The following is a 70,628-nucleotide window of genomic DNA, read 5'->3' as shown; positions in this document are numbered from 1 at the left end:
TCCCCACCAGGAGGCCAGGTACGGGCTCCACCAGGGTGTGGGCCCCCAGGGAAAATGCGCCAGGTGCGTGGGATGCTTAATGGGGGACTTGCTGCGGGACTGAAAGACTGGCGGAGTGGGGGCTGCTGTTTCTCTGCAGCAGCACCTGCCCCCCACCCCCACCTCCCGCGTCAGGGGAGCTGTTGGCGCTTGCACCCGGCTTCCCAAGCGATGAGACATGGCTCCCAGTCAGCCACCCCAAGCCGCTGGCGGCTCACACCCTGTCATCTGGGGCAGCTCCGCAGAGTGCTCCCAGAGCCCCTCTCTGCAAATGGCCTGTGCCTGCCCCAATTTCCCTCTGCAAGAGGGAGGTCCATTGGTGGACTGGAGGGAAATGAAGCTGCAGGCTGACAGATCCTGCTCCTCCAAGTCAGGGGCGAATTCTCCCAGCCTCTTCGCCAAACCCTGAGGGTGTGGCTGAGGACGGGAAAGGGACCAAGAGCTAACTGGCCTGCGCCCAGCCTGGGGGCAGGTCTTGGTGTGTACTCCACACTGAAGAGAGGCCTGTGCGGAGGGAGGGTTCTGGTAAAAATGTGCACACGCAGATGGGCGCGTCTGACCTGGGCTTCCTGACACAGAACCCATCCGGGCACTCCAGGGGCCCCCTGCTGGGGCGGGCAGCCACACCCATCTCTGGGCGGTGTGGTGGAGTCCTTTCTTCTCTGGCTTTTGTGCAGGAGGCACATACCTACCTGGTGGCCCCACTCAAATTTTCCTCTTTCCTAGTGTCTCCCTCAGGTGATTTTTTAAGTCATTGACGTACATTTTACATACAATAAAATGCTCAGACTGTAAGTGTATGTCTTGATGAATTTTGATGAATGTATAAAAATCAAAATACAGCACACTCCCATACCCTGAAAGCCCTTCTCTGTAAATAGTGACTTGTGTTGTGATCACCTTTGCATCCCACCAGCACCTGGCACCGGGCACCAGTCTGTGCATGGAGACTCTTTTCTTGATTGGAGGCCAAGAGCCCAAAGAGCAGCTCACACTCTCTTCCTATTAGAGGGGATCTCTGGGTACCCAGGCTTGTGTCCAGAGACTTCCGTGAGCGTAGGACAACCCCACTGCACTTGGAGAGTCCAGGCTGAATCCACTCCCCGTGATCTTGGCGCTCCCTGCCTCTGAGCTCTATACGTACTCACCCTTGACTGAGATGCCTCCCTGTGCCCACAGAATCCGGGAAGGTAAGGAGCCGGGAGCTGAGTGCCCTGCCTGAGCCAGGGGTGTTGATAGCTGAGTCTGAACTCCGCCCAGGGAAGCTGTGGGGCAGTAGTTAGCAGCCCCCTTCCCCCAGCACTGGAGTGAATCCGCTCGTAGCCACAGAGCTCTGGCTCCATTGCTAGGCTCTGCACCTCCTTCTCTCCATGATCTTGGGCAAGGCTTCCATTTCCCCAATATATAAAATGATGAAGTTAGAAAGAAGTGACCTCAAACTCTCAAGGTGACAGAAATTTCAAACAACGCTATTTGGAACCTGAATACATAAAGCAGACAAAAGTGAAGCCACTCCGAATTAGGCAAGAAGGGTCCAGAACCCCACCCACCAGGAGCAACCTTCTCTCTCTTCCACCAGTAGCTCCAGTGAGATCCTTGGGTTCTACGATGCATACTCTGCAGTTCCTGGTCGTGGAGCCTTGGATGGATCCCAGGCTCTGCCAGGCACCCCAAAAGACCTGTCCCTGTGAGCAAGGGGGTGATGGCGGGTAGGCTCTCCCCCGCATGGAGCGTTCACCGTGTGCCATGAGTCTTTATGACCTAAGTTCATTCTCACAACCATCCCAAAAGCAGGGGTTACCACCCCATTTTACAGATGAGGATGTACACTGAGAGAGGAGAGAGGAACGCACCTGGGATTATGCAACTGGCTAGTAGCAGAAACCCCGCACCCTCTAAGAATATCAGGTTGCGGTGAGGAGACCAGGAGAGTGGGTGAATCCTGGTCTGGATGGGCGTCTGTGTTGAGTTGGGAGGTTTACATTACCCAACAGTCACTCAGCAAGCATGCCAGGCATGAGGTGAGGAGTCTGTGTCATGGCAGGAAGGGGTAGTCTTTGTCCAGCAGCTGTTGTCACCAGGAAGCCTGACTGTTGTGCTTTGCCACCCTCAGGACAGCAGGAGGGAGCTTATCTTCTTTCAGGAACTCTGTGACCAGGCAGGCCAGCTTTCCTGGTGGGGCCTGAGAGTGGCCGGGAGAGGGGATAGCGGAGGGGGAATGGGAATGATGGGATGTGGTGAAAATCAGGGCATCAGTGGACTGAGGACACCCGGAGTGGCAGGTGGGGAGCAGAGGACTGGGGCCTGAGCAGTTGAGAGCTGCTCTTTGGTCAAGGAGGAGCTCTCCAGGCCTCCCTGAAGATCTCCAGGTCTCAGGCTCTTTCTAGATGAGTGTGGCGCCTCATGAGCACCAAGGAAGCCTGCTCCACTTTGAAATGGAAGCTCTGTGAGGGCAGGGGCCCGCCTGGTCCACTTGCCACTCCTCCCAAGGCCTGTTGCTGGGCTGCCATCATAAACATGTGTTGAATGAAGTTGTGGGGAGACTTGAAGCTAGATCCCCTGTCCCCAAATCCCCCAGGGCCAAGGACCCAGAGGGACGTTTTCTATTCTATTCTCTGTCCCTCTTCCCTCCATTCCCCGCCCCTACCTTTCCCTTTCTTTTTTCCCAGGTAGGGAACCTGCTGAGAGCAGAGTTGGGAATGAAACCAAATTGGGTAGGGGAGTCACAGAGCAAGGAGGGCCTCCTGCAAAGCTTCCTTTGTCCACGCCATTCTCCTTGTCATCATACCCTTGGTTTCTGTCTTGAAAATCTTTGCTGTCTAGTATCACATGTGCCTGCAGAGCACAGGTTTCAAACACTTCATAGGAGAAGGATGCAAAGTAGCTAAATTTTTATATTAATTACATGTTGAAATGATAATATGTTGGGGTAAATAAAACATTAAAATTCACCACTTCTTTTTACTTTTTAAAATGCAGCTACTATAAAATTTTAAATTGCACAGGTGGCTCATGTCATGTTTCTGTTGGAGAGCTGTGGTTGACAGGTGTCTCTTTCCGTTCTCCTTCAGCCCTGGAATCTGAAGGCTCTGTCCAGCATGCAGCCCAGCCCTGCCCTCCTGACTGGCAGAAATCTGACCCAAGGCCAGGACCTATGAACAGGGCCAAGTGATCAGAGGCCAACTAGACCCACAGGCCAGCAGCTGGTGGAGAAACTGATCCCAGAGAGGAAGCCTGACTGTCCAAGTCCACCAGCCAGCACCCAGTTCTAACAGGCCAGGAGCCACCAACCGCACCCATCTCTAACAAAGTTCAGGAGCCACCAACCAGCACCCAGCTCTAACAGAGGTCAGGAGTGTGAAGGAAATCCACAACCATGATAGTAAGGAATGGGTTCAGCAGAAAGGAGTCGCCATCGTTGGACATCTCCCATTTCTCAGCCACCTTATCTGTGCCGTCCCATTTAAGCTCCATGACAGATAGATGGGGTAGATAATATCTCCATTTTATGTCTGAGGAAACTGGGGCCTGAGAGTTTAACAAATTCAGCCTGGGTCACACACCTAGCAAGTGGCAGAGCCATGATTCAAATAAAATTTATTGGACTTACGAGCTCATACTCTTTGCCTCTAGCTTGTCCCATGAGATGGTTTCAGTCTCGGGGGTGGGAGTGGGGCTTGGGAAAATTCCATCCATGGAGAGGGAAGGAATAAGCTTCAAAGGTCAAAGCAAGGATGGGGGCAGGACTGATGTTCTCTGAAAACATTCTGGGCCCTTCTATGCATCTGCATTAGAATCATTCCCTGCCATTTATGGTAGGAAGGGCTGAGGGGCTTTACTGAGGTTACCCATTGGGTAGGTCATGGGCGTGGACTTCAAGGCCAAGACTGCTGTACCATGACAGTTCTGCCATCCAGGCAATGACCAGTTTCAAGTGGAATATTGAAGCTCAGATACAGCAAGGCAGCTGGCTCAGAACAGAACCCTTGGGTCATGAGTCCCAAGGCTCTGAACTCTGGGGAAGATGAGGAAGACCAACACCATTTTATTGTCACTTGCTATATAATTAATGACTTAATGACCTTTTGGGAGGCAAAAGGAGCAGGAGAGTAATTTATGATCTCTGAGAGTGTGACCCCATTTGAGATCTGAGTCTCTGTGCCCTGCAGGTTCGGTTGGGTACAGTCACCACCATGACCTTTGCCTGCTGCTTCGGCTTCAGTCTTCCTCTACATCCCCTCTCTTGGGCATGGCATCCCCATGGAGGACCTGCAGCCTTAGCCAGTTGCTGCTCACCACTGCTGGGAGCTGGTCTCCAGTGCCCAGGATCTTGTCTGTTGTGGCATGGGGGATGGACACCCATCGCTGCTCCCTCCCCTGTCTGATCTCCTTGCCATCTAGTTCTGAAGACAAGCCCTATTGTTTTCAAACACACAGTTACAAAGTCCCACCTCAGAGTCTTTGTACGGAACCTCCCTCACTCAAACTGGTATATTCTCCTCCCCAAAGTTCTACTCAACTGCCCTGGGAGGCCAGGTCTGAGCCCTGCCAGTCAGAGTTCCCACTGCACTTTCAGTTCCCAGAAGTGCCTGTGCTTTGTGCTTCTGTCTAGCATGTTCTTCCTTACTGTCACTCTCTGGCCTCAGTTTCCTTATCCTTGAAATGGAGTACATACTTCCTACTCCACAGATCTAGGAAGATTAAGTAAGATAATTCACGAAATGCCTGGCAAAGCGGACGCTCTCCAGCACTCAGCTCCAACTCCATCTCCTCCAAGCAGCTGTCTTCTATATCTGGCCATCCCTGTTGGAGAGGGTCAAAAGTCTCACAGAGGGAGGCCAAAGCCTTCGCCACATACCAGCTGGTGGTGCCCAGCCCTTCTGCTCTAGAACTGATTTTGGACTACTTTCACTTTAACCTTTCCTTTAATGTTTCTAAGTAGAGATTTTGGTGATTTTTGTTAAGATGATACATACTTATAAAAATTCAAGCAGCACAAAAATTTGCAATCTCCCCAAATCCCACCACCCAGAAAAAAACAACATAAATATTTGCTAAATATCAGTCCTGACATATTTCAAAATATAAATACAGATACAATGGTCAGCAAATAAATGATAGACAAATCATTTTATAAGAATGGGGTCATGTGTTATGTTCTCTTATTTATTTTTTATAGAGACAAGAGTCTCACTCTGTCACCCAGGCTGGAGTGCAATGGTGCAATCATAGCTTATCGCAGACTCAACCTCCTGGGCTCAAGCGATCTTCCTGCCTCAGCCTCCTGAGTAGCTGGGACTAGAGGCGCATGCCACCACATACCACGCGTTTCTAAAATTTTTTGTAGAGATGCGTGTCTCGCTAGGTTGCCCAGGCTGATCTCGAACTCCTGGGCTCAAGTAATCTTCCCACCTTGGCCTCCTAAAATGTTGAAATCACAGGAGTAAGCCACCATGCCTGGACCGTACTTTTAAAATATGAAAACATTAAATGTATTTGTCCTTACATATAATAGAGAAAAATGGAAATTAAGCTGAAGGCATCATTCAATCTTGGATAAATGTTTCATAACTACATGAGACACTTGTACCTATCAGATCCCTCTATGGATAAGAAAAACCATTTTTCAAAATTGTTTTAAGAAACTTTAGTCATTGACTTTTAAAATTATGCTTTCATTTCAGTCTGGCTGACTCCCTGCTATGAAAGATGAAATGGCTAGCACTCTGTACTTCATCTCATCTCCCCTTCCCATCTCCCGATTTTTGTTGTTTACATAATTTTCATTTTGTTGGGAGTTTTACATGTTTTTATCCTGCTCTGCAACAATTCCATATTTAAATGAATAGAGTGCTTACCACCAGCCTTTTATTCTCTGGGTTCTCTATTCCCAAGTTGGTTAGCTCAAATAATTCACGGTTTTCTGGTTTGTGTGTCGGATTGCGTGTTCAAGACAGGCTTATCATGTCTGAGATGCCTCTACTGCCTTTAGACCTGATGCAACTTACCTGTTATAGCATTTGTGGGACATACTTTTTCCCACTCAGTATTTTGTGGACATTGCTTTATTTACTTCTGGCGTCCAATGTGATGTCTGAGTCGAACGTGAGTTTTCTCTTTTATGATGACTTTTTTTTTCTGCCTGCACTCCTGAAAAATTATTTATGCTTTTAAGTTCAATAACTTAAACAGGATATGTCGGTGTGGACCATTTTCTGCTTTTTTTCTGGTATGTCAGGTGCCTTTTTTTTTTTTTTTTTTTCAAATTCAGTCCCTTATTGAAGAAAATTTTTTTCTGTATTATATCCCTGAATATCTTTTCTGTTTCATTTATATGGTTTTCTACTTAGGGATATTAATTATTCTTATGTTGGCTAATCTTCCTTCCCTCCCTCCCTCCCTCCCTCCCTTCTTTCCTTCCTTCCCTCCTTTCTTTCTTCTTTCTTTCCTTCCTTCCTTGCTTCCTTTCCCCCTTCCTTTCTCTCTTCCTCCCTTCCTTTCTTTTATCCTCCTAACTTCCCATCTTCTAATTGCTTGAATCTCTGCCTCTTTTTTTCTCTGCATTGATTATGATGGTTTCAAACCTTTCCTTTAACCATTCTATTTTTGGACTTGTATGTTGTTGTTTCTAACTAGTTTATTAGCTATGTAATTGTATTTAGTTGCCAATTGTTTTCCTAACCCTGCAATCTCTTCATCTCATTCAGTTTTAGAATTATCTAGTCTTTGGATTTATGTTGTTTTATCATACTCTGAAACATGAAACACTGGTGAGGAACTTGTTTCTGTTTTCAGCTCGGGGTTTTCTTCCAGCCTGGACTCTTTCACCTGTTTTCAGGCTATATTCCTTCCTTCCTGTCCCCCTGCCTCCATAGTATATTTTCATAGTTGCTGTGCTATTTCTTTTCATAATGCGTATGCTAACATGAACAGCTCTGTCCACACCCTCTACTTGCTTTGATATAAAGTGGATGAGTCACAGGTGTCTCGTATTGTTCCCTGGATTGCCTCATGCATGTATGTCTTGCCTGAATGCCTGTGGCCTCCTCAGAAACAAGAAGCCTGCTTCATTCTCCTCTAGCCTCGGTGCTATTCCCTGGTACATGGCTGGCTACAGGCACACAGACTTGGGTGCCTGGGTTTTGACTCTAATTGTCAGAGATTGGGGATATATCAGGTTCTTAAATCCTAGAAGGCATTTAGAAAAATAATGTCAGGATTCTAAGCAGCAGTTCTGGGAGCTTACTGAGGATAAAACAAGATAAAATATATTTAAATTACTGCAAGAGAAATAGAAATTACTCAGAAAACATCACTTACTGAATTCCAAGAGTTTACCTGCTGCTAACTTATACTAATTTACAGTGGCAGAAACCTTAGGGTTATTTCCGTGAGGAGAGGGGATTTTATTTGTCTCATCTTCTGTGAGTGCGGAGTTTGCTTTGCAAAGTGCTACATCTCATATCTACCCTGTCAGGAAAAGCTTTCTGGAAAAATTCTAACAACCACCACCATTTATTAAATACCTGCTCTGTGCCAGAAGCTTTATACGGACCTTCCCACTGAATCCTCTCAAATGATCTTACAAGCGTGTTTTCATGTCTCCTTTTACAGATAGGAAAACTGAAGTTAGAGCAGTTAGGTATGTAGTCCGAGGACACAGACGGGTAAGTCTCTGAGACAGGTGCACAAACCCACCGGTCCAGCCCCAGAGCCTGTGTCCTTCCACTATGCTGCCTCCCAAGCTGACATTGAGGAGGTGAGATTTAGATAGGTTTCAACAAGGCAAGGGAAACGGAATGGGGCTTGAAAGATAGAAATCAAGAAGGCATTTTAGGTCACAGGAGTAAAAGGGGTAAAATGGCAGAGGGAGACATGAAAGAAGGGTCTGGGTATATGCCCCGAAAATTGAAAACAGGGACTTGAACAGAGATTTGTCCACCCATGTTCATCGTAGCATTACTCACCACAGCCAAAAGGTGGAAACCACCCACCGTCCATTGACAGGTGAATGGGTGAACAATATGTGGTCTATCCACACAGTAAAAAAGGAAGGAAACTCTGACACGTGCTACAATATGGATGAATCTTGATGGCATTACGCTAAGAGAAATATGCCAGTCACCAGAAGACAAACATTGTATGATTCCACTTATATGAGTTGCCTACAGTGGTCAAATTCATAGAGGATGATGTGTCAGGCGCTAGTGGGAGAAGGAAATGAGAGTTCTTTTTTAATGGCTGCAGAGTTTCAGTCTATGATGAGGAAACAATTCTGGAGAAGGATGACGGTGATGGCAACCCAACAACATGAATGTACTAATGCCATTCAATTGTGCACTTAAAAATAGTTAAAATGGTGAATTTCATGTTTTGCATATTTTACCACAATAAAAACATGTATAACTATTTAGCTCGACCTGAGTGGTCCTTAAAAGTTCGTATTCCTGTGCCCCAGCCTAGACCTGGGTGGCTTCCTGAAATGTCCCTTTTAAAAGAAGTACTGCCAGATGATTCTCATGCTCTGTAGTTTGAGAATCATTGACTGGAATGAAGAGGGCTGACTAGTGACAAGAAGCTGGTCTGGAGGAGTATGTAGACATGGCCAATCTTCTCACAGTAGGGGACTGTGTCCAGCAGGCTGCAGGGACCCTGCACCACTCCACTCTGTCTGCTGGCCTTGGACCCTTGACGTGGCAGCGTGCCCTGTCTGGGATAAGCTCGTCCTTGTCGCAGAATCCTGATCCAGCTGCCTCAGCAGCTGCTGCTGCGGGGAAGGAGGGTGGTGGAGAGCTAATCTCCTCTGCTTTGACCCAACACCGAGGCAGAGCCATCCCCCAGAACCAGATCCTACGATGGGAAGAGACTGACAGGCCATCTGGCTCTTCTTCCCATCACTGCCAGACTCCCTTGTACCATGGCACTCCCACATCTGGGTCCAGGATGAGTCATTATTCACAGAGGCTTTGTCCATAGGGAAGTGTCCACAGGCAGCATCTGGGAGACGGTGGACATTGGCTGGCAGCCAGGAGGCCATGTCTGATCTTGAGAGCCAGGCTGCGTGGAATTACCTGGTAAACGGGGTGCTGTCATTGTTTTTACTCCCCAGGGACTAGGCCCCTCCCTTGCTCAAAAAGTCTACTATTAGTTATTATGGGCCCAAACACCAGGATGCTGCAAGGCCACCCGAGTGAGAATCAGGAGCTGGACATCTGCCAAGACTCACTTGTCTCTTCCTTTCTCTCTGTGACTCTGCTTCATTCTCTCTTTCTGAAGCAGGGTTCCCTGTATGCCAGACGACATGGTAGACAAATAGGCTCCCCGCTACCCAGAGAGGCTCATTCCCACACAGTCCCGATTCCGTATTCAGGGTTACTGTTCGGAGCAGTTTAGGTGAGCTGGACCCCTAAAGGTCCATGTCACTGTCATGGCTCCTGAATACCAGGGTACACGCTTTCTGAAAAGGTGGAGCTAGGAAAGGAGCGGTGCTGGGAAATAAACCAGTCCTTCTGGCTCCAAGTCCCAGCTCGTTCCTCTACCCCAGGTTGCTGGGTTTTCTGTATAATGTAGTTGATGATTTTCAAATCTCTCCTGATGTAATCCAGATTTTTTTCTTCCTTTCCCTGAAGTTTTCTGTGATTAGGCTAAGCCAGGAGGCTTACTGTTAAGAAAGGATATAGAAGGGGGGAAAGAAGCTTCCACCCAGCAGGAAGAAGGAGAAAACCCTTTCGTAACCTGGGAGAGGGGACAGGAGAGGCTGTGGGGTGAGGATAAAGGGATCGGACATGAGTGTCTTGACCTCCTCCCCTACTACCAGGTTCACGGCAAGAGGAGGAAAGTATTGTTAGGGGTAGAAACACCAAAAGAGGTTTGGTGGGAGACTCAGGTGCAGGGACCTTGCTCCTAGGTTCTAAGGATATAGACCTAGAAAATTGCTAGGCTCTCAGAAAAGTCTAGTGGTCCCCATGAAGCCACTAGACTCCAAAAAGGGACAGGGCAACTGATTACAAATGACCAATGGAGGTGCCTAGGGAGATGGTCCTGAGCTCTTGTCCCCTGCTGCCTGTGGCCTTCAGGAGGCATGCAGGACATCTAGAAGGTCCAGCGTGCCCCTGAGGAAGCTGCACAAGAGACTAAAAGTGCTGACTGGCAGATTTTCCAGGGATTCAGTGATGGGGCAGGAAACAGCCAGGAGGCTGCAGGGTGGCACACCCAGGCCGGGATGGAGTTCTTGTCACAACAAGGACTCGGGGCATCTTCAGGACCAGCGAGCATGGAGATGGGGTGGGGTCTGGCCCAGACTTCAGACATAGCAGAAGGCTCTGAAAACGGAGGGCAGAGGGCAGTGGGCAGACCCCACTCTCCCAAAACTGTGAGTGTGCATTTGGGGCAGGAGGCATGGGGGTGGATGAGTGGAGAAGCCCCTTTAGATGGGCAAGGACAATCCTATAGGCAGTTCTGAATTGACTATATCCCCAAATCACTGTGAATGAATCCGAGAGATTCCTATAAATAATCCCAGTTTCCTACAGTGGGCAAGTTCGGTTTGCTTTCTACTATCGATTCACCACCATCATCAGAAAGGGGGCCTGTGAGTTCAGTAGAGTTGGGTATAGACAAGAAAGTAATTTCCTTTTTTTTTTAAATTTTTGCACACTTAAGTATATTATGTAAACTTTGTGCATCCATAAACCTATACCATACCTAGAAACTGAGAGATCTTCTAGTCATGGTCAGAGACCCTTAAAGGCCTGGAGTATGGTGCATGGTAGACTTAGGCTCAAACAGAACTTGGCTGGCATCCGAGGGCCATCTGAGCTGCATTCTGGGTCCTCCTTCTCCAGTGGCTTGGGATCTGGCCTGCAGCAGGCTGCTGTTCCTTGGCCAGGTGGGATGAGTAATGCCTATCCTATCCTCGGACCAATGATGACAGTATAATTAGCACAAACAGCAATTAGGGTAATTGCTCTGTTTAGACATAACCAGACTTCACTGCCACGGGTTGGGAGAGAGTCTACACTTGAAACCTTCTCCAGAAGGCTGCACACTGCTGCTTCTGGTGTCACAGTGTCCACCCTGCAAGTGGCTCATGCTAGGAGAAAGGGTGGGATGCTGAGACAGGGGTGGGAAAAGGAAAAGCCAGTGCTTGGAGGAGTCCCCATTGTTGCCAAGGCCTGGAATGGGGGTGGGAGGCTGCGCCCACAAGCTTACTTCATTGGAGACTGACTGCTCTGCCAAACCCCAAGCACATTCAAGTGGCAGGCAGTTTCCCAAGAAAAAGGAAATGCACATCGCCCCTGACAGGTAGCCTCCCTCCTCACCCAGTCAGGGCATCTTCAGGAGCAGTGAGGGTGGAGATGGGGTGGGAAGATGGCTATGCTCCCTTGGAGCTGTGTTCACAGATTCTGCAGCAGCTCCAAGTGGAGGACCCAGGAACAATCAGGGAACTTGGGCAGAACGAGCTGCTGGTCCAGCCTCTAGGACAGTAGGAAAGTGGAGGAGCTTGAGGGGGACCTTGAGGGATCTTGGAGACCAAGTGGCCATTATGTCACAACCCAGCAGGTGAACTCCAGTATGGGAGGGACAAAAGCAGGTAAGGGTAAAGGCATCCTCTTCCTGCTGATGGGTTCCCATCCTGCACGTGGGACCTTGGTTAAGAGGAAGAATGACCCCTGAGTGTCTTCGTGTATAAGATCTGCTGTTCCGTTATGGCTCTCAATGATCCTGCTTTATTTAGTCCTCATAACAAGCCCATGAGGTCGGTTTTATTACCCCCATGTCACAGGCTCACCAAGACCACGCTCTAGAACCAAGTCGTTTGCCACCAAATATCAGGTCTTAATCATATATTGGTGATCTTTTTAAAAAACATATTTGTAAGGACTTTATAGCTTATAAAGTGCTCTTACCCACATTAGCCCGTTTATTTTCCAAACAGCACCCCTGAGGAAGTGGAGATGATGAGACGATGGCATTTTACAGCTCATGGTCAAGTGACCTGTCCTGAGACTTGTTCTAAGTGTGGTCAGAGGACCTGCAGCATCAACAGCGCCTGGGAGCTTGCTGGAAATGCAGAGTCTTAGGCCCCACCCCAGACCTGCTGAATCAGAAGGTGCATTTTAACAAGATTCCTAGGTGATTCGATGAACATTCAGATTTGAGAAGTACTGACTTAGAGCGTCCAACTCCCTCATTTTACAAGCAAGGAAACTGAAACCAGAGAGGGCAAATTACTTGTCCAAAGCCAGACAGCAAGTTGGTAGCCAACTCAGGCCCATAACTCTGCTTGGTCCCAGCTAGAGTAAGGTACGAAGGACTCCTAGTGCAATGCTTTTTCTGCCTCAATACCCACCTTCTGCCCCATCAATCCTCCACCCCCATCAGGCTGGGCAGGCTCTCTGAGCCCCATTCTGACCATCTCTAAGAAGACACCACAAATATTGAGAACTTTCTGAAGGAAAAAAAAAAAGCTAAGCTTCCTGTTGAAGCCTAGTGGCCCTGACCATCAAGGGAGCTAGATGGACTCTCAGAATTAAGCTCTTGGTCAGTAGCACTGATTAATAACTTGAACAGAGCCCCGTTCTGGCACTCTTCCTGTGCAGTACCTCAGTTTACGCTTCTGTAAAGGGAGTAACAGGGGGCCTCCCAAGGCTCATAAAACTACCTGAGCTCTCAGAATGAAAGGCCCCATAGAAAGACAAAGTCCCATTATGTTTTCTTGTTATGTTTAATTGTGGCTGTGTTGCCTTTGACTACCTCAAGACATCCCATTAAGTGGGGAAGTATGAAGATGACAGCCGCCAGGGCTGAGAGTCTGGCAGTTGTTAGAGGCTGCCCCCCCCCCCCCAACTTCCTGGCAGAGGCGTAACTGGCTTCATAAATTCCTCCTGGAGGAACGGTGACGTCGTCCATGGCCGCTTCACTTTTCCCAGGGCCATTGGGGCATCATTCTTTTCTTGGTGTGGAGTGAAACTAGACGTAAAGATGGGTGCTGTAGGGAGCAGGGCAGAGGAGCAAGATATTGGCCATTCAGGCTGGGCAGGAGCCAGCTGGTCCTCACATGGACCATTGCTGAGGGACGATGTCACTCTGGTACTGCCCCCCAAGCCATTCACGAATCTCACACACCCACCAGGCCACATGCTGAGAGGGTTTGCTGAGAGACTGACAGCTCATGCCCCATGACTGGGAGAGTTTCAGGGTTACTGTCGCTATTAATTTCCTAGGACTGCTGCAGAAATTAGCACCAACTTGGTCTCTTAAAACAACAGAAATGTATTCGCTCGCAGTTCTGGAAGCCAGTAGTGCAAAATCAAGGTATCTGCCTGGTTAGTTTCTTCTGGAGGCTCTGGGCATTCCTTGGCTGTGGCAGCATAACTCCATAAGACTGCCTCTATCTTCACGTGCCCTTCTCCGTGTCTCCAGTCTCCTTCTACCTTTCTCTTGGAAGGACTCCTGCCATTGGATTGCGGGCCTGCCCTAAATCCAGGATAATCTCAACTCCAGATCCTTCCCTTAATGACATCTGCAAAGACCCTTTTCCCAGTACGGTCATGGTCACAGGTTTTAGGGGTTAGGACATGGACATATCTTTTTTGGTGAGCAGCATTCATAAGAATCAAGTGTCCCTGAAGACTGCATTTCACAGCAGCTGTCTCCAGCCCGGAAATGTTTTGTGGCACATACGGTGCCACATGGAGGAAAAGCAGTGGGTTCGGAGAATAGGAAGCAACTTTGAGGCCCAGTTTTGCCACTAAACAGCGGTGACTTTGGACAAGCCACACACCCTCTCTGAGCCCTCATCCTTACAATGGGAAGATAACAGAATGACCACAATTCTCAAGGAATAGATGGGCAGGTTCCAGGAGATAAAGGACCAGAAACCACTTGGTAGACTGTAAAGAACCAGATATATCTGAAGCATTATCAAGGTCCTTTGTCCAAAAAGTTGAAAGTAAAGGCAAAATCATCGAAACCAGCAAGGAACCCTCAAAGTCCTGACTGTTTTTGGGAGTCAGCATATGATTTTCCTTTGCAGCAGTAAAAACAGGACTATTTTCCATGGACTACAAACTCACCTTCCCAGTTTCAGTGGTCTCCAGTATTCAAAGCCTCCTAGAAGGCCCCCGAATTCTGTCTCAACTATCACATTGCCCACTCTTCCCAACCCCTGGCCCCTGATACTCCCAGCCTGAGTTCTGGAGCTGAAAGCGGTGAGGCAGGCATCTTTGGCCTAAGTTGGGGGTCAGATTCATCAGGAGAGCACTGAGCTGATGAGCTGACCTCTCTTATCAATCCAATCCCAGTGATCCCTGTTTGACTGATCAGCTTCTAAGACAGTAGAGTGGAGTGGGGTACAGAACAGCGCATGATAGAAGTCACCCTGGGTCTTTCTTGGACAAAAGGGACTCTCGGAGCAGGCCAGTCAAGGGCTAGGAATGGCCAACACAAAGCGTTATCACAAGGCCTCTTTGGAAAGCAGGAGAGGGGCTCTTCCCAGCTCTCCCAAGCTCTGCCCAGGCTGCTGTGCCCCCTACCCTGCTCCCTTGGCAGCTGCGGTGAACCGTGGAGTGCTGAGACTGGAGATGACTGGGAGGTCAGAGTGTCATGGAACCCCCCAATTCCTTGAGGGCTCTTCGTCAAAATGGGTCCAAGCCCAGCCCCAACCCTAGCAGGGCCTAAAGTCAAGGCCTGGGAGACAGCCTCCAGTAGGATGATACAGCCTGGAAAGAGTGAGGGGGGAGCGGGAAGAGAAACATGCCAAGAGAGGCATCTGGTCCCAGTCATGTTAGAATAGAATATGTAAGTGGAACGTGGATTGACTGCATAGACATTTGTTGAGCCATTCTGATATTCAGAGCACTGTGGCGGGTCTGCTGCTGAAGCCAAGAACCCACAGTGCACCTAATCACTTAGCATGATGCGTTAAGTGGCAAAGGAGGCACAGTTCCCTCTAAGAGCTCAAGGAAGGAGGGGCCACCCCCAGCTGGGGACTCCTGGGAGGGTTGTCGGGGAGATGAGAGCATTTGATTTGGGCTTCAAAGGGCAGAGCTGTGATGGGATTCAAAGGGGCAGCAATGAAGTCACAGCTGTGTCTGGCAGAGAGGGCTGCAAGTGACCCGTGGCTCCTGACTCAAGCCCGGTCAGAGGGAGACTCCAACCCTTTGGGAGCAGCCTGAAGCCCAGGGCCTTACTGAACACAGATGGGGCAGGTGCCAGGTCCGTTGCTTGTTATTGGCAATCCTAATAAGAAGGCACCTGGCAGAGGCTTTCCGCAGGAGGCCCTGGCCATAGCAATGGGGCAATGCAGACGGGAGGCTCTGCCACTCAGCAGGTTCCTGGCCTGGCCCGAGGCACTGGAGCATCTTGGCTCCCCATCAGTGGCCGTCCGTGGCCTGGCAGGCTGCCTGCCCAGCAGCTCACAGCAGAAACCCTGGCTAGGGTGCCAGCTGCCCTGGGTGTGGCTGCCCTGTCTGCAGGCAAGGGCGGGTGACTCATGAAATTATCATCGAAGCTGTACAGGGCTGGGGTTGGGGCTGGGCCCGTGACTGTGAGACCGAAGAAAGAGTGAGCACAGGGGCTGCTCAGTGCTCTGCCACACACCCCATGCTGATGCCAGCTCTGCGGCTCCCACGGCCTTTCCCTGTGCTGCTGCTCCACCTCCCAAATACCAGCGATGCCTCCAGCACAGGGCAGCGGGAGCAGCACTTACAAGAACCGCCTCTGGGATGCCTCTCTGGCCTTGACTTCCCTTTTAAGGCTCAAACTTGTCACCAAGCCCCCTCCCCCATCCACCTGCCAAGGAAGGAGGAGGCAACCCGGGTCCCCGTGTGGGGGAAGTAGGACCCAGACAACCAGGACTTCGCAAGACCACATCACCATGCCTCTCTGTACTCAGCTGCCTCTTCTGACAAATGCAGAGGCTCAAAGGGGTGGGCTCTGAGGCCCCTTCCACCTCTGCAGTTCTGAAGTCTCCAAGCGTACTAATGGCAGAGCCACAGTTGCAACTGGATGGGGAGAGAATGAGAGGCAGGGGCTGTAGGAGAGAGGCTGTGAGTGGAACCCGGAGAGGGGTATGGCCCCGCTCCCAGGGGAAGAAGGAATGCTTGAAGACCCTGAGACTAGGAAGGAAGGGCATGAGCTGGGAATTTGGCCCTGGAAAATATGTCAAAAGGGGAGAGTGTGGGAGAGAGGGCAGTTAGATAGGAGGCTAGGCAGTGCTGCCAGAGGAAGGAAGAAGTCCTGCATCTTTATTAGGCACCTACAGTATATCAAACACTGTGTTAGGCATTTTATGTATAATACCCATTTATGGTCATAAGGCTCCTGTGAGGTGGGTGTTACTAATCTAATGTTACAGTGGAGGAAACTGAGATACAGAGAGGCTAGAGCATTTCAGGTTACCCAGCTAGCAGTGGCAAAGCTGGGGTGCACGGCTTGGTCTATTGACCCCAAAGCTCCTGTTGTTTTTTGTTTTGTTTTGTTTTGAGACAGAGTCTTGCTCTGTCGCCAGGCTGGAGTGCAGTGGTGCGATCTTGGCTCACTGCAATGTCCGCCTCCCAGATTCAAGCCATTCTCCTGCCTTGGCCTCCCAAGTAGCTGGGATTACAGGCATGCGCCACCATGCCCAGCTAATTTTTGTACATTTTTTTAGTAGAGACAGGGTTTCACCATGTTGGCCAGGATGGTTTCGATCTTCTGACCTCGTGATCCACCTGCCTCAGCCTCCCAAAGTGCTGGGACTAGAGGCGTGAGCCACCAAACCCGGCCCAAAGTCTCTGTTCTTATTTTCCTAGTCTGTGCCATTGGACACACTTTGGAGTCTATGTGAAATGGCTTTTGGTCCCAGAGAGAACTGGGGACTGAGCAGGATCCTGAGGCTGTGGCCAAGGCCTGGGGCTCTCATCCTTTCAGGGGGCCACAAAACAGCATTGCTGGCCAAGGGGACAGGGTGGATAGAGAGGCAGGCCCCCAGCAAGCCAGTGTTGGGAGACAGAACTAGAATTTGGGTTGGCAGAGGGGTGGGACCCAGGGCAAATCTAGTGCTGACAGCAGCCAGTCAGCACGGGGCTGGGTCCTTGCTGTTATTCATCACCTCCACTCCACCCACCCCACCCAGAGAGACCAGAAGGGCAGCTCTGAGAGTGTTGTGGTGTGTGGAGGAGCCCTAGGTGCACACCCTGGCCTCGCCCCTTAGCTGGCCTAGCCCAGCACGCCTTAGACTCATCCAAACCCTCCTTCCCGGGCCTCTGTAACCAGCCTTTTTGCTGTCTCTCTCCTCCCACTGCCAGCACGTACCCCTCAGCTCCTTCCAGAGCAGAGCTGGGTTAGTGTGAACGGGCACAGGCCAGCCTTTTCGCCCCCGCCCTCATGGATAGGAGACTCATGGTCACATGCCCAGATCCTCTCACTGGGGTGCTTGCCAAAGGGCTGGGAGAGAGGCCTCTACTGTTCCCGCCCCTGCCCCAGTAGCCCCCATTTCCCTGTCCATGGCTGGAAGCCTCTCTGTGCACTTCCAAGCATAATGGCTTGCAGTCTGGTACCTGCAGTGGCATATATCACACCAGGAGTCAGGCAGGGAGTCTGGTCCATTCTTGCCCTGGTACTCTGAGGGCGGTGAGGGTCTGGGATTCCGGAAGGAGTCATCACAGGGATTCTATGAGGCATTGTTTGTCCAGATCCTTGTGAACATGATTTCCTGGATTGATTTTTTTCTGAGATGCCCAGGATAGGGCAGGGGGTTGAATAAATTCTTACATCCTGATGTAAATTTCCCTTGGGAAGTGAGAAGGTCAGGTTTTCTGTGCTCTCATGGAAGCCCAGTGGGATTGTTCCTGAAGGCATCCCTACTGGCAGGAGTTGAAGACAGCGGTCTTAATGGAAACTGGCCTTAAGAACAGCAAAAGCTTGGCCAGGGTGCCCTGAGCCCAGATCACTCCAGAGACCTGGGAAAGTTCTGCAACATGGGCTTGCTCCAGAGCAAGATGGTGGCTTTAGTTTAACAAAAACATTTATTGAGCACCTGATGTGTACCAGTGTGAACAGAGGAAACAGAAATGAAAAGCACACATCCCCTCCCTCAGCCTGCTCCGGGTCTTATGGACATGTGAGTGTGACAAAGTGGCCGAGGGCTATAACACAATTGGCACCAGGCACAACGGTCCCCAGGAGGGGGTTCTTGAATTTGGTTTGGAGATTCCTCCACATGGATAGGTAGGATTGACAAGTGGCAAGAAGGCAGGAGGTGGGAGGGGCTTGTCACCCCCTTGTTTAAGACTTATCAGTGGCCTGTCATTACTCTTAGAATAAAATTCAACCCCCAGACAGAAGTTTCCAAACTCCAGCATGATCCTGCACTGGCCAATATAGTGGCCACTAGCAACATGTAGCTATCAAGCCCTTAAAATGAGGATTGTATATTTAAGGAACTGAATGTTTCCTTTACACAATTTGAACTGATTTAAATAATGGGCACAGAGATGGAACATTTTCATAATTGAAGAAAGCTTTACAGGACAGCGCTGCCTGCCTGCCCATCTTGCGCCCACCTGCCCAGTCTCCCTGGTTTGTCTGCTTTGAAGACATGCCAGGTTCATGGATTGTACACTCACCATTCCCTCTGCTCAGAGCCCCTTCCCCCACTTCTGAGATGGGCAGCTACCTCTCATTCTTCAAGTCTCAGCCTGTCACACTCTGGCCACCGTGGCTAAAGCTGTCCCTCTCTGCAGTCTCTAAACCGCTCATTGTTTGTTTCATAGCATTTAATATAATTTGCAATCATTTACAAATCAACTCTTTGTCTACTTCTTTAGAACATACACCCCATGAGAGCAAGATCTGGTCTTTTTCATCATTGTATCCCCAGGGTTGACATGGTGTCTAGCCCCTTTCGGCACTCAATACATATTTAAGTGACTGACTGACAGTGCTCCACACAGAGGGAATAGCAAATATGCAAAGGTAAGGGGCAGGTGACTCCATGGGGTGAGTGCTAGGATGAAAACAAAATAATGCAGGAGAAAAGACAGAGGCGATTTAGAGACTAGGGAGGGGGGCAGTGTGAGTTCATCAGGGAATGTTATAAGATTCCTGAGTTGAGCAGCCATTGAGGAGTCTGCTAACTGGCCAAAGGATGTCATCCAGAAAAACTTTCACAACAGGGAGCTGGTCCCATGGCCGCTGTCCAGGAAGTCCAGTTGCAGAGGCACTGGGCTGAAGAAGATGGGTTCACCCGGCGAGCCCAGGGATCCAGGAAGAAAACCTACCTCTTCCACACCCCTGGGGTGTTTGCATCAGTGAGGGGCTCAGCTAGAGGTGGTCCCCTCACCTGGAGGGCTGGAAACTGAGGAGGGAGAAGATTCAGCCCAGACACTCTTAGAGGCCGCAGGAGCCCCAGAGACCTCCTCTCAGCCTTCCTTGGGCCAGCTCCCACCCACCCCTGGCCCAACCTTCTCCTTCTCTCCTGTAGAAAATAAGCTCTAGGCCTGGCACAGTGGCTCACGCCTGCAATTCCAGCACTCTGGGAGGCCGAGGTGGGTGGATCACCTGAGGTCAAGAGTTGGAGACCAACCTGATCAACACGGTGAAAGCCTGTCTCTACTAAAAATACAAAAATTAGCCTGGCATGGTGGTACACACCTGTAATCCCAGCTACTTGGGAGACTGAGGCAGGAGAATTGCTTGAACCAGGGAGGCGGAGGTTGCAGTGAGTCAAAATCGCACCACTGCACAGAGCGAGAGTGACAGAGTGAGCCTCTGTCTCAAAAAAAAGTAAGTTCTATAAGAGCAGGAACTTTGCCCTCCTCACCATTGTATCCTTGGTACCTGGGACAGGGTCTGCCACATAGCAGATACTTGTTGAATAAATGAACTCATATTTCACTTTTTAATGAACATAGAGATGACAGGATGTGAAGTCTGGGAGCCGGAATGTTGAAAGTGAAATCTGGGTCACACTTAATGCTCTAGGGCAGGCAGCAAAGAGAATTAGAAGCCCATTCATACTCACTCCTTTGAGGATAAAAATATACTCATCTTATTTCAGAATCAAGTCAAAATTAACTTCTTTCAGGAAGCTTCCCCCTGATCACCCCCAACACCTTCCAAGCCAAAATTAATCCATATCCATTAGAATTTTACCATCTAAATATATGTTCTGACAGTCAACTGAAAGCATGCCATTTCAGAGCTGGGATCGTGCGACTGTGCCTCCTTGCCATCTTTTCTTCACTTTTCACTTTAGGAGTGTTAGCGTCCTTGCTGGTTGATTTCTGAGACAGGCCCCACATAGGGTGGGGCTCAGGCAGGCAGAAGAGAGAGAGTGATGATGGAAATAGCGTTGGCCTGCTGACTCAAAACCATACACCCGAGCCCCAAACCAATCCTCCCAGCCTGAGTATGTCTCCCTCACCGTGGCCCAGAATGCGTAACCTGACTGCCCTTTCCTCTCCTCTTCTGTCCGAAGGGCCTGATTCAAGATGTCCTGCCCTACAAATTCCCACATTTGACATCAGAATTATAGAGTGTTAGGGCTAGAGTGGAGTTTAGGAGCCATTAAGTTTACCCCCTCTTTGCAGATTGGTGCGAGGGACAGAGGAAGGCACTTGTCTAACATGAAGCTAGTTAGTGACACAACTAGATTGGGAACCCAGTTGGCCTGACTTTCATGCCCTGTGATGGGAATAGATGCTGTTAAAAGACCCATCCAGAGAAGGATCTGCTTGTCACAGGGAAATCTCAAGAAGGCAGCCTGGCACTACCACTGAGTGTCCAGCTCTGGATTGCGGTTGCCTTGTCTCTGCCCATTACCAGCTGGGTGGCCTCATGGAGCCTCAGTTTCCTCATCTGAAAAAGAAGGGTGATGGTGCCCACCTCATAAGGTCATTGTAAGGATTCAAATGATGTGGTTCATGTACAGGGCTCAGAATCATGCCTGGTTGGTAGGCATGGTGTTTGGAGGAGCATAGTAAATGTTGGCTATTGCTATCAATATGTCAAAATAATGTCTATTAACATAGTAGAGAAGTAGCTAGAAAAACTGAACTTCATACCTGAAAATTATTTTAAAGATAATCAGTTCAGCTTCCACAGACTTGCCTTTTATAGGAAGATGAGCTACTCTAATCCCCTCCTTCAGGGCCCTTCTGTATCCTAGAATAGGAAAATTATCATTATTTAAAGATGTAATTAACATTTATTATGGCTAGCATATTAGGTTTTAGATAGGCCAAATGTGTGATACAATGGAATTGTATTTTTATATGCTGCCGTGTATACTTTATAGTACATTGGGGCCCTTATATAATCGGTGTGCACTGTACTTTAATGTCCATTTTATAGGACTTTTATAAGGGAAGCTGGATGATGTGGTGGAACGAACACTGTGCCAGGAGTCACAAGGCCTGGTTAGGATGCAGGCTTTGCCACAAATTAACTGGGGCATTGCAAGCAAACTGTCTCCTCTCCTCATCACTGAAATGCGGTGCTTGGCTGGATGAAGTCCAAGGCTCTATCCAGTCATGGTGGTCTATGGCTGGAAGCAGAATCTTACAATATGAAATGATAATAGAGGTCTACAGGTGTTTTGTACACATCTATGACATATTTTTGGTCACATCTCTGGTTTACTTGAGGATAAGTTCTTAGGAACAGAACCCTCAATAATAAAATTGTTTCTATTAGAAACTACGGTCTGTTTTACAACACTATGCTCTGGAAATTGCTACTAGGAATACCTTCCTTGGGAAAGTTGCTCCCAGCATGTAACACCCACATCTCAGGAAGTGCGTGAGTGACCTTCATGTGGTCCCTGAGACAGTCATTCAGTCTTCTTGATCCTTCCTCGACATAAAATTCCCAAAAAGAATAGATTTTTGATTGCCCTTTCCTCCGTAGATTAGAAGAGCAAACTAAAAGTAAAGCATGTGAGCTGTGAACGGCAACCTCAAATGACAGCAAGAGTGACGGCTGTGATAGTGTCACACAGCTGGTGGAGGCCCCAAAACTAAGAAGCTGACTGGACTGCACGACTATACAGTTCAGTAATGGATGTCCAGAATGTGAAACTCAGGGCATCAAGAAGTACAGCAAATATGTTCAGTGTTGTTTGCTTTAGGAGGCAAAGCAGAATGCGATACTTTTTAGAAAGATTTCCATCAAAGTAAATACTTAAAAAAAAAAAAAAGCACTCGGTTCCTGTTACACACCAGATTCACTGATGTGGGCTCCCTCCATGCCTGAGGAGGATGCTACATGAATGAAGCTTCACTGCACATGTGTCCCCAGGGGTGTGAGTGTGCATAGGGGAATGCACACAGTGGTCCCAAAATAGTAAGTCCAGAGTGGAGTTTCAGGATAAAGCAGCTTTTCGATTTTTCAGTGAGGATCTGGTTAGGATCCAAGTTAGATTTAATTTACCTTAAATTAACTAGCATTCATGTATTCACCTATTTAAAAATATCTTTTATTGAGTACCTAATATTACCTGTGCCAGGCATTGTTTCAGAGGCTATAGTGGAGTCTCAGAGAGGATCCGCTCTTCACGTGGTGTTTTACCGGGCTATGCTCATGAACAACAAATATCCACCAGTTTCACCAAGGCATACCCACTGTGTGGTCTGATATCTCAAGTCTGCTCCTTGATGTGGCCTTCCTGCCCCTACCCCACTTGCTTCAGAGGAAACTGCTTTGGAGTAGACTGGGTTGCCCCCATAAGATGGAGCACTCCTTTGGAGCAAGAGCTATGGTTCTGCCATCAGCCCGGGAGCCTCCACCGCCGGGGCTGGTCCCTGCTATGACCGCAGTACAGAGGGAGATGGACGCCTGGCTCTCCCGGGCAGCCTGGTCAAGAAAGACTCCTTTTTTCCTAGAGAGAGGTCTCCCTCGGTTCCTGAGCTGAACACATGCTTTCTCAGTGAGCCGGCAGAACAGGACAGAGGGGCGTCTCCCTGGGGCCTCAAGGCTTGCGACGTTTCTTGCTCATGGGGAGAGGAAAAGGAGAGAAAAAAAGAGCGAGCAGGAAGGCGCCCAGTGTCCCACACGGGGGACTCGTAGCCCTGCCCCCAAGAGCGCTGGCTCCGCAGCAGCAGTGCCCTGCAGCTCCGCGTCTGAGCGGCAGCAGCGCGCGGCCAGGTGGAGTGGGTGGTGCAGGGCAGGGGTGGTATATCCTGTCTGACGGAGGGCGGGCCTCGCCACTGCCAAAGAGGGACGAACCGGGGTGGAAGCGCCAGGAGCAGCTGCCGGGAGCCCTCACGCGGACCACGCACTCTATGGCCGTAGGGAGCTGCTGAGAGCGAGAAGAGCACGTTACCGCCCGCCCGCTGCACCGCACCTCGCCTCGCCTCTCTGCTCTCCCAGGCCCCGGCCGCGCGCCTCCCGCCTCCCGCGACCATGAACCACTCGCCGCTCAAGACCGCCTTGGCGTACGAATGCTTCCAGGACCAGGACAACTCCACTTTGGCTTTGCCGTCGGACCAAAAGATGAAAACAGGCACGTCTGGCAGACAGCGCGTGCAGGAGCAGGTGATGATGACCGTCAAGCGGCAGAAGTCCAAGTCTTCCCAGTCGTCCACCCTGAGCCACTCCAATCGAGGTAAAGGCTCGGTCCCCGCGTGGTCCGTGCGCCCCTTTTCAGAGCGCTCTGGCCCAGCGGCGGAGACCAAGGGACGCAAGCATCCCAGGGGGTGCGGGGAGGCGAGGGGCGGCTGGCCCCATGCAGGGTCTACGCGCCGAATGCGAGCAGCCGAGCTCCTAGCCGGTTCCGAGCAGATGGAACAGCCACCCGAGGCTGGCTCGACAGCTCCACGAGCTCGATGGCGCGCTAGTGGGCAAGGATGGGTGGTTCACCCGGACACAGCCGGCAGTATCTCCCAGCGTGCCAGGAGGCTGAGGATCCCCCGCGAGCGGTTCTCCTGTCCCTGAGCCCTGGGTCTGGACGGCTTTCTCTTTCGGGTGCTGCTCTAGGGATCAGCCCTGCATCATGTCTCACCCTGGCTGTCCTGGGGGCCATGGTCCCCGCGCTCGCAAACAGTTGTGGGCCACCCTTCAACCTTCCTGGGCTTGATCTCCTGGCCTTCAGCTGGCAGCCGATGCCCAGCGTTCAGGCCAAGGGGAACCCCAGTCCCTGTGTGCGTGTGTATCCGCGAGCGGCATGAGGGAGTCGCTGAGACAGGAGTGCAGCTCAGGAGAGTCGCTGCGGGACGGGGAAGTGGCACAGGGAGCAGGGAGGAGGCCCTGGAACTCCAGGGCACTTTATTGGGAGCCTCCTGAAAGAGGCTAGCCTAGTTGGAAGGCCGCCCCAGGGCCAGTGGGTCCCTTGACAACAGGGAAGGGGGTCAGGATGCCTTCTTTCCCGAATAGCCAATGCAGAACTCCTCTTTCCCACTGAATTCTTTCTACCCCACCCAGCTTAGATAGACAAGTGTCTCATGGGGAGAGTAAGGAATGAGCGTGGCAGGTTGGAAATCCCCCTAGGCCCCAGGGAGACCTCTAGCTGAGCCCTCACGGGAACTTTTCCAAGCTGGATCCCGGGCCTGGCACCCCCTCCTCCAGCTTCTGAGAGGCCAGATCCCATGACTGGGGAAGCCGGGGAGAAAGGGGCAGCACCCGCGAAACTCAAGGAGGAAGGGGCAGTACCTGACAGGGGAGAGCTTATAGACCAAACAGATGCTTTAATACAAAGGATACCTGGTAAGAATTACACACAAGTGAGCAAAGATTCCCCTTGTTTATTTATTTACTTATTTTATTTAGCTAAATTTAGTAAAATACTAATAAAGACTTTACCCACCACTAACCAGTACAGGTAAACCAAGACTTATTTATTAAGACAGGCCTTGGGGGGTGGGGGCGGTAATAAGGTGGAAGGAGACAAAAGAAACCAGCCTTGGCCATTCTCCCACCACACACACACACACACACACACACACACACACACACCCCTACCTCACACTTTCTACCTCTGACTTCTGTCCCCCCACCCACTCCCTAGCCCCCATTCCTGAGTGGCCACACGTAGAGCCGAAGGAAGGAAAATGGCGGGCAGATGACTTCCTGGGCCCCAGACCTAAAGGCCTTTGCTGCTCTGTGCTCTTTGCCTTTGTCTGAGCCCTGGGCTCCTCTCCTCACATTTCCACTCAAGGTCATGCCGCCTCCAGAGCACATGCCTCCTTCCCTTTTATTTGGTGCATTGGTAGGTGCCTCCTAGCCTCTTTAGAAGTAGGTTTGGAAGAACAAAGTGCCCCATTTCTGGCTATAGCCCAGGGCACTGCTCAACCTACTCTCCTCTCTGCCCAAGACTTGGCTGTCCCCTTCCCACTTCCACTCCATCCCAGCCTGAGCTCTTGGCTCACAACTCCAGAAAACTCAAATGGCCCTGGGTGCCCCAAGGACCCCTTCTTCCTCCCACCTATCAGGATATCGGCTGAGTGTCTGTCAGCCTGAAGTATACTTTCTGGGCTTGGTCTTTGTGGGGAACCTCTATCTGATAAGGTCTCCTTTGTTCCCTCTTTGTTTTTCCTCCCAAGGTCCTTCAGGGGGCTTCATTCAGGGGAGGGTTGATGCTGATGGCTACCTCTCCAGAAACTCCAAGGTCTGGCCCTGTGGGCGTGTCCCCTCTACCCTCAGACTCTGCGGAGGTTCCTAAAGGAGGCTGGTTTCCCCACAGGCATCCTTGCTGGAAGAGGCGGTTTGGTCACTTGGAGCTGGTGTTTCTGGTTTAGCTGGCTTAGTTTTCATCAGATTTCCTTGTCCTCTCCATCAGAAACGCCCAAGCGTCCCCTATTTGCTCTGCGGCCACCTCTACTCACTCTGCTCCCTCTTTCTCATGCTGGTTTACCTGTCAGGAGCCTGCCTTGGTTCCTGGAATGGAAAGAGCTAGTGGCTGTGGAAGGACCATGCCCAGACATTTTCCCTCGCCCCCTGGACAGATTCAAATTCTCTTTTAGTCTCTTCCAAGAGCAGAGTCAGTTCGCCTAGGGTCTTCTTGAGCCCCTTGAATCCCATCCAAAGTTCCCCGAGTTAAGAAGGGCCAGCCACACCCTACAGGTTGCCTGGAAGAGTAGCCACTGCTCCTTGTACCCCAGGAAGGACAGTCAGGACCAGCCATCCTTGGTCCTGTGATAGAAGTGGCTTCTCAGTTCCTTTCCACTAGGGCTCTTTTCTTTCTTGTCACTGAGGGAGTATTGAGCCACTGAGGGCTGGATGAAGGGCCCCTGGAGCCTGTCACCAAATGCCTGTCGCACTCGTGCCCTCCCTGAAGTGCTGCAGATTAGACAGTCACCTCGCCCTGGTCATGAAGGTCCCAGGCAGGAAGAAGGTGGCCTCTGTGGCCTGGAGACCTTGCAGAAGGAGATTGCCCTTAACCTGCCTACCCATCTTGAACTGCCCCTGAAGTATTGCTCCCCTGTGTTTTCAGGCTGTCCCTGTGTGCCTCAGGGTGTCTGGCATCCTTTTCTTCCCAGACTGTGTGGGAGGCAAGGGGAAACTGAGGGGGATGTCACCACCCAGCAAAAGATGTTTGCTAGGGAAACGACCTCCCTGAGGATGGGGAAGGAAACACTTACCCACCTTCCAGATCTTTATAACTTCACTTGGAATCTCTTCCTAGAGCTGAACCTGAATCTCATTTGCCCTAACCCAAGTGCTCCCCCACCACTGCGAACACAGATCATACCCAGTTCAGTGAAAGGAACTTCCTTTCACCTGTCATGTCTCCTTCCAGGGAAGTCCTAGCAATACCAGCACCATTGCCTGCTTTGTCTCACTGCCTGCTTAGCCATCCATGATTTTTTATTTCAGCCTTTGGCCTGAAATTCTCTTTCTCCCTTCTTCACGGAAGTACTGTTTCCCATCTAAAATTGCTAAGCCTCTATTTCTCTCTGATCAGAGATAGGGGCCGGAGGTGATGTTGGGCCAGGGGAGGTGTCTGCTCCCTTTCTATGGTTCCTGTGTCTATTCAGCCCTCGTCAGGGGAGAGGGGGGCACGCTTGCACCAACTCCGTAGCCTGCACAGTGAAGGAGCTTGCCTCAGGAGCCCCCACTTTGATGGCTTTTTGTATTTGTGTTTGACCGTGTCTCAGCATGAGCCTCTGCCTGAGTGAATGTTCTGCTCATTAGAGTCTCTTGAAAGTTTCTTTTCCTGACCATAGACATCACTTCTGGGGTTGTTTTCTTGGGACCGAAGCTGAGATTGCAGATGGTAATGGCTATGTGTGCTTTAGCTTGCTCCATTGGCGAAACATACTAATTAAACTTCAAATGAACCAATTCTTGTTTCTTTACAATGTACCTTGGCTTGAAGTTGGAGTTTTAGCCAGAATTTCCGTTGGCCTGTTACAACACATGCAAAAATGCTGGGTATTCTAGGGTGTTTCACAGCAAATGCTGTTTCTCTGGATCCAGCTCCTTGGCAGAGATTTTTTAAAAGTACAAATTCCTCCCCCCACCCCATATCATTGTAAGTATCAATGTGCCAATTGTTCTAGGTTTAGAAATCTGAGAATCGCTTCTGCGATCGGGTGTGACCCTTAGAAGATGTGTAATGTTTGAACAAAATAAAATGGAGGAATGTTAGATATCTTCATGTGAAGTCCCTTCTAGGCATACGCTGGACACGTGCACACACATGTGTACACACATACATCACACATGCATATACGCATGTATACACAATACACCCCACACATGAATCCACACACCCACACATGCACACACGTACTCGCACGTAACATGCACACACATACGTTACGTGTGTGTGTACACGTGTGTCCTTGCAGCTGTGCTGTGTCAGGAGCCCAGCCTGGCATCTACCACTGCCTGGTGTGCGATCTTGGACAAGTCGCTGCCTCTCTTTGGATCTCTGCAGCTGTCAGAGGTTGGATTAGATCATCTCCAAAGTGCTTTGCAATGGTAACAGTCTTTGGAAATAGATTTTATAACTCTCTAGCTCTGCAAACCATTTGCCCAGACCGCCAGCAGCTGTACTGCCAAAAAGCTCTTCCCCTCAAGGCATGCCACTCATCGTGTCTCTCTTGTAAACATCCTAACATATTAAAAAGTCTTCTCATCCACTCTTCTCAAACTTGGCTACATATTGGAATCACCTGGAAGTTTAAAACAACGCGAATGCCTGAGTCCCACCCCCAGAGATTCTGACTTAGTGAGTATGAAGATGACACAGGCATCAGGGCTTCAAAAACTCCCAGGTGATTCTGATGTGTAGCCAAGTTGGAGAACCACTGTTCCAGTCCCTGTCCTTCACTCACATAGATCCAGCATGGGCGATCACCCCTATACAGTGACATACACCCATGTCTGTCTCTCATACACGCACACACACACACACACACGCACGCACACCTAATGTAGTAGTTGCTGGCAAGAGCCTTTTACTCTGAACCCCATCTGAACCCATCGACCCTTGCCCACTCTAACTCACCACCCGGCCCCCTTGCACCCGTCCTGTCCCCACAGGATGTTCCCACGTTCTGCCCAGTCCTCAGGCTTGGTGGTGGCCATGAACAGATCTGCCGAAAGAGCAGCAGGATTGTGGCAGAGCCAGGTCTGAATGTGCCCCAGCAGAGCCTGAGGGAGTCACATGGGCTGCAGAGGGAGAAGAGAGAACACAGGCCACAGCAACCCAGTTTGTTTCAGCATTTCTGTTCAGTATGTACACCCAGGAAAAGGCCAAGAGCCACACAAAAGTGCCCGGTGAGGCTGTGCTGAACTCCTTGCCCTCCCCATCTCCTTCCTAGAAGCTGCCGAGTTGGGGGAGGCCTGGTCATGGTGCTCCCAGCAGCCCAGCAGAGAGGGCAGGAGGCTGGCTGGCCAGTCCTCCCTCCAGGAGCTAGAACCATCCTGCAGACACAGTCCACTCCTGCCCACTCCGAAACACCTCTGAGGATATTGTCTCAGCAGTAGCTTCCTGGCAGTTCTTGTTATCTCATCTAAATTCCTGCTGCTGTGGGCCTAGCTTTTCTGGGCACCACAGGTGAAAGAGCTTTCAGAGGGTGAAGTAAAGGCATTTTCAAGACTAAAAGAAAATGAGCTTCCTTTCTCAAGCTTTTCGTGCTGAAGGACAAGTGGGCTTTATTCACATGTAAAATATGCTAGAAGAAGCATCAGCCTTAAGGGAGACAGAGTCAGCAAGGATCTGTTCTGAGCAGCTTGCCCTGTGACAAAGAAGAAGGATTTGAGGAGAAAGAGAATGGAGAAAGTGGGTTTCCTGATGACCTCTGTTTGCAGGGCAGCCTCTTGGTCAGGAAGGCTGATGTTCTGGGATTAGGGGTGTGGAGTGTGGATCTACCAAAGGTGAAGATTCCTTGCTTCAGGGAGCTCCCAGCTTGGCTGGGGAGACCCAGGCCCTACCTTCTGGGAGGAGTGCGCGCACACACACACACACACACACAGTGTACAGAAGCTACACTCCAAGGAACCCACAAGCCAGTGCAGAGTCAGCCACTGGATTGAGCACTGACGTGGTTATCCTGGCAGGTTTGGAGTGCTCAGAGCTGGGTGGGGTCATCTTTAGGGGAAGGTGATTTTTGTGCAAGGTTTTGAATGCAGGGGGAGGGTTGGAGAAGAAGAGAAAGAATGTTTCAGGTGCAGTAAGTGTGACCTATTTGAAAGCTTGGAGGTGGAAGAGGATGAGTCATCCCTGCAAAGGCATGCCTGTCCCTACTGGAGAGAGATTTCCACTCATCCTAAAGAGCGAGCCGCCTCCATTTTCAAAGGTTTTGTAGGTGAGAGAGCTTGAGTTGCACCAATGACACATGAGAGAATCAGCCCGTCGTTGTCTAAGGCACCAAAGGGAAGCAGTGTGCCAGGACACTGGTGACCCGAGCGGTAGATTTTCTGAGATGGTTTTACACCCTAAAACAGGGACGTAAAATCAGACAAGCTACGTGGACAGAGCAGGTTGTGTTGCTTGTATACCTGAGAAAATGGTAGATGCTGAGGCACTTGCTCCTTGACCCTGGGGTTCTGTGGGTGGGCAGATGCTTCCTGAGGATGACACGCAGGTTGGGCACACTGTCAGTGTCACCGAGAAGCCACCACATCCCTGCTCATGGTGCGCCCATCTGGGGAGAAGAGGGGGAAAGCAGATGCTTATCTGGAGGGTAGGAGTGATTCTGTGGGGTGAGCTGGGAACTAGCCCCTCCCCCATTCCCCAGGAACTAAGATTCCTCCTCAAGGAGGTGGCCTTGGGTATTTGAGAGCTACAGCAGCCCTCCTCTCTTCCTGGTTTACCCCACTCACCAGGAACCTCTTTGAGTGGGAGGAGAGCCTGACCCCATTCTGAGCCTCTAAGCACCAGGCATCAGAGCACGTTCACCACAAGGGTTGGGCAAGAGAGAAGAGGTCATTGACACAAAGAGCCAGTTCAGGCCAGTCAGGCCCGGACCCAGCTGTGGCAGTGCCCTGAGCTCAAGGTCCCAAGGAAAGAAGAGACATGGTTCGCACTTCAGAGAGCATCCGAAGTACATGGTGGTGGAGACTGGTATGGGTGTGAGATGGAGATGGGAGTAGGTGTCATTCATCAGGAAAGGCTTCCTAGAAGTGCGTTCTAGAGACATTGGGGACCAAGTGGAAGAGTGAGCTAGCACCATTACATTCATTAGAAGCCCACGCTCTTGCTGTTGAACTTGACTTTTAGGGGGCATTGCTTACCAGCCAGACACCCCAGGGTCAAGAGCACAGAAAATCACTTTTGTTGTGGGAACAGCGCTCCTGCAGACAGAGCACACCTGCCCCCAGTACTCCTTGGTTATCTGGCACACTGCGAGCTGTGATTTCAGGTGTGTGACAACTATGGATTCCTCCCCTCTCTCACCACCTCCGCCCCAAATACTGTCACCTTCTGCCAGATTAGCAGTGTAGGCAGGTGTGATGTTACCCTCATTCTCACCAGAGCCAAGCAGACCCCAACTACAGAAAGGTCTTAGGAGACACCTTCAGGAACTGCCTGGAAGGGCCTGCAGGCCTTGGCCCAACCACAAGTGAGTGACAGTCACACCTGCCTTTACCAGCATTCACAATGGACACAGGGACTGGCTTTGGGAACTGTAGGGCATTCTGGCCTCTCCCTCCATGTGTCTGTGTGTCCACTGCCACCTCCATGGCAGCGAGGCCTCTACCTTCACACAGAGAGGAGTGTATGAGAGGGAGGCAGGCAGGTGCAGGGTGTGGTGGGAGAAGATCGTTCATCTGATGACCCAGGAGGACAGCAGTGTTATGCTGACAGGTTCTCTCCCAGAAGACGGGCAAGGAGGCCCTAGTGCAAGACCCCTGGGGCTCCTTCTCATAGCAGGAGGCCTCCTCAGTGCTCCATAGAGTTCTGTCTGTCACCACCCCAAATTTTCCATCCAGAAGCAGCTGGCTGACCCACACCTGACCTTTAGTGAGAAATACCTGCTCACAGGGCCGGAGCCAAGTGAACTCTATCGTATCAAACCTTGGAAGAATGATTGAAGCGGGCTGGGTGGAAGGAAGGCAGACAAGACCTGGCAGTTGGCCACCTAGGGTCCTGACTGTGAGTGTGCCTGGCTGCAGCTCCCTTCCCTGGGAGCACCAGTCCTGAGTGACTGAGCCCACGAGATTACCTCCAGCCTCTTCCTGATAAGGACAGTCTTGCCAGAGGAGCAGTTGCTGGGGAAAGGTGGAGGAAGAGCTGTGTGCACTCCACCAGAGCTTGGAGGAAGCCAGAGGTTCAATGCGCCACACGGCAGAGTCCCAGGATGTCACTCAAAGGCGGATGGGCCTTCTGGAGTCAGGGCTGGGCCTGGGGTATAGGGGAGGCCTCTCAGAGGACTCTGAGGCAGGTGGCAAATGAGGCGGTAGTGTGGCCTTTGATGTCTGCCCTTCTTCCTCATAAGCTGAGCTGTATCTCTGGAGAGGAGGAGTTGGCTCCTCCGAATGCAGTCAGCCATGTGTCACTGTCATCACACAACCACAGAACACTGGAACTGTACGGGGCCTATGGGATGTAAGAGGCCAACCCTCTCTTTTGACAAAAGAGGACACTGAGGCTCAGAGAGAGCAGATGACTTGCCCAGCACCAGAACCAGGACCAATATCAATACCGCTAGGCCCCAGGGCAAGCTGTGTCTGCCAGAGCTCGAGACCCCTAATGGTCATGATGGAGGGGTCATGGGAATCCGGCAGCACCCTCTGCTGTGGGCTATGGGTGGTTACCTGGCCCTGGACAGGGGAGGTGGCACCGGGTGGGGATCCCTGCCTCATTCCAAAGCTGCCCCGTGGCTATTCCCTCTACTCCCAGCTCAGATATTCCAGCCCTGCTCCCCCAGGCAATGGCTGGGGAGCCTAAGTGGGTGTGGCAGATGGGGAGTAGCTAACTTGGCCAGGTGAGATCACTGCCCAACTCTGTTACCCCTAGACAGGGTTTCTGATGGGGGAATCTGACCATCGCTTTAGAGAAAAGGAGTGCATATCCCTCTTAGGAGGCTCTCACTGGATCCCACTCGCCTTCATCCCCCAAGGCCATCACTTAACAAGAGTGTAGGGCAGGCCACGGAGCCATGGCTTACTCCTCGTAGAGCTCCCAGTATAGTTGAGGGAATGAGACGCAGGGCAGAATGAGACCTGGGCTATCAAGAGCAGGACAGTATGTGTTTAGAGGCAGGAGAGATTGCCTTGTGCAGAGCTGGTCAGAAAGGGCTTCCTGGAGTGGGTGAGGTCTTGAGCTTGGCTTCAAGAGACAAGCAAGATTAGAAGGTAGTGGCCGAGGAGGGAAAGCAGGTTCAGCATGGAGGGAGATGTGAGTAAAGTGGTAAGCCTGTCACCATTGGCCATATTTCAAGGACAGCAGGACAGTGAACAGACCAGCTTGTGCAGAGTCGACGCTGTCCCATAGGGTCTCCTTGCTGGCCAGTGAAAGGGAGAAGATGGGGTGGCCCCACTAGGAGCCCCAAATTCAGTTCTGTTTTCTGTGATGCAAAGCCACTTTGCCACTAATAACTCTAATGACACTCTGTCCTCCTGCGGAGCCTGTCATTTGTGGGTCTCCAAGCACTCCGAAAACATTAATTAATCCTCACTGGACCTTTGAGGTTGATCGCCGCTCCCCCATCACCAACCAGAGTATGTTGGAGGTGAAAGAAGGGGAGGAAGTTTGTCTGGTCACTGGTAGGGGCTGGGCTGAGATTTGAATCCAGAGTCCTCCCCCGAATCAGTCTTTAATCAGCTGTTGCTGCTGGACTGGGAATGTTGGGATCCTGCCTGTCTCCCCCGAGTGGGAATCTTATCCTTGTGGAACATGGAGTGATGATTCCCTGGACTGGAATGGCCATGCTCCAAGGCCCTCCAGACCAAGTCCTGACCTGTAGGTGTTAACCTACCCAAGCAGCAGCAGAGCCACTGGGCTCCCAGGAAGGGGACAGATGAGAGTTTTAGAGCTGTCCTTGCGGGAGTCTGTGGTAGCCCTTCTCTTGGTCTTGGCTGCGGAGGATGTGGAGATAGATGGAGATGACAGTCTCCACCTTGTCCTCCAGGAGCTCAGACCTGGTCTCCTCCATGGGCATAGTGGACCTGGATGCAGAAATGATGCCCTGAGGAAGAGGGGTGGATGAAGATCATGGCCATCCCTGTCCTAATCCCCTTCTTTCTCCTCTAGGTTCCATGTATGATGGCTTGGCTGACAATTACAACTATGGGACCACCAGCAGGAGCAGCTACTACTCCAAGTTCCAGGCAGGGAATGGCTCATGGGGATATCCGGTAAGGAACTGCTTCCATCCTAAAAGACCTGGAGTACTTGTAGGGACGGTTTGGGATTTATAGTGGAGAAAACCTGCACCAGTTGCTAAAAAGAGTGATGTAGGCTTTGGTCCGTGAATTGAGGCTCATAACTCTGACTAGGTCTGTTGACTTGGCCATTGTTTCATAGGTGGTTCTCGTTTGGGCTGACTGGACATTTTTGAATGTCTCAAATGAGAACATTTTGGGAAAAGCATTTTAAAAAGACATTTTAAAAAACGTCCATTTCCTAGTAGGTCTGATTTGATCATGGATTTGGGAAATGTTTGCTTGCATTCTTGAGGTCTATTGATGGACCAGTTTAGACATTTCTAGGAAAATCCTGAAGGGTCATCTCTCTTCATTCTATGCTTATGGTCAAAGATCCAAGAGAACATGTCCACTGCATTGACTCCTGCATATGACGCTGCATGCTAGAGTGGAGCCTGCCTGACAACCCAGACACATTTGGGTTCAGATTTTAACTCTGCTACTCACTGAGCATGTGGCTTTGGGCAAGTTACTTCAAACTTTGGGACTCAGCTTCTTCACATGGAAAGTGGATATAACAAAGTACTTCGAGCGGTTATTTTCAGGATTAAATGAACTAACGTACATGAAAAAAGATTACAATAATTCTTAAGATTATTTGTTAAATTAACATGGATAGAGGTTATTTTAGATCCTGTAATCCTGACTCTGTCTGCTTTCTAAGTGATCTCAATCCACTATACTTCTATCCATTCACTGAACAAATATTTATTAAGACCTAATTCTGTGACAAGCACTGCAGTAGATGCTCAGGATACAACCATACCAGCCAGTGTAGGAATTTTCTGCTGCTCTAAAATCAGGGGTATTGGGCTAGATGGCACCCAAGGTTTCTCCTAGCCTCCAGATTCTATGATTTTCATTTACTTTCGCTAATGCAACATTAGCCTGCATTATTCTTGGGAATTCTTTTGTAAGGCCCTCAAGACATTGTCAGATGGGGAATAAAGGCTGTTTTTCTGTGGGAATCTGGGGCTTTGTCTTGGTGGGGCCTTAGGATTCAGCAGCATTTGCTTTAAGACACAGACACCTCACAGATATCACTCCTGATTGATTGTCAAAGGTCCTGGGTCCTAGGGAGAGGAGAGGGTGGGGAGTTTATGAGTTTGGTGTTCTTTTGTCATGTGCTTGATTCTTCCATTCCTGAGTTCTTTTTGGGGCTAATCTTGGAGCCTATGTCTTTCTTACATATTACAGCTTGAGGATGAAAGGGGACAATTAACTAGGAGCGCTGCGAATTTACTTCCCTCACTTTTTTCCTGATTCTTGATGGCAAATGACACTCTTAGTGCAAAATAAACCCAGCAGACTGAACCCATCAAGCATAGATGTGAATAAAAAGGCTTTGACACAAAGGGTGATGACCAAATTGAGAAAATGGCTTAGGAATGCAGCATAAAGGGATTAGATGAAACCCAAGGAAGGCAGATCACTGCACCAGCAGCCAGAATGGATGATTATGCTGACAGTACAGATGGTACATGTCTTTACTTAAATGACGTTACCCGATCAGAGCTTAGGAGGCTTAGGTTCTAGTCCTACTTCTGCCTCTCTCTGGCTCTATGACTTTAGATAGTTTAATTTTTCTGGACCTCAGTTTTCTCATCCATAAAAAGGGAATGATGATACTCATGTGTCTACTTCACTCACAGGTTGATATCAGATGACATTAACTGTGAAGTATTATCAAATGGGTAATGTAACCATGGAAATGTGTAATCCGGGAAGGTATTTCTAAAAAAAAAAAAAGAAAGAAAGAAAGAAAATCTTCATTTGGCCCACGTTGAACATTTCACTTCTGGTTAATTAACTCAGTCCTCAGTCATCTCACTAGCTTTTAATGCTCCCAAACTGTCCCCACCCCACCCTGTGCCCATTTTCTGACAACCAGTGAAAATCTCTTTCCTTTTCCGCACCCTAAGACCCAACCCTCCTTGCTCCTTCGCTGGCAGGACTGCAGACATGACTCATGGCAGGGTAGCTGCTGAGGCACGTCCCATCTCCTCTCAGTTCAGGAGAGGCTATGGGAAGAGGGAAGAGCTGAGCACACATGAAGATTTGGCAGAGGGAGGAGGCCAAGTAGGGAGGAAGTGGAATAATTGATACTGGAGCCAGACATATAATCAGATGAAACCTGGGCAAAACCAAATGGGGTCCAGACATAGGGAGAAGGAGAGCAGGAGAAAAGGCAATAGAGATCTGCAGCATGAGATAATCCTATGTCTGTGGGATTTTCCCATGGATGGTACAACTGGCACAGGATGATGTTATTCCTCCCCTCTGGTGAAACCAATATGGTGGCAGAAGGCATGGAGGGTGGGGAGGAGGGTGTAGTTTGTCTGTACAAGCATCATCAGCATATTTTCAGGACCTTCTGAGAGCTGATGAAGGATCATTTGCTGCAGATACTTTATATTCACTTGGTCAGCCAACTTGTATTGAGCAATTGCTGAGGCACAGCAGTGAGTGAGGCACGCTACAGAAACACAGTTGAAAAGCATCTGACTTTGCCCTCAATGAACTTGCAGTCAAGTTAGAAGCACAGAGGTCAACAGACAAATAGGATAAAGGCATTAGTTTCTGTACTGGAGCATGACACCAATACTGCCATTGCTCAGAATGTTTCTAGAACCCCTAAAATTTCAGAACTGTCTTCAGCATCATTTCAGGAGCCAGATAAGAAAACCAGTCTCATTTATTTATTGTCATGACCTGGGTTTGACCAGAAACAATACTACTCACTTGGAGCACCTCACTCCTCAGATCTGACTCTAGTTCTAAATATCAAACCATCCTCAAATAGCAAAGCTTTGTCACCTCCTGTACATATCTCATTTAAATATGTAAAGGATCTGTAGGCAATTCCAAAAAGAAGGTTCTAAAAATGTTTAAAAAGCAATGGTCCTACCTTATAGTTTTACCTCATAGTCTGTATCAATAATAGCCTTGTAATTAAAAAATAATAATCATACTATTTTTAATTTATGATTATTCACTTCACAAATGGAATGTAGAGAGGCTTTCTTATAATAAAATAAAACTTGGAACAAAGATAGTGTGACACACAAAAAGCATCTAGGGGCTTAAGGAAAATAAAAGACTGCTCAAAAGAAAGTCATTGGCCCAGTCCATGTCCTGCTCTCTGCTGGCCACGCCAGCCTCCTCCTCCTTCAGGCAGAAGGATCTGCTGAAGGACAACGTTGGAACCTCAGAGTCCCACAGACCTCAGGGAGAGGAAGCAGATGGTGAGATGGAGCAAAAGATGGGGCAGGTTTTAGCCTTGCTGCCTGATTTCCCAGCTGCATACTCAGTTATGCTGTTCTGATTCTCAGCACCAGACCTGTGAAATATTAGAGCCCAACACTGTTTGCATTTTTCAGTTGAGGAAATGCAGGCCCAGAGAGGAGAAATTACTCCTTGAAGGCAACACAGCTGGTTACTGGCACAGCAGACTAGATCTCTGACCTCCTAACTCCTAACCTAGTGGAGTTTGTTTTCATTACCCCAGACATTTGCACTTCTTATGACTGCCATTCTGCGGGTTTCCACAATCTCAATATTTGAACATTACAACTAAACACTAAATGCTAAAATTTAGGGATCTGCAAGACACTCATGAGTCTGAGTCCCTTCATTTCCTCCCTTCCCATCCCCTCCAGCCAGGCCTACTCTCCCCATGGGGAGTCAGCCTAGCTCAAAAGAGGCAGGAGAGAGGCTCTGTTTTTCCCTTGCTAGACTTAAGCTGGGTTCACTTGGCTATAAGCATTAATGGGTTTCCGGGCCGGGTTACCAGATAAAATACAACCAAATACAATAATTGGGACATGCCTTAACTTAGAAATTATTTGTTGTCTATGTAAAATTCAAATATAACTACGTGCCCTGTCTATCTATTTGTTAAATCTGGCAACCCTCCATCACGATGTCTCCCCACTCATTCCTGTAATAGAAACAACACTCCTTTACGTGCTCCTCTCCTAGGCTGGGGACCCAGCAGCAGCAGAATTACTTTAGGCTGCAGCATTTCTGGTGGGAAAAGGAGGATTTTTGTCCCATCTTAGTTGTCCTTGTAATATGTCCCTTGAATATCTTCCTCTGGGTCAGCAAAGACCAGGATGCAAGGAATAGAGAGCTGGAGCCATGGAAAGGTACAGCCCTTCTACTCCAAAGCTGAAAATAGACCTTGATCACATGGGTTTGTCCTCAATGAAGCTGAGGCGTGTGGACAATTTTGATTTCCAGGGAATGGTTCTGGATTAAGATGACAATCCTTTTGTCTATCATCTTCAGCTCCAAAGGGTTTACTTATTTTCAAATCAAGAAGTGTACCCTGAGCATTCAGTTCTTCTGGGAGTCCTACCAAGTAAAAAGTTCTTAGGTAGTGGATTGCACTGTACCACCCTGCTCAGGATCTAATCAGTAGAGAGGAAAACCATTCAGGCATCACCAGCGGGAGGTCTGGAACAGGGTGACCACGGTGACTGCCACATTGAATCACTCAGTTAAATCCAGCCTGGCATGCCTGAAAGTGAGAATTCCCAGAATATAACAAGGGAGAATTCTGCCTTTGTCTTGGCATTGTCCTATTCATTGACCCCATTTCTCCACTTTAACCCAGGACTTACCAGCAAATCTTTCTCCCAGCTTCTTCTCAGTTGTACTTGCCTAACTGATATGTCTGTGTTTGACGATCCCATTGTGACAGAATCTTGTGGACAATGTACTAGGGACCCTTACCCTAAGGAGAACTGATCTTGGCCACCCTAGACCTGAAGAAATGTGGATGAAGCCTCTGTTACAGATGGGAGGACTGGGGTTGCATCACACTCCAGTAGGGGATGGGGAAGCCAAGCACAGTGCTCCCCAGGTTGGTGGTTCACCCTCAGTCACAGCCATGCTAATCCAGTGTCCACAAGGGCAGAGCCATGGGCCAGGTACTGCAGAGGGGCTGCCAGGGAGAAACACGGCAGGACTCCTACCCTAGCAGCAGCAGAAACAGACTGTCCTTACCAATCCACAGGCAACAGAGGCCATGCCTAGAGACAGCCTAGTGTGGAGGAGCACCTGACCCTGGACTTTGGCCAGGAACTTCACTAGCTGTGTGACTCTTAGTGAAGTCTGCTCCTTAACTAGCTGTGTGACTCTAGTCAAGTTCTTAATCTAGCTGAACCCCAGCTTGCTTATCTCGGAAATGGGTGAAAATTCCTATCTCAAAGAGCAGTATGAGGTTTAGGGATGTGATGTACCACATCAGCAGTGGGAGGCATGGATTCCAGTCTCAGCTGGGCTGCTACAAACTGAGGGATCTGGAGTGGCCTTCACCTCTCTAGACCTTGGCTTTCTCAACTATGGAGCAAGGCAATTGGACTAAATCATAGCCAAGGACTCACTTAGGGATGCATGTGGCTTGAGAGCTGACTCTGAGTAGCTACCGGGCCCCATAGCTAAAGCCTGTGTGGTGGTCCCTCCAGGGTCAGAGGCAGTGTTAATTCCTCCAGCCCAGATTTTTGCTTCAAGCCTACAGATGCATAAAAGCTTCTTAATTTCCTCCTTGCTTTCATCTGAGCATTCCAGGCACCAGGAATACAGCAGTTAATTAGCCCTTGCAACAGGATGGAGAGATGGTAGGACTTCATTTACTTTAGCTTCACAGACAGGGAAACTGAGGCACAACAAGTACCTCTGCTGAGTAACTACCCTGACTTAGACCCAACTCCCTCTTTCCAAACCATGCGTCTCAGCTCCAAATGCCGCTTTCCAGGTGTGTGAGCTGGGTTCCCTCGGCAGTGCCTGCCGGCCCTCTCGTCTTTTCTTGAAAAGTTCAGGTGAGGGACTGAGAGTAGACCACAGCCTCCTACTCCCAGGCAGGTACGGATCCTGCTCCAAGAGGGAGCAATTGATGTGTTTGCCAACTCAGTGTCCCCGCTGCCAGCTTGTGACTCACCCCCACCCAGCCCTGGGAGATAGGAGGGTCCTAGAAGGGCCCCAGGCTCTCACCCCAACAAGAAGAGGCAATGATCCTACTTGCCAAGGGACAGAATGTGCCTCTGAGAGAAAATGGAGGTGAGTGAGCAGGAGCGGGCGGGCTGGCTCTAGGGCCACCTCTCCGTGTGGAAAGAGCACGCCGTGTGCTTTCACAGACACACTGCTGCCACTGGGACACTCCTTGTATTAAACTGAAAGAGAAGCCTATGGCAAACGTTGGCGTCTGGGTACTCCTTGGGAGGGGCCCTCCTTTCCAAGCCACAGTCCATCAGAGTGGCTCTGCTTCCCGTAAGAAGCTTCTGTTGCCTTTAGGGTTGGGCTGAGCTCGGGGAGCTTCCTTTCTGGGCTTGCTCTCCCCTCCATGGCAGGTGAGTTGAGGCTCTGCCTCCTGACTGAGGACTGGGCAAGCCAGCGAGGCTCCTTTAGAGTCCAGAGAGAATGTGGAGAAAAGGAAGAAACACTGGTCTGAGGGCTGGTTCCCCGTGACTGTGTCGGGGACTCCTCTTCTGCTGGACCTCAGGCTTATCATCAGCAAGACTAGATGGTGGCTCAGACCACCTCTTTGTAACTCTGATGTCTGGCTTCTGTGTTGCTCTTTTGGGGAGAGAAGTCAGAGAATGGCCCCATGTCAGCAGCATGGGCTTGCAAAGGGAGGAGGACACGGTTCCAGTGAACAAATTCAAGTGGTGTCCTCCAAGGGCAAGCTCCAGGTGCAGGAAGTCGGGATCGGCTCCTAGAGGAGCTGAGCTTTGAACTGAGTGTGAAAGGAGAGAGGGCTGCCCTTAGCAGACAGGATGGAGGGCAGAGCAGGAATGCCCCTAGGTCTGGGCTGCAGTCTGGGAGTAGCTTGCTGACTGTTCACAAAGAATAGGCATCCTCCCAAGGAGGGCAACTGGTTTCACGTTGCCAGCTCCCAAGGTCTCGTAAGCCTCCCAGGCCTTCATCACAACCTCACAACAATGTTCCTAGGGGCTGAGTGAGCATGCTGGCCCCTCCAGCCTCCTGCCCCAGGGAGGAGCACCTGACCCAAGAGAGGGCAGACTCCCAACAGTCACTGTCCTGACAGTGTGGATCCTTGTAGCGGAGTGGAGAGGGCAGGCCAGGGCATTTTGGTCAGGATGTGCAGGGAGACTCGTCACTGCCAAGGGACTCAGTGTGGCAGCTGCTTAGCAAGTGGGGAGCACCAAGCTTTGGCAGCCCAGGATGCAGTCAGCAGTGGGTCCTTCTCAGGATGTCTGCAGGAAGGACCTCCACTCTCCCCAGAGACAACAGAAGCCAGTTCTTCTTCCTTTAGCTTCACTAATCAACAAGTCTTCCTCAATCATTTCCATTCATGTTGTGTGGAGCTCTGAGTTGATGGCTAGGCTGGGAACACTTATGCTTGGATGGGCCTGGGGCTCGATTTCCTCCATTCTGATGAGATATTGTGAGGCAGACAATTCCCTGGCCACAGAGGATGGAATTCTGTCTTCTCCAGAGAAGGAAGCTTCTGGATGAGTTGGCTGTTGCTCTCTCTCCTTCTCCCCTAATATGAAACTTTAGAGAGAAGATTTGAAGAATCAAGGATAATTCTAAACTTTTTTATTTTGCTCCAGCAGAAATTGGTGGAGTTTCATTTTGGGCTTTTTGTTTTGTTTTGTTTTTTTGTTTTTTGGCCCTGACAAAAACTACTCTACTCAACCAACAAGTCTTTAAAGTCCTTACATTATAGTGGAAAACAAATGACAGACAAAACAACAGCGTAAGAAGATATAATTAAAAGCTAAATTTTGCAGCATACACTAACTTAAACCTCTCCAGGCCTCAGTTTCCTCATCTGTCATTGAAGGCGTGGGACCAGGTGACCTCCAAGCCTTGCTTCCCCAGCTTAGGTTCTGAGTCTTGGACATCTGGGGAGGGGGTCTTGGGTTCCGGATGAGCCACAGGTGGTGGCTTTCAAGGCTGTTTCAGCTGTGCTGTGTTCTCAGTCAGCTCTCAAGGGGGAAGTGCTCCAACCCGCAGCACCCAGTTATTTAATAATCCCTTGAATTATTGAAGCATTTTGAACTTGTACAAACTGCTTGTGTTTTCACCTCCTGACTTGATCCTTCAGTCTTTGTGAGCTCAGTAGGTGGACCAGGCTTTGTTATTCTCATTTTCTTTGCAGGGAAATCAAACCACAGAAAAGTGCAGGGGCTTGCCTGTGACCTCACAGATCAATCTGGCAGAACTGAGTCTGGACCCCAGTGGACTTTGAGGGGGGTATGAAGAGCAAGAGGAGGGAGGGACCTAGAAGGGCAGGGGGAGAAGTGGGCCAAGCCCCTCCTGCTGGCCAAGTTTCGAAGCCAGCAAGCAGGGCATGGGATTAAGTCATCAAAATACAGTCCTGGGGGGATCTTCTGGTGCCTTTTTTCTGGTTCGAGAGTTTTCCTTTTGTCACTAGGCTCAGCGAGACAAATGCAGCAGAATTTCCCAAGCGGGTGGAAGAGCCGTCCCTACCCTTTGCAAGGGTGAGGCTCTGCTTTCTCCCCCAGGGCCCTGGCATGTCTCTACGGAGGCCTGCCTGCCCCAGGAGAGCAAACTCAGCTGAAAACAAAATCAGCTCAGGCACGGGGAGGGGACAGGGGATCTGTAGAGACACAGGTGGGGAGAAAAGTAGCTCTAGACCCGGAGCCCCTCCCCTCCCGCCCCCACAGGGCGCCCAAGGGCGAGGCCTGGAAGGGGATGAAGACAGGCTGGGAAGGAGGCTGCTTGTGACTTTAGCAAGGGGTGAATCGCAGACTGCCGAACTGCCTTCCTTCAGAAGAAGCCTTACAGGGCATGCTGTAGTTGGGAAAACTGAGGTTCAGAGAGGTGAGATGACGGCCTGAGGCTGCACAGCTAGGCAGGGGAGAAGACCAGAGCATAGTCTCCTGACTCCTGATTCAGGGCTCCTGGTCACACTGTCACATCACGGTATTTTTGCCACTACGAGCAATCATGTTTCCCAGACCTCTGTCATTTGCGTTCTGCTGTCACAATTTTTGCAAAATCATACCAACTATTATTTACTTAAAGTAATTACTTAAAATTTAAAGAATTACTTATCAGTTCCAGTGTATTTGTTTATTTATTCATGCATTTATTTTAGAGACGGGGTCTCACTATGTTGCCCAGCCTGGTCTTGACTCCTGGGTTCAAGCAATCCTCCCGCCTCAGACTTCCAAGTAGCTGAAACTACAGGCATGTGCCACCATACCCAGCTATTCCAATGTATTTATTTTGAAAGGAAACTTTATATCACTCACCCAAATGACAGAAACCGGTATCTTTTGCCACAAATGAAGACTAACCACAACTTCGGTAATCAATTATAATAAATAGAATAAAAACATAACATTATTTAATTCTAGCTAGGTACTTTTATCTGGCAGAAAAATTTTTGTTTGTTTTTGTTTGTTTGGTTTTGTTTTTGCTTAAAAAGGAAGGTTGGCAAATATTAAAGAAACATATTGAGAGATCGCGCCACTGCACTCCAGCCTGGGTGACACAGTGAGACTCCGTCTCAAAAAAAAAAAAAAAAAAAGAAACATATTGACACCCATCTAGACTTTCTCCTTGTGGTAATCAAAATGGCAAAAAGAAGTCCTTTCTATGAGTTTCAATGTTAGTTATTGCTGTGTCCTTGACTTCCCTGGAGTCACCCCACAGCCACCAGTAGTGCGTGGCCAGCACTTGGGGGAGATTCCAGGTCATATGCTAATGGCTCAGGATAATTTTCCCAAAGCAGGCAAGGTAGGAGAGCTGAGGCCCGAAGAGAAGAGCCATGAAGTAGAGCCTTCTCCCCTCACCAAGGTGACCAGCCCCACGCCTGGCTGAACACTTTTTTAATTGGCATATTTAAGGTGGATGTTTCTGACTGAGCACCTACAGTTCTCTGGACTTACCAGGGCTTGCTGGGTGCTGAGCCCTGTGGAAGAATTGCCTTCTGTGGCCAACCTGGAGAGGGCCCCCAGGAAGTCCCCAAGCTTCTTTCATATCTACCTGGGGTCCTAATCAGCTCTCAGGAGGTCCCACAGTGCTGGGAGCAGAGTTGGGGTGCTCAGGGGTAGCCAGGGACCCTTCCCTCCTTCTTCCTCCTTCCTGACCACACCAGAAGCTCAGCAAGACTGGACGAGTTCCAGAAGATCCAGGACTCAGCTTCAGGTACCAGCTTTAACACAAGTCCCTGTTTTCTCAGCCCCAATTGTGTGTACTCAGTGGTGCGTTTAGAGCAAAGGGTGACTGGAGAGGAACCAAACAGTCACATTCCCATTACTCACTGCACCTTCATTCTCACTGTCCTGGCCAGGACAGAACAGTTGTCATGACCACAAGATCTCCTTGCCACAGGCATGGCATCCCTTGGCACAGATGGTCTTCCAGCCCAGGTCTTTGGGCATTAGAATTGTGACACATGGCTAAGTAACTACACACTTCTTAAATGTCTTCAAGAACCTCCCACAGTTGGCTCAAAGAAGAAGGGCTGGCACCTCCTGTGTCTAGAACCACTGGGGATGGGGTCTTCCAGGAGTCGGGGCCAGCAACTGGCCAGAGATGCTAGAATTTCTGTAGAGGGCCCCTTAGCTACAGAAACTTTTTGCCCTGTAGACTTTGTTTGTGTCACCAGACTCTGGTAGCAGAGTGGCTGGAGGATAATCACTGTAAGAGACACCAAAGACCTGAGTCCTGGCTTAGGGTCTGCCCCATCTTAGCTGTGTGGCCTTGGACCAGCCTAAAGTTTTCTGAGCTTAATATGCTCACAAACAGAACAAAGCTACTGCTCTCTGCCCTGCCACCTCATTGGCCAGGTGGGAGATAATCACAAGGTGATGAACAGGGAAGCCCTTTGCACACTGGGAAGCGCCACACCAGTGATGGTGTTCAGGATATGCTCAAGCAACTTCCAAAGACCTTCCCTACCTGAGTCCACTTTTGGCATGGGATGTGTGTCCCATGTGAGCAAGTGGGGACTGCATATAGAAGTGTGCGTGTCCATGTGTGAGCGTGCATGTGCACATGCTCATCTTCCAAAGGTGAGATCTGTTACCCAAGCACTGAAGGGCCCAGCCAAGTGTCTCTCCCTTCATGTAAAATTCTTGACTAACAGGCCAGGCACAGTGGCTCACACCTGTAATCCCAGCACTCTGGGAGACTGAGGGAGGAGGATAACTTGAGGCCAGAAGTTTGAGACCAGCCTGGGCAACACAGGGAGACCCTGTCTCACAAAAAATTTAAAACTCAGCTGGGCATGGTGGTGTGCACCTGTAGTCCCATCTGCTTGAGAGGCTGAGTTGGGAGGATTGCTTGAGCCCAGGAGGTTGAGGCTGCAGTGAGCCATGGTGGCACCACTCCACTCCAGCCTGGGCTACAGAGCTGGCTCAAACAAGCAAACCAACAAAAACTCTTTGACTAACCAGCAGGAGTGGTTTCTCTCCACTGTTGGGTCTCTAGGGAGCTCTTTTCTGGGCCAGGTAAGCACCTGCCCTTCAGGATGCTGCCACCTCCCAGCCTTTGGCTCTCCTCTTCCCAGGGCTGGAAAGCACCTCCTGGTCCACTGCGTGGGGTGGCTCTGGGGCCAGCCAGCCTCTCCCTCCAAATTCCTAGTATAGGGTGGCGGGCATCTGGCCCAGTGGGATCTTCCTGACCCTCAAGGGTGCTCCTCCGGGGTGCTGGCCCATCATCCAGGACTCCAGGAGACATTTCATATCAGCATGGCCCCCTCAGCTTTCCCTCTTCATGATGAACCGTCACTGGGACAGTTGAACCAGCCTCTGGGTTTGAAAGCCAGAAGCTATGACCTCAGAACACGGGGCTCCTGGAGGGCAGAATGACCATGCCTTCCACTTGTCTGGGGCCATGGAAGGGAGATGGCTGAGGGCCAGGGGTCCTCCACCACTCGGGCTGTGAGAGCTACGTTTGAAGTGGCAAACACCTGCCAGGGATTTCCCTTCTGAAAGGAAACAGACATATCTGTGTATGAAACCTTAGGTCCTTGTTTGCAAACCCATCCTAGCAGTGTTAGGAGCTGAGAAAAAACCTATTTCTCAGGTGTAGAGGGGGAAAGGTAAAAGAGAAGCATTTCGGAAAACTTGCTTTTTCCCACAGTGCAGTAAATAGACAGGGAGCAGGAAGTGGAGACAGAGCTGGTGCAGGAGCCGCCATAGCTGCGTGTTCGTGTTGATGGAGCGCCAGGTGTCGGCTAGGCACTGGGCTGCACAGTGCATGTTACCCGCCCCCCACACCAGGCTTAGGAACTGCCATGGACCTGACCTTTGCAGGCAGGTGTAGAGCCTGGAGCCCAAGAGGCTAAGATGCCTTCTTTATCCCAGAATTGGGGCCTCACTGGAGAAAGCAGCATCTTCCCAAAAGACCCACAAACTACAAAGTTTTATAGGATATTTTCTGCTTAGAAAAGTTGTCCTCAGTTATCCATAGACATTTGTTAATACTGGCGTGATTGAAGTATGCTCACCGTTTCTGCTTTTCAAAGCTTGTAAGGGACTCTGACCATTATTAGCCAGATCTCTGGGGAAGTCTCTACTCTGAGGACAGGCACCAAAACTTTTACATTTTTTTACATTTAAAAACTTCAGGTGGCAACATGTGCCTGCACTAGGCATCAGGTGTTTATGGCTTCTGCTGTGCCTTCTCTCAGTGGACACTTAGCGACTTCAGTTCAGTAGCACTTAGCAAGTGCCTTCTGGAGTTCTCACCTGGGTGGGCACTGCTGGTCTCGGGGTGCTGGCGATGGCATTGTGGGTGCAGCTCCCTCTGCCTTTGAGGACCCACAGTGAGGCACACCCACCACACCTCCTTAAAGGCCAAATGGTATTGTTCTGTGTCCAGACGTCAGGGCTTCTGAGCAGTGGGGCTGCTCTGCCCAAAGCAGCGTGCCAGGAAAAGAAAGGAGGGCCAGCCCAGGGTGGAACCCACTGCTTCTCAGAGAAGGAGCCGTGCCCAGAGGAGTCAGGAGGCAGGGATCAACACTTCCCCTGCTGAAGTCCCATCTGTTGTGACTCAGGCCCCAGTGGTTCCCATGCTGACTCAGACTGCTGAATAAGCAGCCACCCCTACACCTTTGGGAAGATTCTCGACCTCCTGGAGCCCTGTGTGCCCCATTCTCAGCAGCCTTGCTGGGAGATCACCTGCACTCTCCAAACCCCAGAGAGGGTGAGAGCAGAGCCACTAAGCCACATGCGAGGTGCTCCTTGTGACAGGTCAGCTCTACCCAATCCCCCAGTCCTGACTGAAATCCCAGCAAGATGAACAAGGGTCACTACATGCCTAGTACATGAGAGCCCCTTACCTGGGCACTGAGTGGGGAGTGGCAGGTACTAGGCAAGTGGCAAATGGAACCTGTCCTTGAAAGGCATCTAATCAAGGTTCTTTCTCCAGCAAGCCCTCACCAGGCCTGAGAGGCACGAGGACTCCATGAAACTGTGCGTGCACTCCCTTTCATGGAAAGGGCCTTGGGAGATCACGCTGCTGAAGATGGCCCTGTGGGACACTGCTGGGTGTGTGACTCGGCAGGCAGACCAGGGTGTGTCTCACTGGAGAACAGGTTTGGCCGGCCCCACCCTGCTGGCAGAAGCTTGGTTTCAAAATGGGCTAATAGCTGGGGACACAGACACTCTTTTCATCTTGTCCTGCCAGGAACATACCCAGCTCCCAAGGAGTTCGGCAGCTTTTGTCTGTCCAGCTAGAGCTGGATAAAATTCTCTGGGTTCAACCACCCAGTTGCTTTGCTCAGGTCAAGGGGTAAAGGGAAGAGTTCTGGACATCACAGCTGGACCCCATGCCATGCACCAGCACAGGCTGCCTCACCCTGCCTAGAACGGCCCTACCTCCTGCCAGCCCACTTTACTCATGGTGCCTCCTCTCTCTTCTGTGCCCTGGAGGCTGTGGGAATTCCAGTGCCATCAGCATCCTGAATCTCCATCCCTAGCACAAATTCTCACAGTCAGTCCACCTTTCACTGAGCTCTTGCTGTGAGCTCAGCCCTGTTTTAGGACAATTAAGGGCATCTTTACCCTGGAGAGCTCAGGGAAAGGACAGAAACCTACATTAGCAACTAGAAAACAAACAAGACCAGAGGCCCCTGGCTGTAAGGGCAAATAATTCCAATTCTGGTTGTTATGGAGACAGGGCTGGGTTAGAACAAGCCTTTTAGAGATGACAGGTTGAGAAGAGGCCTTAGAGAAATATAGTATTTGGGAGGCGGCAGGTGAGGAAAAGCTGTTCAGGGTGGAGGAGCATCTGAACAGAAGCAGGGAGCCCAGGATGTGGCTGAGGTCATGGGGCAGCTTAGTGTGCTGGGGAGGGGAAGGGATGGCTGGACAGGCAGGGTGGGGCTGGGCTGAGGAGTTTGTCTTGTAAGGAGCAGACACTGTAGGTTCTCCAGCGTGGCAAGGGCTGATGAAAGCTTTCCCTGAGGAGGGTGGAGTGATGGCATCACAAGGCAGGGACCAGAGCCCTGGGGGCTGGGCAGGGGCCGTGTGGGGGCACTGGAGTGGCCTGGTGGTAAGCTGATGGGAGCCAGAGCCAGGACCTGGGCAGCAAGGGTGTAAAAGAGGAGAGTCAGTGAGGACTCTGTAATGGAAGGACAGGAGGATGCCATCTCTTTTTGAATGGTTACTACCCTATCTGATGATTTGGGCAATCAGGAGCTTTTCCAGCTTTGGGGGCCACTCCACACTGAATGGCTCTCTCAAGGGGCAACTGGTCATATTCAGTTCTTTGAGGCCCTGGATCTGGGGCTTGTATTGCTTCACTGGGACTGTCTCCTTGCCTATAAAGGAGGGGTTGGCCTCTGAGAGCTTCCTGACTTAATGAGGGACAGGAATAGAGGGGAGCTTTCAGTGTGGGGTTAAAACATCCCACTTCTCCAAGAAGGAAGGAGAGAAGGGGAATTACACAAGCAGGTGGCAGAGCAGGGACCAGCTGGGGGGCTCCTAGCTAAAAGCGGCTTTTCCTGGCTCACCTCGGACGGTGAGAACCCTCGAAAGCCCCACTGGTCTCCAGTGAAGAAACATGTCTCTCGGAACGCTCTGGATTTCTGTCTGGCTGTCCAGTCTAGCCTGCTGTCTGGCAGAGTAATCAACTCTGCTCCCAGGAAATTGAGTTTCCAGCCTCTGGAATGTTCTGATCCATGGGATAACCAGACAAGAGGTTGTGTGTGTGTCACTGTCCTTTGTATTCAAAGAGCCAGGCACTGCCAGCAGATTGCCATCTGAATGTGGGGGTGTGGCTGGGAGAGCCGGCCTTGGCAGTGAAGCTCTCCCACCTGCAACAGGCACACGTGCACTGTCCGTGCATCCTCTTCTGGCTGCAGCTGCTCGCCCGGGACCTGGAAGACAGCGTTTGGAAATGTGTGGAGGCATTTTGCAATGCACATTTTGAAATGTTTGGGGGCATTTTGCAATGACTGTGAGGCATTACTGGCATTTAGAGCCTGGAGGCTGGGGCACTAAACATCCTGGGATGCTTGGGACAGCCTATACAAAGAACTGTTCTGCCTCAGGTGCCGACAGCACCCACGTAAAGAAACACTGCACCATTTGTGATAAAGCCTGGCTTCACTCGAGGTGCTCCATCTGGGCAGACCATTCTCCTCCACTTTTCTGAGACATATTTAGAACTGTTTTGTGTCTGTGGGGTGAGACTAGCATGGGGCTCTGATACTGGTGCACACACCTTTCCTGGACTGTCTTGGCTTCCTGGGTTCATCCTCCCTCTTATGACACCTGTTAGCTCCTTTAGGTATGTCACCGGTGACATACAATCTCTCCTTTAGGAACCAAGTCCTAAGGCAGCCGACCTGTGCCCAATCTAAGAGTCAGAGGGATACGATGTCCCTACTGAGCAAACACTCACGTCATGGACCATCCTGAGTGCTTTTCTAACATTAGTTCTTTGGATTCTCCCAACAATCCTCTATGTTGGGTATAATTATACTAGTTTTACAGATGGAAAAACTGAGGCACTGGGCAACTGACAAGGCCAGGGCAGGCTGGCTCCAGAGTCTGTGTTCTTGACCCTGGGTCTTCCTCCACTTTGTAGGTCTCAGCCCAGTGAACTGGAGGAAGCACCTCGATTCCTAGGCAGTTGCTGCCATTTCAGTCTCCAAGGCTGCAGGCTTCATTCAGGTCCCAGGCCATTTGTGCAGGGAGAGCTGGTAGCAGTTCACCTCCTCATGCCTTGGAGGGAATCCAGGCCCCCTCATGGTACTTGGGGAGGATGGGGTCTAATGAGAGGAGACTTTACTCCTGCTTGTCAAAGTGACAGCAAAAGGCCATGATGATTGGAAAGAGTCGTACTCAGCTGTCCTCAGGCAGCACAGCCCACCAGCACCATGACACTAGGAGCTGGGGTGGAATTCCCAGGAATGCGTGATGCCACTGGGGTGTGGCTGACGGTGGGAGGCTGGGAAATGCAGTCCTACGGGGACGTCCCTGCCTTCCCTACCTTGCCCGCTCCCCTGTGGGTGCAGCCAGTGCGCATTCCCTGTGGGCAGCCCACCCTGGCTGAGACTTGGCAAGGCTGCTAGCTGCTCCTTTTCCCAGCACACGAAAGCAAAGCCCAAAGCCACTGAGAGGCTCAATCAGCATGATCACATCTTTGCTGGGTTTGGGCCAGGATGAGCGTTTGGGCTTCTCATCAGGTGTCTGAGATGACGTCCAGGCGTGTCCTTTACGGAGAACAAGGGTGCTCCTTGTTGTGTTTCCATTTAAGGCTTAGCTGGCTCTTCGCCCTTTGGCAATGCTGGGCTTCCCCCTCCATGTTGTCATCTGCCACCTTCCTTCCCCTGAGAGGAGAATGGAGGGTGTGGCCATTTATAAAGGCTTTCATGGCATATTTTGCCTGTAATCTGCAGGACACGCATTCCATACCCAGATGCTCAGAAAATTGCCCAGCTCCTCTCCCCATGCCTTGTGATTGTCCATCTATGCCTCTCCCAACAACCAGACACCAGTTCTCTTTGGGGTAGGTTGGTTTGACCCAGTTTGGGGAAGAAAATTGTGCCTGCCTGAGTGCACAGCTGTGTGTGTGGGTGAAGGAGATGAGCAGGCCATTGCCAAGGTTAACAGTCTGTGGCTTCTGAGTTTTGGATGCAACTTCTGACTGGTGGTTTGACACCCAGTCTTTCTGGGAGCTCAAACCATGGGAGTTTCCTGCTGTCTGTGACTCCCTGCAGAAATGAAAAAGGACCAAGTTGAGTGTCAGCCCCTCCCCAGCCTTGTATGGCTAGATCTGGTGTGGAAGGGAATTACCCAGTTGCCTAACGACCTCCTCTAAACACACATATACTCTCTCTCTCTCTCTCTCTCTCTCTCTCTTCCTTTCTCTCTCTCTCTCTCTCTCTCTCTCTCCCCTCCCCCTCAGGGAGGGGCAGGGGTGGGCAGGCAGGCCCTGGGTTGCTGGGTTTGGCCCTGGCCCATCCCAGCAAAGGTGAGTCCCAAGTCAGCACCTGTGTGAAGACATTTTTTATCAGACTCGATGTTGATCCCCTACTCTGAAAACAAGTTGGAGCAGGTCAGACCCACCAGCTTGTGAGCTCCTGGGAAAGTCCTCCTCGGAGAGTTCTGTTCCAGAGCTAATTCCCACCAAGTCTCCAACCTCACAGGCTCGTCCCAAGGAGGCCAACTCCCCACTTGGGCTCACACAGAGCCCCTGGGGCACCTCATTGTCTGTTGTATGTTTTCATGCTGAATTGAGCCTCTGCCCAGGCTTCTCCCCATTGCCAGCCTGACAACAAAGCCCAGGAGGCCCTCCCTGTACCCAACCCTGCAGCCCCAGGCCTGCCTCCATGTGTGCAAGCAGGCCCCTAGCTCACAGTCCCTTGTGAAAGGGCCCAGGGAGCAGGAATATTGTCCCTGTTTGGCCTTTGAGGTGATCTGTTACCCTTTGCTTCTTGCCCTGGAAGAGGGGAGGCAAGATGAAGAGTCTAGCAGAAAAGAACAGTAGAAAACAGTCCTGGCCAGAATAGAAGTTTCTGTGTGCTGAGTATAAGGGGCCAAAGAAGGCTGGCTATGTGAGAAGCTGCTGGTGTCTGGGAATGGCATAGGGCTTGGAGACCCAGGCTCAAGTCTGGGTTTTATCCTTTCCTCACTGAGTGACTACTAGAAGGTCACTTTTCTCTGGGCCTCCAACTCCCCCTCCTGGACTGTACCATGTGGGATTAGATCAGAGGTTGTCAAACTTTTTTGACAGCAATTCACAGTAATAAATGCATTGTATGTTGCAATCCAGTACCCATACACTGTTTCACAAAACAATGTGTGACTTTACTACCTGCACTGCACTCTGATATTTTATATTCCAGGATATATTATTCTATTCCATCTTTTTAAAAATTATGGTCACAGTCTTCTAAATTGACTTTATAATCCATAATGCGTCACAGTCTGCAGTCAGAAAAGTAATATATCAGATGATGGCTCAGGTTCCTTCCACGCCAAACGTTCTGGGATTCTCTGAGCGTTATTATGGGGGCTGGGGAGGGCTGTATCTCATGCCCTGCTGGATCCAGGACCACCATTTAGGAACCTTGACTGAACTATTCCTCCCTTTCCCTGGCCAGATCTACAATGGAACCCTCAAGCGGGAGCCTGACAACAGGCGCTTCAGCTCCTACAGCCAGATGGAGAACTGGAGCCGACACTATCCCCGGGGCAGCTGTAACACCACCGGAGCAGGCAGTGACATCTGCTTCATGCAGAAAATCAAGGCGAGCCGCAGTGAGCCCGACCTCTACTGTGACCCACGGGGCACCCTGCGCAAGGGCACGCTGGGCAGCAAGGGCCACAAGACCACCCAGAACCGCTACAGCTTTTACAGCACCTGCAGTGGTCAGAAGGCCGTGAAGAAGTGCCCTGTGCGCCCACCCTCCTGTGCCTCCAAGCAGGACCCCGTGTATGTCCCGCCCATCTCCTGCAACAAGGACCTGTCCTTCAGCCACTCTAGGGCCAGCTCCAAGTGAGTGCTGCTGGGCTGGGTTGGGGAGCCAGGAGGGCCAGTGGGGAGACACACCCTTAGCCTGACTGCACCCTGCAAAGATCTCCTGGGATGACAGGAGAGACATAGCTTCTGTCCCTGGGGAGTTCATTGTCCCTGATGTGATGGACTCCCTGATGGGGAGAACCTGGCCCGATGGGCCCTTGACCTCAAGAAGTTCTTAGAGTGAAACTGAAACAGACATCGACTGTGTAGGTTTTAAAGGTCACAGTTTATGAACAGAGGGAGGTTAATGGTTTTCAAAGTGTGTTCCTCCAACCAGCAACATCAGCATCACCCAGGAATTTGTTAGAAATGCTCATGTGGGGACCCACCCTAACACTGGGAAAGGGGCCCGGCAATGCGTATTTTAACAAGCCCTTCAGTGATTCTGATTTACACTAGAGTTTGAGAACCTCTGATCTTAGGTATGTAAATCTCTATCCATGTTCTGAGAGAGCAAAGGAATATGCCCCTGTACAGACGATGGGAAAAGAATGGGTTTTAGGTTATGTTATAACATAACCTAAAACATAACCTGTAAATCCAAAAGACAAATAGGATGAATAGACATAAAAACTAAGGGACATGGCCTGGGTGTGGTGGCTCACACCTGTAATCCCAGCACTTTGGGAGGCTGAGGCAGGAGTGGGTAGAGGGTGCTTGAGCTCAGGAGTTTGAGACCAGCCTGAACAACATGATGAAACCCTATGTCTACAAACAAATACAAAAATTAGCCAAGCATGGTGGCAGGCGCCTGTAGTCCCAGCTACTCAGAAGGCTGAGGCAAGAGGATCACTTAAGCCCAGGAGGTGGAGGTGGCAGTGAGCTGAGATAGTGCCACTGCACTCCAGCCCAGGCAACAGAGTGAGACTCTGTCTCAAACAAACAAACAACAACAACAACAAAAACCCTGAGGGACTTCATGGGGCTTCATGATCTAGTGCTACAGAACGGAGCACAACTCCTGTGCATAGATGTTGATGGCCATCACCCAGAGGGAATAAAGGACACCGAATGGGGTGCGCCGTTAGGAACCATAGACGCAGAGGTGTTGTGAGTGGCATTGAGCCTGCCCTTCAGTGCTGGGGGCTCCCTGAACCTTTGAACTGTCCTTCATCACCACCTACTGCTCATTGTTATTTGTTTGGCAAACGTTTGCCGAGCATCTACTACATGCCAGACTCTTTGGCGAGTGCAGGGAACAGCAACCATGATAGGGACAACCCAGAGCTGTTCTGGAGTTACACAATTAACTCCTTTTCAGAGAGCCTCAGGAGCTTTGCATTCTTTGTCTTTAATCCTCACACCCCTCACCAGGCAGGCATGAATATTCCTGAGGAGAAAACAAGGCACAGAGATGTTAAGCAGCTTGTCCAAGGCCACACAGCTGGCTCTCCATCCTGTGCTCTTCCCTACCAATACCACACTGTTCTGAAAATAAGCAGGACCCCATTGTAGAGCTAGACTTTTCCTAACTACTTGAAGGCTGTAAGGCGTATTTAGGATGATCTGGAGAAGAACTTAGAAACCGCTCTCTCTTAGAGGCTGATCAGGGCAGCCTCTGGCTTCAGCTCATTGCCCCAACCAGAGACCCTGAGTGGAGGTTCTAGGTGAGATATGGAAGGGATGAGTGTCAAGCCATTTTACTGATGAATGCAGTGACCTTCTCTCAATGCAGGCAACAGTTCTACTAACTCAGTGCCAGAGAGCTCTGCTCCTCAGGTGGTTTTCTTAGAAATGAAGTTGGGTTGCTGTAGCTAAAACCATGATTATTTATTGACCACCAGGTATGTCAAAGCATGAGGAGAGGGCTCCCTCTCTGAATGCTGGACACAGCCAGTCACCACCCTGTGACTCTACACCAAGGGAACTGGAGAGGTTCTTAGAAGACAGGTTTCCCTTCCCTAGGAACGCTTCACAGAGGTGGGGCTTCAGCAGGGCCAGTGGCGTGCCTTGAGGCATGCCTGAGACCTGGCCAGGGTCCAGTGAAGGGGACAGTCTTGCTGGAGCAGACCCTGGATAGGGGCTGGGGAATATTCATAGTGCAGCCAGGTTATTAGGTTAAAACATATGAAATGTCTGGTTTTATGGCTCAAAAAAGGTTGACTACAGACATTTCCTATGATTCAACCCAATACCTGCCCCTGGATATCAGGCTAAGCTGTTTAAACTTGAACCTGAAGTATGGAGAAGCCACTGATGGTTTCTGAGCTAGAGAACAACACAGTGAACAGGGTTTTAGGACCACTTATCTAGTAAAAAGGGAAAAGAATTTTGTGATGGTGCTTTATAAAGCAGTACCAAATATGGCAGTCCCTTGCTGCCATTAAAGTGATCAAGATCAGGATATTGGTGGCTGTAAGAATGGGAAGAAAGGATAGATGTGAAAATTTTTGTGTAAGCCCAGCTGGACTTGGAGATGGATAGATGGACGGACGGATGGATGTATGGATGGTTGGATGGATGGATGAATGGATGGATGTATGGACAGATGGGTGGATAGATGGATGCATGGATGGATGGATGGATAGATGGATGGATAGACAAAATGAATGGATGGATGGATGGATGGATGGATGGATGGATGGATGGATGGATGGATGGATGGGATCATGGCCATTGTCTTCCATTTTCCTAATACCAGGCACAAACAAGAGAGATGGCAAGGTGGGTGGGAAGCTTCCCCTCAGGGAATAGGGAGGAGTTTTTCCTCAGTGCAGAGATAACATACCTGCTTGGACATTAACTGTGACCAGGGGTTCACTATTCTCACATGGGCAAATCCAGTTCACTATTCTCACATGGGGCAAATCCAGGGGTTCACTATTCTCACATGGGGCAAATCCACCCAACATCCAGTGGGTGTAGCTTTCCCTTCTCTGGAGGAGAGGAACCGTTCCCAGGGGTATTCTCCAGGTGGGCCCAGACTGTGATTAGGCTGTGGCAGCTTAGGGTACCAGGAGGAATTCTGAGCCCCCTCAGCAGGGCTCCCAGCCCACCCTGTAACCACCCCCACTGCCCATTCTTCACAGGATCTGCAGTGAGGATATCGAATGCAGTGGGCTGACCATCCCCAAGGCTGTGCAGTACCTGAGCTCCCAGGATGAGAAGTACCAGGCCATTGGGGCCTATTACATCCAGCATACCTGCTTCCAGGATGAATCTGCCAAGCAACAGGTAGCTTGCTGCATGCCTTCCTCCTTGGTGGGCCTGCGCAGGGCCTGGGTGTATCAGCCTGACTCTGCTCTTAGAGATGGGTGGGGGCATCTGCAGTTGGCTTCTTCTTGCCCTGCCCAGCTGCCAGGGGCCTTCACATTGCCCAAGGTTAGAGCTGGGCATCTTAACTTTCTGCAGAGCAAAGCCCTCTGTTTAAGTGGACATTAGGCATGTACACTTCCTCCACTGGTCGTGGAAGAGATACTTCAATGCCAGCCATAGGTTCAACAGAAACCCCCTTTCTCAAATCCCACTAAAGAACATGACTGCTCCCCACCTCTCAACTCCTGCCCTCCTACCCGCTTCCTCTCTCCCACTCCCCTTCTCTCTCCAGGCATTTTACGGTAGAAAACAGGGCCTGTTGATGCCTCCAAAGCTTTGCTGGCGGGAAGGACACTACAGGGCTCTTCAGTTCAGCCCAAGGATGTAGTCAGAAACGTGTTTCCCAGAGTCCCGGATAAGATCGTATCCGTTTCTATGTCTGTGTTCTGCTTTAGGGTTTTGAAATGTATTTACATCCACTTTCTTGTCAGGTCCTCACCATCATTCTCCAGAGGAAGAAAGCAGGACTCAGGAAACAGGAGGGACCCTAGCTGAGGGTCTCCCAGCTAGGATATGGGAGCTAGGATATGGGAGCTAGGATCTGCATCCAGGTCTTTTGCCTCCTGGTCTGGGTCAGTTATCATGACCTCACACTGCTTATTTATTTTGGTAGACTTGAATATTTCTGAACTGATAGATTTTTTGGTCTGAAAAAAAAAAAAATCAGCTTTGAGTAGACAATAACTAGATCAGCCTCATCTCCCTTGACCAGGCAGTGTGGCGACTCTCTCCTGGCAGGTCTATCAGCTGGGAGGCATCTGCAAGCTGGTGGACCTCCTCCGCAGCCCCAACCAGAACGTCCAGCAGGCCGCAGCAGGGGCCCTGCGCAACCTGGTGTTCAGGAGCACCACCAACAAGCTGGAGACCCGGAGGCAGAAGGGGATCCGCGAGGCAGTCACCCTCCTGAGGAGAACTGGGAACGCCGAGATCCAGAAGCAGTTGACCGGTAGGACGCCACAGCCATGGAGAGCCAGCATGGGGGCTGTGCAAGGCCACTGGCTATGGCCCCAGACTGGCATGCAAGTCAACCTCTCCAGGCTGGGCCAAGACACAGCTGTACAGATTTGACCCAGGGCCAATATCCTGAGAGTTTAGTGACACTGGCCTTGGACCAATTAGGGGTATCCAGAGGGTGACCTTGGGTGGTGTGCACACACACAAGGGGCCACCATCTTTTTGAGGTTAAAGAGCAAAAGGAGGAAGGCTGATGTCCAGGCAAGATCCATATTCCACAAGCCCTGGGATTCCCAGGTGATGGAAAGAGAGTAAGACTGAAGGGGGAAGGGGTTAACAGGTCTTAAGCACCTACGCTGTGTTCAAGAAATATGGTAAGCACTCAAGGTGGGGGGCACAAGAGGAAGAGGTCACCATGAAGACCTAGAATTGGACTGGGAAGATCAGACCATGTACAGAGTAACAATTGATAAGTATTTCTGGAATAACTTTTAGATGGAAAAGAGACTGCATTAGAAGATTCCAAGTGCTAAAATTTACACTAAAAACCACTGATCAATCAAATGTTTTTTGATCACTTTCCACATGCATAATTTTGGCCTTGACAGAGAACTCTGAGATGTTCCCTGCCCTCAAGGAACCTTCAGTCTGGTTGGAACATTGAGAAATGGTCTCATGAAACAGTCAGACAATAGGTTCTATAGACCAGGGCTACCTGGAAGGTGACATTTCAGTAGGGCCCATTTGCTAGAGTCCAGGCTGGGGCTGTTACCTCGGTCCCTAGGGCATCCTAAGCCTGGCACAAATTGGGATGATGGTCTCTGCCCCCCAGGACTGCTCTGGAACCTGTCTTCCACTGACGAGCTGAAGGAGGAGCTCATTGCCGACGCCCTGCCTGTTCTGGCCGACCGCGTCATCATCCCCTTCTCTGGCTGGTGCGATGGCAATAGCAACATGTCCCGGGAAGTGGTGGACCCTGAGGTCTTCTTCAATGCCACAGGCTGCTTGAGGTGAGAGAAGAAGATACATGGGGTCCTTCTGTGCCAGCCTCGGGTCCTTCCCCAGACAGCCCCATCTCAGCCAACATTCAGCCAGTGCATAGAACATAACAGACAACCTGGCACTCGCTCTTATGGGCAGGCTGCAAGACACAGGGACTCAGACCTTCCTAACTTCCCTGGATCTGGATAAGGCCCAGGACCCTACCACCCGCTTTGAGAGAATGCAGCGGACATTAATCAGGAATCTGAGTGTGAAATGCCTGGATGTGAATATCCAAACTGGTTCAACCATTTCCCTCCTCCACCCCATGAAAAAATGCATTTCTTGTGCTATCTTGAAGAGTGTTCTTTTAGACAAAAGTCCACCGATGGGTTGCTAATGAGTCACTTCCCAGCTGTGGTGTTAAAACTGTTTGCCATGTTCATTGGCATGAAGATAGCACTGCTTCGCCCAAAGTTGCCTAAGTTCCGTACCAGGGTGTGGCAAAGCTCCTGTGGGGCTGGTGGGAGGGCTTGTTCTAGAACCAGAGGTTTACAAGCTGGTGAGAGGGGTGATTGTGGAGGGGCGGCTTGTACAGGGCTTGGAACCCTGGAGCAGGATCCCTTTTAGGGTCCCAGCTTGCTTTAATGGGAGTTGTCTTTCCCAGCTCCTGAGAACCGCCCCCCCTCAGAGTGGTGGGTGCAGCTGGCATGTGCCTCTGTGTCTCAACTTGTGTTTCTCCCTGCCAGCCTCCAGTAGCAGCCTCCAGGAAGCAGAGAGGCTGGGGAGATGAAAAGTGAGGGTAATTAAGAGTTTTATGGGGTTGGTGTGCTATTGGTAGCAACAGCAGCCACACCCCACCTGCACCAGGCTGATGAGCCCAGATTGCTTGGGAATGAGCCTACTGCTAGGGGCAGAACACGGCTTGGGTGGAGAGAGAGCTTCTGGTGCCCAGCCTGGCCACCCCCAGCTCCACTTCTGATCCAGCATCAACAGAGCTTCTTCCTGCCCCACAGAAAGAGACTGGGCATGTGGGAGCTTCTGGCTCTTGTTCCACAAACGGCTGCTAGTAGCAGGGTGTGGGCCTTGGGCTGCAGCTGCAGAGGGACCATTGCCACATGGAGCCATTGCCAGTTATAAAGTTACTGGGCAGAGTGAAGGAGGAGAAGAACTGAGTGCAAATGAGCCCTCATTTCAGCCTCGGCCAGGGCCAGGCGGAATTGGCTAAATGGTTTCTCTTTCCTTCTTTTTTCATCTTTTCCTCCCTTCATTCCTTTCCTCCCTTTCCTCTTCTCCTTCCTTCCTCCTACTACAACTTCCAATCTCCACCCCGTCGTCTCCTCTCTGCCCTCCCCTCCCCTGCCTGTTCTCTCTCCTTCCTGTCCCACACCACACTTTCTTGTCTCTACCTTTCCTGTTCTCTCTTCCCCCTTTCTCTGCCCTCTCCCACTCTCTGTTCTCTTCCCCAGGAACCTGAGCTCGGCCGATGCAGGCCGCCAGACCATGCGTAACTACTCAGGGCTCATTGATTCCCTCATGGCCTATGTCCAGAACTGTGTAGCGGCCAGCCGCTGTGATGACAAGGTGAGTGCATCCCCTGGTGGCACCCTGACCCCTAGGCCCAGACCCCTACGTTCTCTGGGTGCCTTTGAGGCCTGGCCCAGTGACAAGACAGTAGCACAGAGCCAGGGGTGGTAGAAGGGGCATCTGGATGCAGGGCCCAGTGTGGCTACAGGGGTGGGCTCTGAGGACAGCGTGCCCATGCAAATCCACTCTCCCTCACTTAGAAGTGTAGTCGATGCAGCTGCTTCCCTCATCTCTCTGTTCCCCAGTTCACTCTTCACTCTAATGGAAATGGTCATAATCATATCAACTCATGGGTTGTCTGAAAGGCTCGATTAGTTAATAAGCAAAACACGAAGAGGGCCTGGCACAGAGGAAGCTCCCAGCGAGTATCTGCTGGCTGCACTTCACTGGCGGTGCCGAGCCCTGTCCTGAGGCCCCGAGCCCTGCCCCACAGCCCCGAGGAATCCATACTGGTGCCCCCAGGGCTTAGTGTCCCCCCTGAGATGAGACTCTTTCTGCCACTGCTATCTTCCCACTGCCTCCCAGAAAAGCCATTGGCAGGGTCACCTTCCTGCCCTCTCTGGACTTCTGGACACACAGCACAAACAGAGAGAAAACAAAATCGTGGAGGGCAGATAAACAGAAGGCTGAGATGTCCCCACCATGGCAGGACAGTGGCTCAGGAGATAGTGAGGTCCAGCAGGCCCCAGACCGCCAGGGGACTGGCTGGCATCACAGCATCTGGGTTCTCGGCACAGTTTCCGTGAGGAGGGATTTTATCTCCTGCTCCCTCCACTGGAAACAGCAGCAGGGTCGCAGAGGAGAGCAGTGACGCTGGGCTGCTCGGCCTGGTTCCAACTGGCAAGATGCTTTTCTGCTCTGGGCACAACATCCCCAACACCTATGTAACCCCAAGCCCTGGAAGTCAGATTCCCTTAGGCCCCAGCAAGGGCCAAACATCATTAGAAGGGTAAATCTGCTGCCCCCAAACCCTAGTCCTGGAGGTTTGCCAAAGGAGATTGACAAAGATCTGGGCCCATGCCAGGATGAAGCCCTGGGTTCCAGGTGCTGCTGTTTGTTGACTTAGCACCGCTGGCATTGACAGCTAAGGACTGGCCCATAGGAAGAAGGAATGATGGGGGCACTAGATGGCTTTGGAATCTAGAGGCATGGGGCTTCTTCTGGAGGAGTTTGTTCTGGGAAAAAAGACACATTCTTCAGCATCCCAGTCTACCCATTGGCATGTTGTCCATAGCAGTCCTACTACACGCTAGGCCCTATGATAAGTGCTTTCTCTGTATCATCTTCCCAATACCCTAATGAAGTGGATGAATGCAGTCCCATTTTACAGTTGAGATAGCTGAGGCCCAGAGAAGTGAGGCCAGTCAAGTTCATGCAGCGAGGAAATGACAGATTCAAACTCAGGTCCCAGAGGTAGCCCTGGAAGACTTTCCAGGCTGAGAGTGTGGTGGTGCCTGCGCTCATGTTTCCCGATGCAGCCCAGGTGCCTCTGCTCTCTTATTAGTTAGGGTAGGTGGTAGGCCAGGAGCCTGTCTGGCTGGGCAGAGGCTCAGGCCCATGCCTTTCCTTGGTCCCCAGTCTGTGGAAAACTGTATGTGTGTCCTGCACAACCTCTCCTACCGCCTGGATGCTGAGGTGCCCACCCGCTACCGCCAGCTGGAGTATAACGCCCGCAACACCTACACCGAGAAGTCCTCCACTGGCTGCTTCAGCAACAAGAGTGACAAGATGATGGTGAGTACAGCATTGGCAGGGCCAGGGCCCGCCCCATCGAGCATCCCACCAGGAGCCACTGCTTCATCTGCCCTTTCCTCTGGGCCCTCCTGGAGCCTGAAACCAGCCCTAAGGGACAGGCCCGTGCTGACGCCTTGGCCTGGGGCTCATGCTGCATGCCAGGAGCTGAGTAGAGGCCATTCATCTTGCACAAGGGGGAATCTGTTCTTGGAAGTGTAAGGGCTCAGACCACCTTAGAGGTCTAAAACTCCAGCCCTCTGTTTGCAGGCCTTGGTCTTTCTTACTATATAATGGATCAAGTCTCCCCCATCTTCTCCCTTGCCCTTGAGAATCTGAGGAAAGCCAGAACTCTCACCCTTTCTGGCCTTTGTTCCCAACATCTCCTGAGCTCTCCCAGGCTTCCCTAGAAGCAGAAGCCTGCCAGGGATGGGTAGTCAGGCCTCCTTCACTGGGCCCAGCTGTGGAATCCAGGTCCCAGACCACCCCTGTTGGCCCAGGCTGGGTCAAACCTACTGTCTGAGTCTGGAAGAGGAAGAAGCATCATGATGGGAGAGCCCAAAGCAGCCCCACGTATCTGGAAGGTTTGGGCCAAGGCTGCCCTGGGGTATAGCTCCCAAGATGCCAGGATGCTCTCTTCTCCCACATCCTGGGATGGTCTGGAGGACAATGGCCCATTCCTGCATCCCATGGAGCTGCTGCAGTGCGTAGAGGAAAGGGGTGCAGCGGGGTTGTCCTAGGCTCCCTGCCTCCGCAGGCGCTTCCTCAGCTCGCCCTATCTGGAACCACGACCCTGAGGCTGGGGAAACAGGGACAGAATGCCTGGGTTGTGTCCTCTCACGAGGCTCTCACTGACCCCCCGACCTGCTCTTTATCTTCAGAACAACAACTACGACTGCCCCCTGCCCGAGGAAGAGACCAACCCCAAGGGCAGTGGCTGGCTGTACCATTCAGATGCCATCCGCACCTACCTGAACCTCATGGGCAAAAGCAAGAAAGATGCCACCCTGGAGGCCTGTGCGGGTGCCCTGCAGAACCTGACGGCCAGCAAGGGGCTGGTGAGTGGGGCTGTACCTTCTCTCCCGCAGTGGCCCCATCCTCCAGCCACCGTCCAGGCTCCGCTCCCTCCTTTTCCCCCCAGCCTGTCCCCTGGCTTCGGAGCCTCCCGTGAGCAGAGTGCCTGGCATATGCTGGGCTCTGGGCTGAGCACTGGGGAAACACCTCTGCCCTTTAGGAGCTGCTGGGGGGTGCAGAGTGGGTGGGCCCACTAATGCTGGATTCTGTCCATGCCCACACAACCCTCTTGGGCACATGGTTCCTGGTCCCTGGCTGGCCTCCTGGGTTCTGCTTGAGGTTAGGGAATGGGGTGGAGAGGGTGTTTGGCAAAAGGAGTTTCCCATTTGTTGAACTGACAAAGGTGGAAAAAGAGGGTTTAGGGTCCAAGCAGGTCCAGAGAAGACTGGACAGAATTCGTGCAGATGTTAAGGCCAAATGTATGTAGCTTTGAGGGCACAGTGATATGGGGCAAAGCCAGAGGAAACCTGTTTGCAATCAGGAAGAGTTGAGATGGGCCAGATGGCCAACTGTTCTCCAGCTTTACTTAGGACAAGGGAACCAAGCAGCAGCAGCACTAGAGTGGACCAAGGGCAGAGAACTTCTGTGGCCATGAGGAGTGAGGCTGGGCAGCTCTGAGAATGCCAAATCCACCTAGACCTGTTACACTTGGGGTGGCTCTGTTGCTTAGAGGTCTGGGTGAACTGGCCTACCTCTAGGGGACCCCAGTTCTGTCTCCATGTGGGCCCAGACCCTTTCTTAGCCCTCTTTTCTCAAGCAAGCCCTCAACAAACATGTGTTGGATTCTAAAGAGGTAAGAAAGTTGGAAGAAGAAGGCCAGCTGTATAATTGACAAATACCCTTGACCGTATAGTTTCACATGGGCAGATAGTGTGGGGAGACATAATGGGGGCAGCGCTGAGACAGTGGGGTGAGAGAGCAGCATTGGACACTTGGGTTAGTCTAGAAGCTGACTCTGGGTTACTATGAGTAGGGGAAAAGAAACTTCCCTCTCTCCACCCATCTGGTCTGCAGGCTGATCCGGGAGACAGGATTGGGGCTGGGAAAGGGGAGGTGCATGTTAGCCTAGGTTTCTGTTGTTACCCACATGTGAGCAGATTTCTGTGTCTGCTAGTGCTTCCAACATGAAAGAGAAAGCGTTCTGGGATGTCTGCCTTTGGGATTCCTTGCCCCTTTCTGCCTGCCATGGTGCCTGGGAAGCCACAGGCTAGCTCCTTAACTGCTCCTTCTCTCTTAGATGTCCAGTGGCATGAGCCAGTTGATTGGGCTGAAGGAAAAGGGCCTGCCACAAATTGCCCGCCTCCTGCAATCTGGCAACTCTGATGTGGTGCGGTCCGGAGCCTCCCTCCTGAGCAACATGTCCCGCCACCCTGTGCTGCACAGAGTGATGGGTAAGGTCCCTCTCTCTCCTCCCCCTCTAGCTGAGACATGGCAGGCTCCCTGCAATTCAAAGCCTGCTTGAAGGTCATCTTTTAAGCCATTCCCTGGGATAAGCTTTCCAGGAAAGGAAGCTGGCCAAAGACAGGTGTGGAGACAGGAGTGGGGAGCCTGTCACCTGAGGGCTGGGAGCAGATCTGCAAAAGTCCTATCTGGGTCTCTGAGCCCTGAGCTTGAGCTGCCAGGAAGCCCTGAGGGCCCCCTGGCTCAGAGCCTGGCAGAAGGCTATCCAAGAGTGTGGCCCCAGAGGGAACCCCTCAGCCCCTCCTTCCCTAGTCATCCTGACCCTGTGCCCCAACTCCTTCCTCTCCCAGGGAACCAGGTGTTCCCAGAGGTGACCAGGCTCCTCACCAGCCACACTGGCAATACCAACAACTCTGAAGACATCTTATCCTCAGCCTGCTACACCGTGAGGAACTTGATGGCCTCGCAGCCACAGCTGGCCAAGCAGTACTTCTCCAGCAGCATGCTCAACAACATCATCAACCTGTGCCGCAGCAGGTGGGCGGGGGGTGCTCCCACGGGCTGCACCCCAGTCAGAGCCCCTCCTCACCCTGCACAGCAGGAGGCAGTCCCACAGCTCTCCAGGGAGCAGGGAAAGCACCCAGGGCAGGGGGAGCCAGGGACGGGGGAGGCTTAAATGGAGGAGAAGTTCCAGAAGCTGAGAGTGTGTGGAGCGAAGGGTCCAGCATCCAGGCCCCAGGGCTGCACGGAAGGAAGAGGCAACACACTGGGCCAGCAGGAGGCATGGGGCAGCAGGTCCAACTGAATAGGGACTTTATCCTATTCTGTGGGGCTGGCTCTTCCCAGGACAAGACTGGGGACTGGAGTGGAAGAGCACTGCCCCCTCATGGCCCCTGAGGAGAGTCCTGGGGTGCTCTAGGTGGGCAGGGTCATGGGGTTGTGCCCACTGTGTAGGGTGACCAGGCTCACCACACCCCAATGGGGCTCCTCTCTTTTGCACACCTGAGGCCTCCTCTGAGGCCTCCCCTGTGTCCAGTCCCTGGCAGTGGGGGTGGGAGGGAAGAGGGTGTTCCTTCTCACGCCTCCTAGAATCTCATCTCATAAATGCACTTTTCACCTGCCCAGTGCCTCACCCAAGGCCGCAGAAGCTGCCCGGCTTCTCCTGTCTGACATGTGGTCCAGCAAGGAACTGCAGGGTGTCCTCAGACAGGTAAGAGCCCAGGACATCATCCTCTTCTGAGGTTCTTCCTGCTCATGAGCAGAGGACCTGGCATATGCTGGGCTCTGGGCTGGGCACTGGAGAAACGCCCCTGCCCTTCGGGACAGTCTGAGAAACAAAGACAGCTTCTACATGAAAATGAATGTGATGAACATTCTGATCAAGTCTCTGGGCTCTGGGATCTGCGAGGGGTGCTGAGAACATGGAGGGCAGAGGAAATCAAGGAAATGTGTGACAGGCCTGGTGTGGGATCCTTTAGCAGCAAACTGAAAAGCAGAGTTGACAAAAAGCACACAAGTCTTTTGAGGACATGGGGTGCGCTCCAGCTAGAAATGTAGGTTTGGGCTAGGTTACAAAGCCCTTTTAATTTCAGACTGAAGAGCTTGGATTTGCACTTTTGGCACCGGGGAGCCATTCAAAGTTTTGAATAGAGGGTCTCATGATCAAAGCAGCACTAGAAAGACTAATCCCACATGTGTGAGCCAGGCAGGGTGGGCTGAGAAGCCTGGAGCCTGCTGTCCTTGTCCTGTGGTGACCTTGGCCTCCTCAACCCCTCCCCACCTAGCCAGGGGCAGAGTCCTCTAGGGTATAAGGTCTTGTTGTAGGACATCTTCACATGGCCCCTTCTTTCCCATTCCTCAGTGATGAGCATGGACATAAAGGACAGGAGGTGGAAGAAACGGAGCAGTGGGGCTGTTTAGGCTGGAGCTTTTAGCTTGAAGACTATGGTTACATTCACAAAGACAGATCAGACGTGGAGAGGCTGAGAAGGCTTTGAGATGGGAGGAAGAGGGATCCCAATTTGGAGAGGTTGAGTTTGGAAGACTTGGATGGGAGACCAGGCTGGAGGTGGTGTGGGCCCTGGCAGAGGGGCCAGAGCTACCATACAGAGTGGAGCTTTGTTCAGGCAGGCGAAGTCATGAGAACAGGCAAGACCACCATGGGATGCATGTGTATGGAAAAGTCTTGAGGGACAGGGCAGAAATACGAAGACCATCCGCTGGGGACAAGGAGCAAAGGCCAGGGAAATGGGAACTGTGTAGGGTGCCAGAAGGGGCTGAAGACCTGGTGAGAAGAGGAAGCTCTAAGGAAGGCAGGGCATCAGTTCCCAGCGCTACCTAGAGGACCAGGGGCTGGACACTGGGAAAGGCCCTGGATCTGGTGCTTCGGAAGTCCCTGGAGCCCTTCAGGAGCACTGCTGGCCAAGCAAAGGGAGCCCCATGGGGCCTGCTGCAGGGGGGCAAGGCAGTGGGTGGGGATGGATGTGGAGTTGCTGAGAGGAGATGCTGCTCACTGCAATTTAGCCTGGAGAAGAAGAAGCCAAAGAGTGGGTAAAAAGAGATCTGTTTAAAGACAGAGGGGACCCAAGCATCTCTGTCATGGGAGAGGGAGTAGGCAAAGGAGGGAGAAAGACAGGGATGGAGGACAGAGAAGCCTGGGGATCGGTTGAGCAGCCTGGGGCAGAAGGAATTTCCTCCAGCACAGCAGGGGACAATAGGGAGACCCATGAACCCATGGTGTCCAAAGATGATTGGGGAAATCTGAAGGTCACAGCAAAGAGTGGCCGTTGTTCTCCATGTGACATTCCAGAGCTCCTTTCCAACAGCACTGCAGTGGGGGTGGGCTTGGCAAATGGCAGCTGCCAGATAGACAAAGGGAGACGGGGAGGCAGGTAAGGAGGACTGGTGAGAGCTTCCTCCCACTGTGTAATGGTGGTCCAAAGCATTCAGCTTACCCCAAAACACAAATGGAGTCCACCCCTGGCCTAAGACACACAAAGAATCCACTAACATCCCTCTTGGTGGGAATTCCCTTCTACACATGCCTTTGGGAACCAGCGTCCCCATTCAGTCTCCACTCCTCCCTCTAGCTGTGCTTGACAACCGTCCTGGGCACGATCTAGTTGGTGCTTCTGTTCCCAAAGGGCCTTCACATCCATCATGCATTGAGTTGTCACAAGCACAGGTGAGACAGGCCACATGGCTTGTATCCATTTTGCTGAATAGGGAATCAGGGTCCAAGGACTTTGTCTTGATTCGGTGAGTCAGGACATGAGCCAAGCTTGACAGGAATGAGCATGCAAATCTGCAGAAGAAAAATGGCATCATGTAATACATGCCTAAAGACAGGAGGAGCAGGGCTTCGAACCAGCTGCTGTTTCGGATCGCCTATGCCATCTCCCCTCCTGTTTCCACAGGTCGGTGATGGCTGGCTTGGCCCTCAGAGCTCAGGGCTGGCAGCAGGACCCTCTTTTCAAGGGCACCTGGGCCTATTGCTGCATTCAAATCATGCTGTCCACGTTCACTTGGAAGCATGTATTGAGCACCTGCTGTATGCTGGGAGAAATAACAGGAACAAGACTCACTCTCCATCCAGCAGGCACTTAGGGGCTAGTGGGGCTGGAGGTGGAGAACAGACAAGTAAACAGAACCTTCTAGCACAGCAGCTTCTTACCAGTGCCAGCCCCCTGCTCCTTTGTTTGAGAAACACTGGGCATGTCTTCTCTGCCCAAGAGCTGTTGCCAGAATTGTTTAAAAAAAAAAAAAAAAAGATAGAGATGGTCAGAGGGAAGAACAACTGACAACGTCTCTAATCTGATTTTGATTGTTGCTCTGTTTTAAAAATAATACTAACCTAAATCCTCATGCCTTGACTCAGGGTTCTGCAAATGCAAGTAGGAAATTCAAATGTGTCAGTGGAAGTTCAAACACATTTCACCAACTCGTGGAGAGTTATTATGTTTGGTTGCACATTTACTGAGGCCGGTTTTAGCCCTGACACATGTACTTAGCAATAAGAGCGGAGGCTATGTGAGCCGAGGATGCTCTGGGAGGGCAGTGGGCAGTATCTGACTGCACAGCAAGCCCCACACAGTTTTGTATCATTTGGTTGCTGTTTCTCCCTTTGCAGCAAGGTTTCGATAGGAACATGCTGGGGACCTTAGCTGGGGCCAACAGCCTCAGGAACTTCACCTCCCGATTCTAAGAAGAGGCTGTCCAAGCAAGTTAGGCTTGCAGGTAAGAATCAATCGCCCCACCCTCAGGGCAAAGGATGCCTCCGGGACCACTGCAACAGCCTCAGCCAGTCTCAGAGACAGAGGCTAGGCCTGTGCTCCCAGGGACACAGAAGCATCCTTTCGCCCAGCTCTGGACAACACAAGCAGTTGTGTAGACTGCTTGGCTGGGGGCGTGGGTTGTCCCACCTTCAGGACGTTAGGGGTGTATAATGTCCTGGGAGTGTCAGAGGGGTCAGAGGGTCTGGGCAGGACTGCTAGGTACGAATGTGTAGGTTGCACACTGAACAACACAGGTGGTGCCATTCACATGGACTACAGTGAGTTCTACAATATAGATAACTGGAGTTCTAGAATATGTCATTCTGGGCTTGGTCATCCACAGCTCACTTTTTTATCCTTTTATAATTCACTTTCCAGTCTCTGCACATGCCCAGTATGGACAAGTTTATTTCCAGCTGATGATTCTAGGCCCCCAAAACTCAGAACCAATCCTATGAGAAAGGCTTGCAGACCTTAGTGTTCATTGGAATCATCTGGATTGCTTGCTAAAATGCACACATTTGGCGCAACCCCAGCTATTCTGACTCAATAGCCCCGGAGTGGGATCCAGGAAAGTCTATTTTTAAATGAGTATCTAAAGTGTTTCTTATGCAGGTAAACTGAGAATCACAAATAGATACTCCAGCCAGATGTCGTCACCCCTAGAGAGGGGCCTCAGAGGCAGCCCCGCGTGGAGCCATCTGCAAATAGCCTGGGATCAAGACAGGGTCTCCTGAGCTGAGGGGGACCTCTTAGCCAGGCTGTCTGCCAGCACCCCCACCCCAACCCCTGGTGGGGAGAGAGGACTGTAACTTTGGTCTGGATGAAGGTTAAATAAGACTTCAGATATCCTCTCCTGGTAAACAAGCTGCAACAACTTGAAGGTGGAAAAGGGGAAAGAGATTCGGTTCAGCAGATCCTTAATGAACACCAGCTTCTTGCTTAGTGAGGAACACAGTGGACAGGGGACAGTGGGGCAGGGTGGCAGACAAAGCTGGCAAGCTTCTGAATCCACAGGGCAACCTATAAATGTGTCTAGGGCAGCCCTGAATCCAGTCTCAGGCCAGGGCACACCTGAGGGCTGATGTGAGAAGAGGGTGGCAATACAGGCTGGGCTTGTGGTATGGAAACATCTCACTGTAAACACTAACTGGAGGACTTTCTCCTTTTCCAGGAAGATATGACCCAGCTGAGAAGCCCTCAGGCCTCGCTGGATGGGGTTTTCTGTCCATCCTGTGCAGTGTTTGGAAAAGTTCACAAAAAACTGAGAAGAAACCTAAAAACTGTGGATAACGGAAATATTTTTAGATTTTTTTCCTTGGGGGAACTGGCAGGCAATGGGAGTTAGGGAGGTTGGGGGGGGGGCTTTCTTGAGTTAAAGGGGCTTATATGTGATGTCAATATTTCTTCCTCTGAGAAATGGTATATATATGTGTATAATGTAAGTGTGTGCATGCATGTGTGTGTGCATGTGTGTATGTGTGAGTGTCTTAAAGCATAACCACAAACTGCAAAAAGCTGGGTAAGCTATTTTGTTGCAGCTCGTAAGGTGGCAAAAAGGACTCTCCTGTGTTTCTTACTCATAGGCAAGGACAACATGTGCTTTTTGGTGAGCGGCTCATAGTTCCTGAAATGTATGGTGCCAGGGCAAGGGGGCCATCACTGCAGTCAGGCCCTCAGAGGAGTCCTGCAGGCTTCCTACCAGCGGTCTCCGAGGGTGCAGGAGTAACTGGGGCTGGGCCAGCCTCCCCGCTTACGAGACTGCTTTCCAGGAAGGGAGGTCTGGTGTATCTCATGGGCAAATCTGGTGTGTCTGATGATGCCACCCCTCCTACAGCACCACAAGGACTGAGGTTGGGCAGGTGTGGGGCTCCAGAGGACAGCAGGACACTCTCGCATACTTTGCCAAGTGAGGCCTGCTCAGGCGAGTAGGAGCTGAAAGATGGTGCCTGCCACCCTCTTGGGCTGTGTGCCCATCAGAGCAGGCTCAGCCTGCAAAGGCCCCGCATTCAGAGGTCTTGTAATCTACTTGTTGCAGGAGAAAGAAGGTAAAAAAATGATTTTTTAACAAGGCTATTTTATTGCAGATCTTTCCCAAGAGCTGTTCTGGGAATGGCTGTTTGGTTTTCATATTCCCAGTGGAGAGGGGAACAGGCGGGGCTGGGTATATACCTATTCCAGCTTCTAGTGGGATGGAGTTGGGGTATATAAATTAACCAGGAAGATATTTCCACCAAGCCTGCTGTGAGTCAAGTGAGGGAGTGTTTGGGGTCCCAGGAGACTTGGAGGGGGGGAATTTGGGTAGACTAGGAAAGGAAAGTGCCATATCAGGGTACTTGCAAGCTCACATCCCAGCCAGGGGCCATCCTCCACTTCCCCTGACCCCAGCTGTCCTGTCTCCACTCTGTGAAACCCACAGGGGATGTGATAAACAGGGCCATTAGGGGCATCAGCCACATCGAGCCCCCAGACTCTGTGCACTTCAGA

At 51.0% G+C, this 70,628-nt stretch overlaps 1 protein-coding gene across 1 annotated transcript; it reads left to right on the top strand.

Moving 5' to 3' along the window:
* Nucleotides 1-19,745: 19,745 nt before the first annotated feature.
* PKP1 (plakophilin 1) lies at nucleotides 19,746-69,586 on the top strand. The gene is made up of 14 exons (XM_003893322.4): nucleotides 19,746-23,629; nucleotides 33,668-33,771; nucleotides 52,406-52,800; nucleotides 55,854-55,998; nucleotides 56,878-57,085; nucleotides 57,926-58,103; nucleotides 59,544-59,658; nucleotides 61,240-61,395; nucleotides 62,274-62,450; nucleotides 63,704-63,857; nucleotides 64,218-64,404; nucleotides 64,993-65,077; nucleotides 67,997-68,103; nucleotides 69,316-69,586. Exons 1-13 carry the CDS (start codon nucleotides 23,428-23,430, stop codon nucleotides 68,069-68,071), a joined length of 2,181 nt encoding a protein of 726 aa, XP_003893371.2. The 5' UTR covers nucleotides 19,746-23,427; the 3' UTR covers nucleotides 68,072-68,103; nucleotides 69,316-69,586.
* The last annotated feature ends 1,042 nt before the right edge of the window (nucleotides 69,587-70,628 follow it).

Source organism: Papio anubis, chromosome 1 (genome assembly GCF_008728515.1).
Source record: "Papio anubis isolate 15944 chromosome 1, Panubis1.0, whole genome shotgun sequence".
In the NCBI taxonomy this organism is placed as follows: Eukaryota; Metazoa; Chordata; class Mammalia; order Primates; family Cercopithecidae; genus Papio; species Papio anubis.
The sequence above is the reverse complement of the archived record's forward strand: the minus strand, read 5'-3'. Positions and strand labels throughout refer to the sequence as shown.

What these genes read in the sequence shown, in the direction of transcription:
- PKP1 (XM_003893322.4), top strand. Translation starts at nt 23,428, where the DNA reads ATGAACCACTCGCCGCTCAAGACCGCCTTGGCGTACGAATGCTTCCAG. An exon ending in ACAAGAGTGACAAGATGATG is followed by an intron (nt 61,396 to 62,273) that starts GTGAGTACAGCA and finishes CTTTATCTTCAG; the next exon opens with AACAACAACTACGACTGCCC. An exon ending in TGACGGCCAGCAAGGGGCTG is followed by an intron (nt 62,451 to 63,703) that starts GTGAGTGGGGCT and finishes CTTCTCTCTTAG; the next exon opens with ATGTCCAGTGGCATGAGCCA.